Genomic DNA, 72,089 nt, shown 5'->3' with positions numbered 1-72,089 from the left:
TGATTGGTACCACTCAAGCTTTGAAGAGAAATTTTGCCCCCCGATGCCCCCTAGGTCTAGGGTTTGCATTCATATAGTACATCCAAATGTGATAAATTCTTTGGTTAAAACAAGAAAATCTTTGACTAAATCACGCAACTAGCCTTGGCTAGGTCGAAGGGGTGCTTTGGATTTTTATCCTTTCTTTCCCTTTCGTCAAATGTGACTCCCGAACCTTTTTCGTTGGTTTACGTAGACTAGGAGTCGTTTAAAAAGGGTTTTTTTTACTTTTTTCTTTCAAAACTCATTTTTTTAGGTGATTTGGTACACCTTAACTCTATACCAAGTGGCGACTCCATTTTTCATTCAAAAAACCCTTTTTAAACTGTATTTTGGGTCAAATCGTCGCATTTTCAAGTCTCATTTAGACCCATATTTTTCTTCATTTTCTTTGTAAATCAAAATTCATTTTTCAAATCAAAAATTTACCTTTTAAACCATTTATTTATTTTATAAAAAATGGGGCGCGACAGTTTGACTAGCAGGTCACCATAGGTTCCAACATTATTGCAGGTCTCGATGAAATGGGCCACATGTTATTTTGGACTGCCTTTTCCGTCGAACTGTTGAAACTTAGGCGATTGATATCCAGCAGGCATTGCTAGGTTGTCAATTCTAGTAGTGTAAGGCTTGGAGTAGGTAAAGCTTGACTTTGAACCACCCTCATTTTTGTTTTTAATCACGTCTTTAACAAGTTCCTTCAGTTGTTCTACAGGGATAGTTCCTTCGGCTGTCACATATACTTCCTTTACCTTGTCCTTGCTTTTGGATGAGGAAATTTCACTCTCTTGGTGCTCCTTAGGGTTCGCATGGCTTCCTTCAGGAACATGATCTTTCTGAGTGAGCAGTTGAGCGATAAGAACATCTTGATCCTTGATGTGTTTCATCATGGTCTCCATCATTTTGGACATGTTCGAAACTTACTCCTCGAGACTTAAAGTGTTTGTCATCATAGCAGGCATTGCAGTAGAAGAGACAGCGGGATCTTCAATAAAAAATTTTGATTGAAGAGTTTCATGGGAAGAGACTGATCCGGTGCTTGATGAATCATCATCATACTTAGAAAATTTGGATTTGGATCCAAGTTCGAGCATGGCGAGAGCCTTCTCAATCGAGGCAGGAACGTCTTTGATCACCACTGCGGAAGAAGAGCTCATTGGTGATGTCGAACCAAAGATGGGAGTTGACGCCGATGGAGCTTCCATGCTACTTTGGGTGGAGGCTTTCGTCATACTCCTTGTCACAGGACCAATAGCGCGGGTATTGGTGGCAACATGTGCAGCTTCCTAAACAGACTTAGCATTAGTAGTCTTGGAACGTGCAATCATGGTTTTATTGCTTTTTGGTGCCATTGGTGATGTATGTAGTTGAATATTCGAAGAGAAGAGATGGAAGTCAGAGATGGTCCCACCGGGCGTGCCAAAAATTTGTACGCGATTAAAATTCCAAGTCTGCAAAAAACAAGAAATATACACGACAAATATGTACTATATAAATTTGGTATAATTGTGAGTATAATCTCTGGGATTTTTTCGAACTTCTGGAGAGTTTCCCTCGATTCTTCTCCTCAAACGCCGATCCAAGGGCTTCATAGCTTGCTTTGGACCAACCATCGACTCCTTCAAATCTTGATATGGAAGATTTGAAGGACTTGAAAGATATTTGAAAGCTCAAGTCTTGATATATGGGAGACTTGGAGAGCTTGAAGACCTCGACCTTCGTAGCTTGGAGTTTCAATACTTGAGCGTATGAGATGCCTCTGAATGTGTCTCTATGTCCTTGATTTGGTTGAGAGACCCTTATTTATAGTTGTAACAAGAGGTAGAGGTTGAAGACCTGTGTATCACTTTACTTGTCTTGCAAGACATGCAGTCATATTAGGACTGTGCTAGTCAAATATTATCTCTTCATTTTATATTTATTAATAAAGAGATAAGTAATTCCTCGATTGGCCAAACTCGTGAGGACACGTGACGTGGCGCCGTTTGACTGGCCAAGCTATCGCAGTATATAAGAAATATATGTGGATTAAACAACTCTAAATATTATCTCTTTAACACGAAATAAATATTTAGATATTTATCCAAAAATTTCGAGTCACGTAGATATGATTTGGTTGGCAGAGACATTCTCGCAATTTTAATTGATTGGAACGTCCCAAGTTGACACGTGGCAAAATATAATTGGTCATTTAATAACCAATTTTTCCCAAGTGTACGTGACATATGGCAATATCCGATTGGATAGAAATAGGCCATAAAAATAATTTATAGACCAATGGTAATTTTTAGAATTTAATTAAAATTCCATTGTCTGCAATATAATCTTTTGAAATTTTAGTTCACATTATTTTGTACAAGAATGCAGGAAATTAAATGATATTTTTCAAATGATTTCCTTTTTTGGTTGATCTTTTCCTCCCCTAATGTCTAAAATATGATTTATTAAAATGGCAATCTGCAAATCTCACAATAAATAAATGTGAGGCCCCAGTCCGTTCTTAAGTTTGATATTAGGTTATATTCATTATTTGTGCGGTAACATTTGGTTTTGGGACTACTTTGAAAACCCTAAGTTGGGGTTAGGATTGAAACCCTAGTTTTTGTATTAATTATAAGTTCGAGTGGTGATTAAAGTTAATTATGTTAATGTGTGTCTTAGTATAGGTAAGTATAGGATTTGATCCATTTTATATAGGTTAAGTGAGTTTAAAAGTTAGAAAACCCTAAGCTAGCAAAACCTTTAGTGTTATGATGTATTAGAAGTTTAAGTTGGGTTTAAAACCCTAATTTCACCCTTGACAAAAAGGTTGTTCTTTAATTGCTTTTATGTGGGATAAAGTATGTTTAAGTATAGGTGATTAAGATAGGAAGGTGATTAGTGAAGCAATTAAGTGTGATTACATGTTTTGGACTAGATTAAGTTATGACCTATGGAGTTAATTGAAAGAGTTCCAAATGTTTGAGGGCAAGAGTTGATCAAATGCAAAGTTGAAGGTGTAAGGGCTTGAGAGCAAAATGTGAGCTTTTATGTGATTGGTGGAGAGAGAAAATATCTTCTTACACTTTGACCATCTTATATATATCATAGGATTGCAAGATTATCATAAGAAAAAAACAAAATAAAACTAAAAAGAGAGAGAGAAAGGAGCCGAACCAAGGAGGAAAGAAAAGAGAAAAATTTCCTTCAAGTTCTTCATCTTCTAGCCTTCCATCTTGTTGTTGGAGCTTAAGGGATTAACTTGGGTACTTGATTGTTGAAGGTTGATCAACTACAAAGCTTGTTTGAAGGTAAATCACCTCTTTTGAAAGTTAAGTTTTGGGGTTTTAATCTTGAAGCTATGAAAGTGACACTTTTGTGGTGATTATGCATTTTTATGGGTTGTGTGATGATTATTAAGTAGTTTAATGGTTAATTCTAGTGATTTATTGCTGCTGGAATTTCGGTCAAGATAAGAAAGAATTAGGGGTTTCATGATAAACATTCTAGTTAGTTCTAATCTTGTGTTATTGAACTTGTAGTGGTTGTGTTTGATGATTGGCTTCATTGGTTTGGTGAGTGACTGGTAAAAAACTGATTTGGGTTAAGAAACCCTAGGCTTCCTTAGGTTGGTTTAGCTTGGCTAATGTTTAGTGAGTTAGGGTTTGGTTAGTAGGTTGTTAGATTAAGTTTAGTGATGCAAATAAAGTTAGGTTAGGGATTATGGTTAGTTTTGGGCAAGTTGTAGTGTCTTAGAGGGAAAGTTTCGGACCTTTGGAAGGTCATTTAGAAGCTGGTATATATGTGTTTCTTTGGTATGAAATTGGTTAGAAAATTTGCATGAGAATCATGGAACGGACCATGCGTTTGCGGCGCGCAAAACCGGCAAATCCGGGTAAACAGGGCAGCCAGCACCTGAACTTGAGCTCCATTTTTCTTGATGCTTCGTATTGATTCAGAGTTTTCTCAAAACATGAAAGTTGTAGATTTTGAAGTCCTTGTCGTGCCTGCAAAATTTCAAGTCAAACGGATCTATGTAGCCTGAGTTACGGCCAAAATAGTCGCATCTATTCTAAACTCAGAATTCTACCGCGTTTCTTGTTTTAGCCTCTGACCATGTTCTGTCCGTTTTGATAACGTACGAACTGGGTGTTTACCTCTTCATAATAAATGTAGATCTTGGTCTTAGCTCCGAAACGGTATAAATTTCATCCAAATCCGAGTCCCGTAGCTTCAGTTATGACCAAAACAAGATCGGTTGTCAGAACTGCCTTCGAATTTGGACAGTTCTGACAGGAATGTTTAGACCCATTTTCCTCCATGCTCTGTATTGATTGAACTTTTAGTCCAAACATAAAAGTTATAGCCTTATGGATGAGCTTTCTAACACCTCTAGAATTTCTTGATTCTGATTTCTGAACCGTGAGTTACGGTCTTTCAAACAGGGCCTGTTTGGTAAACCGAAATGAAATGGCTGGAACTATTTTGTGCATTTTTGACCAATACTTATTGAGATCTGGGTTGAGATGTTTAAATAAAAGTTCTAGCCCTTCCTCGTAGCTTCGAAATGGTGTCACCCACCTTGATTTGATATTCCTAGCCTAACTTTTGATCAAAACGGTTTGAGGTGGCAGATTTGGCCGTTTTCGTTTGCAGTTCCGCGCGCGCGCGCGTCTCTATTTTGCCGTTTTCGCACTTGCATGTGCCGATTTTTTCGTTTTGCTTGTTTTGGGCATGTTAGTGGCCATTTGTGATATAATGTGATGCAATCTTCTATTTCAGACCGTGGTGAGCTAGGCGGAACTGGTGGGGCCTACTACTAGCTAACACGCACGAAGTGATTTCTGCTCTTGTACTACTTTTGTGTTTTGAGTAAGTATTCAGGTAGTTTATGTGTATCAACTGCTTATGTGTTTTGATGTGAATAAAAGGGGGACTTAGGTGAGGGTGTACTTTATCACACTCGACCTAAACCCTAGTTTGTACCTATGTTTCTTTATGAGATGTGTATACATGAATTGTTTTGGGTTTGAACCCCTTGAGCTTGTAACTCGGGGTGACTTTTGGGTGATTTTGTGAAGTTCGTGAGTTTGGGGCCCGATCTCAAGACCTAGATGGACTATTCGAGCCGGTCAGGGCTTGGTCGAAGTCAGTCCAACCTAGTTTGAGGTCACCAAGTTTGTGAATCCGGTTCACCGAGTATGTGAACCAAGTTTGTGAACCAAGCTCAATTTCGTTCACTCGAGCAAGTTTGTGAGGTGAGTGGCCAGTGAGGGTGGTAAGGTGTACGGTGGGAGTACAAGTGCAGTTCTACGGACTATTATTTGTGGTCGACGGAGTGTCGACAGGAGATCACACGTGGCATACGATTTGGCTTTGGAGCCAACCTGTATCCTTCATTTGTGTTGTTATTTTGTACTTTTGTTTTGACATTTTGTGGCATAATTGTTCGTATTCATGTGCAATTTACGTTTTTACCCCTGTTTACTTACTAAGCATATAGCTTACCCCTTTTCCTTTGTTTTCCTTAGTAGGGGCCGACGCGGGGAACTCTTTGGCACATACACTAGTATAGTTAAGTGTGCATGTCTTAGTTGGACATTAAGTTGTTTCTTCTTGTTTTGGTGGCCTGTATACAACCCTTTTATCAGGTCTACTTTATATACTTGGTGATTAGCATATGGTGATGTAGTAATCTGAATATCTATTTTGGAGGATGTAATTAGAACTCTTTTGGAATTGTATATATTGTATATAGAACTCTTTTGGTTTACCTAACTTTTATTGCTTTAAGTTTTGAGTCCTGGCGCGAGCCACGCAGGCGGCCCGCCGATACCCTTGGGTTCGCCCTTGGGAGAAGTGGGATCGTCACAATAAACATCCAATAGTGGTTAAACATATTTAATTATAAAAGGTGATTCATATTCGACATATATCTCCAACCTTCTTTGAGGGCCTATTTTAGTTCATTGAAGCGATGCAATAGGAGTATAAATCACACAATTAAAATTCTTAAATAAGAAATAATGGATTCATAAATAAATTCTAATTGCAAAGAAAAATAAGTATGATAACTTGTCAGTCTAATTGTCACAAATGTTGATGCATGTAATATGGTAGGTCCCAAATAGATAAGGAAAGTTTGGATCTCATCATTAATATTCTAACAATTAATTATAACCATTTCATTAACAATTCCGTTAGACCATTTTATGTATGAATATAACTTATAGGATGTTCAATATTTCATTGGACATGCAATAATCATCGATGGCATTTGATAAATATTCACCAGCATTACGTAGATGAATTTTCTTAATTGGATAATTCAGAAATTATGCTTATAACTTAATTATCTGAGCAACGAATCTCATGAATTCCAAGTTACTAGTAGATAGCAAGTATACACGTGACTATCTTGTTGATGTATCAATTAATATTATTAAATATCTAAATAGTCACATGGTGGATTTATAGACCCACATATATCACCATGAGTTCATTCTAAAAATGCAGGGGATTTAGTTCTCACCTTAGCTAGTGATGGTCTAATAATTAATTTCTTTTAGACGCAAGCAACACATAACATTTTATTAGAGTTTAACTCCTTTTGATTTTTTTAATAAATGGCCATATGAGTTTTCAATTATTCATCTTATCATTATAGAACCAAGATGTCAAAAATGGTTATGTCAAATCATAAAATCATTGAAATTAGTTGACTTTTGATCTACTAGGTGATGACTTTCAGTTGGATTTATTTTTGTATAATATAAACTAAATGAAAGAGGAGACAACTTTTTTTAATACATATTTCTTCCTATAAATGGTATTTATAATTAATAAGTATTCACCATTTGTTTCATTCATTGTCTCAGCATGATATCCATTTTGGCGAATATGTTTAAAACTCAACAAATTTTTTTCGAGATATTTATCATAAATTTAGTTTCTTCAGGAAGAAATATAGTGGCTCCTCCAGAATCTTCACTCAATTCAGTACTCTTACTTATTATATTAACATTTGTTTCTCCCATTTTCAATATAGGTAAAGCATTCTTTATTTTTAAATATAGTCTGTATAGCAGTAGTAGCAATGAGACAAATATCACCATCACCATTATTTAGCCCAAGTATTTGACATCCATTTCTTCTTTAAGAAGAAGTAACAAAGAAAATTATGAATAAAATAAACATTCATAAGGTCCATAAATTACACAACTTATACATAAAATTATATAAAATATGTAAAAATAACTAAAGCATCTTTTGGATTGCTATTATTTATGTTTATTTGGAATAGGAGACAAAAAAAGGTGTTTGGATAGTTGTGATACAAAACTTATTATTCGACAGATTCCTTTACTTTTGGAATTTGTTGTGGCATGGTCAGACCCGCACATGTCCTAGCATGGTCATTCATATAAAATGTAAGGCGGCACGTGGAAGAGTTGATGGATGATCGAGATTAAATAACCGTTACATAACTCAGAATAGGAGACTCATGAATGTTTAATAAAAAACACACACCCAACCGCCACAAGCCCACATTTACTCATCTTTCTTCCACATTCGACAGCAAGCCCTCTTTTTCTTTAAATTTATTGTTTGTTTGAAATAGATCGTGCTTGCTATAGCACGGAGATTACTGAGTTCTAAGTAGGGTATAGATTGATGGTCTTTTTTTACATATTAGAGCACAAATCTCACCTAGAATCATCACAACTGTTTGGATTGAAAACTTTTGGTCATCGATATAGGTACGACCAGTACACTGATAGTTTTGCATCAATCAAACTACTTGTGATTGCATGACCCATCTAGATTGAGCTCTCATTCTCATTGAAGAAGAAATTTGGGGCAGTTTTGTTTACTAGGCATACAAAATCAATGGCCTTTGTTTGCTATCCAAAATTAAAGATGGGTCTGGACTTCGTGATTCCCAGGCCAATTAATTTTTCAACGACATTCATATCATCCGAAGCATAAGAAGTGATATGTTCAAAATTGGAATAATTGCACACTCCTCTATTTAAGAGTGTCAAAACACCATGCATAATCCAAAACAGATTTGCATCCATTAGGAAGAATTTAAGCCTGTAGGATGTGGTACACAATCATGCATGAATCCCCATTCTCTCGTATATTTTGTATTTTCATACTCTATAGTTATATTTTGCACATTTTGTTTGTTACTATAAGTTTGGTCTAATTTTTCCCGTTTCAATCATACCAAATGTGATTTGGTTGTAATTCATGCATGGTGGACCTATCAGTTAGCGGTGTCTACCTACTACTTGCATGCTTTAGTGGACCAATAAAGGATGTTCTTGCACTTGGTTAAGGCAGCTTCCTAGTGCTTTCTAGAATGTGAATACTATGGTGAAATATGCTTTTACTAGCATGCTACCTCTAGTTACTGTAGAGATAGGAAACTTAAAGAATACGAATATTTGAAGATGGAGCTTGTCACTTATGGTAGTACAATGATTTTGATTAATTTTCCCCTTTTAGTTGACATTTACATTCAATCACAATCAAAAAATCTGACTGGCAGTGTTCTCTTTTGGAGCCAGAGATAAGTGCGTATTTTGTATGTTTTAAGTGTGTTTTATTAATTAGTTTCAGTGTGTTTTAATTAGTTGTATAGCTAATGAACTAAGTTTTAGTGAAAATATGCATTTTGTAGTTTAAATGTCATAAATTGCATTTCTATGGATTTTAATGGTGAAAATTTTATGTTTTTGTAGGTTCAATGATTCAATCATCAAATGGCATGAATTGAGAAGATAATTGGATGATTTGAAGTGATTTAAAAAAGACATGAAGTGCAAAATACTCAAAGGATGAAATGCAAGTTTTCCAGCTTTGACACCTCGTGGTATTTCCACTATATTTTGAGCTACAAGTATTGGATTGAGGTGATTCTTATACCATTTTGAAACTAAGAGATATATCTACATTTGGTATGGAGGCATAAAAGTCCAATTTAGTCGCTTTCATTGTCAAAATGTCAAAAAATAGAAGTGCAATTTTGTTGTCGAAAGGTGAAATAGAGTTTTGACTAGTAGAGGGTATTTTGGTCTTTTCTTGGTCCATAGAACTCCAAATTGGATGATTCTTGAGGCATTGGAAAGCTAATTCAAAGAAATAGACTTTTGATGTTTTGCACAAGAGCTATTTCAGCCTCTATAATCAAGAAAATATCAGTGGAAATTAGTCCAAAAATAGAGTAAAGATGAAATCTGCACAGAATGAGCAAACCTGCAAAAAGAACAAAACGGGGGTACAAAACGCAACTTAGGGCTTGTTTTCTTGCCCACATTTTAGTGGATTTCAACTGCAACTTGTGCTTTGTTCACACAACCTTTTTGACCAACTTTTCTGCAAAGATTCCTGCTGGAAGTGAGCAGATCAGCATGGAAACTTTGAGAAGCAACCTTTGAGAGTTTCAAGAGTCAAAAATGCCAACTAGAAACAACTCATCTTGAACTTGAATCTCTCTATAAATAGCAGCCTTGGAGGACATTTTCACAATTTTGGAAGGCTTGAGAAACTCCACAAAAATGTAGTCTTTACTAGAATTTCCTTAGTTCATTAGTTAGGGTAGATTAGTATAGTTGTAGAGTTTATCCTTCTTGTATTTGTAGTTAGATTTGGATGAAGATTTGAAGAGCAAAGATGGAGAGGTTGAAGCTCGTGTGACAAGGGTGACCTCTCTCCTATCACTTTCTTTTTGGTATTTAAGTTCATATTTAACTATAATACAAGTTTGGATTTTGTTCTTCATGTTTAGTTAAAGTTTATGCCTAGAGTTATGGATAAACTTTCTATATCTTGTTGTGATATTTACTTAGTTATTTAATGATATTATTCTGAGTAAGTTATTTATCACTTTTGTTTTTCTAATCATGATTAACCGACCATTAATTGTGATAATCTTAAGGTGTTAAGTTTGTAACGAAAATTGAAATTTAACACTAGTTCAAAGAAGTGATAAACCTAGGGAGTACACTCATAAGAGTAGAGGTGCACCTTTGCGGTTTTAGTGATTTGTTTCATATAATTTCATAGAAGAAAGAAACTTGTAGCTAATTTCATAACCGTGAGAGTAGGTATGGTTTAGTTACAAGTATAGTTGATATACTACGAGAGTAGATTTCACACACATTAAGAAATTATGCCATAACTAGCCAAGATAATAACATACAAGTAACCAGTAATTTCATTTGGAAGAGTAGTAAGGAATTTCATACCTCTAGGAGCTTTATATTGTTATTTTTATTACTTTTATCTCATGTCTGTTGTGTAGATTTAATCTCTTGCATTTGTGGTAGTCTAAATAATAAAGGAGTTTGAAATCATTGGTAATTGACAATCTTTTCTGTGCGTTCGACCCTAAATACCTTATACTCAATCACGACTCGTATACTTGCAAAAAATCACGTGTGGGGTATTTAGGATGTTATAAATGTAAAACTTGACTGTGAAATGAGCTTAATTGTTATATGTATACCCCGCACTCGTCAGCCAGCTTCCAAAACTTGTGTGAAAGTGTCCTTTAAAGGCATATCGATGTTCATCTAGTGATGCCACCAATGAAAAGAAGGCATTCCGATTGTCAATATAAGGCCTACTTCCATTTTCATATCCTATAACTTACTTCCTTGCATGAGCACGTCACAATCTTCTTTTTGTTGGTCTTTAGCTTTCCCAACAGTTGCACATTGGACTGCATCATTGAGTTATCTATTGAGTCAAACTACCTAGAAGAGTGCATCAGTAACTTCCAAGCAAAGGTAGAGATTATTGATTCACATATTCTAATGAATATGTTTTCGTTTAGCTGCCTTGGTGTAATTAGCCTGACATGGTTGTGATGTAGGAAATGGCTAATAAGTTTGAATGGACTCCTGAGATGGACAAGCACTTCATTGATGCGTATATCATCTTCAAGGTGTCTAAAAAATAGGACAAACTTAGAACACTAAAATGAAATTATGGTTAGATAGTTGACCATTTACATGACAACCATAGACATCAAGTGACTGCAACTCAATGCCAATCAAGGCTCTACCAACTAAAAAAAAATGGCAATTATTTTGCTAGTTTCGTGGGTTGTCTAACAAGGCTAGGACTGGTATTGGAAGAGGACACCCAACATTTCACTACTAGTGCTGAGCAATAGCTGGCCTTGGAAGTGGTGAGTGTTGACCTTTTTCCTACTAGACTAGAAGACAAAAACTTGCATCCCCTTTCTCTAGTGCTTATCAATTCTTCTCTGCAGCACAATATTAGGTCCAAAGGTAGTTTATTGTGATTGGAGTTCAGGTCCATTAATGGAACCTTCTTTTGTTTTATGAAGTGTATTTTGCATGTCAAAAAACTCCATGCTGCATTATCAAATGATGGATTTACAAACTGCAGTTGAAGTCTACTAAATAGCCCAGGTACAATGATATATTAGCAATTTCACCCATAGTAAACCTTGTTATTGTTGTTAATTATGCACTATTGTTGCAGTTTTCTTGTTTGTTTTCTTTTTAAGTAGCAAAATCTGCACCCCAAGTTATTTTCTTTTTTGTAGCCTATATATAGATTTGTCTTTCTTGATAAAAACATGTTGATATTTTCCTTTCACTAATTTAGCAATTATGTAAGTTGAAACGCCATAAAAAGGGTCTTGATTTCGAGATGATCAGTCATAAAGGCTTTAGTTTTGTAATGTATAATGTAACTGTATCTTTTGTGATGCTTTGGTGGAGGATCATGCAAAATAGGAATTGATTAAAAACTTGCTTCTTATTATGATGGGTTCCAAGGTCAGGTCTTGCAACCTTAATAACCAGATAGAAACATTAGGAAATGTGACCCTTCCTAAACTATGAAATGGGGAAAATTTTAGGCAATTGCTAGCCAAGTACTTGTTTGTGGTGGGAACTGGAGGAAATGATTACACAGTTAATCATAGTACATTGTGATTAAAGCAAATGCTGTGAGGACCCGAAAATTTTCTTATTTTTATCTTATTTAAATATTTATTCACCCGTTTTCTCCGAATAATTTATTTCAACCATTTTAAATCCATTTACATGGAACAATGTCTCAATTATATTTTTAAAACGTCCCGTTAGCAAATTTAATTTTTCGGAGGCTCGTTTAGTAAAGAATAACAAATACACATTTTTCGAGGTAACATTCGATCCAAGAGTGCAATAATCTTGGAGAATTAAGAATGATCATTAGTAGACTAAGAAAAGTTAATTGAGGGATTAGAGGTGAGTGAGTTCCAATTAAACTTTTACCGCGCGCGTGTTGATAGTTTCTCGAAAGTCACACCGTGCGACTAAGTGGAGATTTGAGAAATTTATATTAAACTAGTAAGAGTGAATAATTACAGTGTTGAAGGAATTACATTGGAGAATTAGTGTATGAGTGTATCAAACCCGAGAGAAAACGGCGGTACGAAACCCGCGCGCGATAACTATTCAAAGTTGACTTTTGCTAAACTTAACCCTTAGTTTTCCCTCCAATCTTCCCTCACAAGCTAAACACTCAAACCCTCATCTTTCTCCTCTCCATTCAGCTGACCAGCCAAGAAAGAAAAGAAAGAAAACCTCCATTTCCTTTAGCTTCCATTTCACTTGAAAATCTTCACCCAACTCACAAAACCTTTGGAGATTAGTTCTAGCTTGGAGAAAGATATCATCTTGTGGAACTTCTTGGAGGATTTGTGGTGAAAAAATCTGATTTTTCATCTAGGGTTTAAAGAGGTAACCTTCAACTCCTTTAATCTTTCCAATTTCTTCAAGAATGAAGGTTAGTTTGCATGGGTTTACAACCCTAACCAAGAAACTAGGTTAGAGGACTTGAGGAAACCATTTATTTTTTTTTAATCTCTAGGCTAGCGGTCTTGAGGTGGATTATAGGTAGCTGACTTGAGGATTTGTTGCTTGGTTAATGTTGTTTGTGTGATGAATGAGAGGATTACGGTTAGAAAATGGAGAGAAAGTTGGAAAATTTTGGAGAGAGAGCTGGCCGAAAATTCTGTCCATGTTGCTCTATTTTAATTCAAAATTTTGATGCTTCTTTGGCTGTGAAAATGATGGTTATATGTTGTATATTGTGTGGAAAATGTGCCTTGCAAAAATTGTTTCATTTGGTTGCATAAAACTTGAGCTTTGGCAAGGTTCAAATCTGGAAATCGTATAGCAGGGGTACTCAGACAGTGCTCCTTTATCCGAACATAACTTTTTGTACAAAAGTTGAAATTGAGTGCCATTAGTGGCATTCAAAACTAGACATTCATAGCTTTCAAACAGTATAAAAATCTCTTGCTGGTTCGTGTTGAGTGAACCTCAGTGAGTCAGCAAAATCAGCTGTTCTGTTTTGGCTGTTCATACGAATGAAACTAGAAGCTGCATTTTGTGGCTTGATTTTGTCCCACGTGTGAAAAGATTTTCAGAATGATGTCTTCTGATGAATTGTGGAAATTGGAACCTAGTTTCTAACGCCACTAACCATTCTCAATTTGATTTTGTATAGAGTTAGATATGGCTTGATTTCGAAGACGTGACAAAGCTGGAAACTGGAAACTTTTTCCTTTCTTGCTGGCCGAATGGTCAAACCTTCTTTGGGAGATTATATTTCAAACATTTTAGTGTCATTTAACCATCAATTGCTTATTAAATGTTTCTGCAACCTTGGTTTCAAAAATGGAGCGAATTGGGGCTGATTTCATTGGACAAAACCTTTGGAAAGAAAGAAGGAGTGGGTTGGCAGATCTGCTTTGAAAATTTCACAAACTTTGGTCGTCTTGTTAACCACCTTCCCACGTGATTTTTTGCCTATAATTTGATAGTGAGGTAGTCCTCATATGTAAGTTTAAGTGTACCAAATTTGGTGTAATTTCAATACCATTTCGATATCCAAATGATACCCCAAAGATTGCTTTTCAAATCTGGAAATTCACTGTTCAAGTAGTGAAAATCAATTGACTTTAGGCTGTTATATCTTGTTGCTCAAAACTCTGAATTTAGTTCTATTTGTTGTGTTTGAAACCTTGTTTGGAACTCTTATTGTCTTATGAATTTCAAGGACTGATTCGTTTTCTATGAATTTTTCCGAATTTCCAAACATCGCCGAAAAACCAAGACTGGTTCTGTCTTGCTTTCTTGAATCAGCAACTTTGAACTGAAAATTGAATGCTTTCTGTTTGGAATATTGGAAAAGTGTCTTCTGGGAAATTTTAGTACTTTGGATCTAGTTTCTAATGGTATAAATATTTCCATTTTTGGACATACCGAACTCAAGATCTGATTTTACCAAGTTTATCGCGCAAAGCTGAAAATTCATGATTTCTTGGAAAATGAGTTTTTGAGAACTTTTCATTGTCTTTCGATATTGATAGATCGTTTTAAACTCGATTTCATGGAGGATACTAGTTTTTCCTTGTGACTTTGAATCCTCACTTTTGAATCTCGATTTTCGAGAGAATAAAGATCTTTTAAGACATTGTCTTAAGTTTTAAACGAATGAACTTTCGTCCTTAATTGATAGTGGTTTGCAAGTAATTGTGAGTGATAGTTAATTGTTATTTCTTCAGGCGCTCAAGAGGATCTTGAAGAGAATCTCGGAGCCGACCACTAAAGATCTTATTTGCATTTACTCATTTATTTTGCATTGGTGAGTGTCAACTGCATGAATAGTTGCCAATTATGTGAATTGCTTCTTATTGATTAAGTGATTTACAATTGTCAAGTCGAGTGTGTACTTTATTGCACTCGTTCTCTTTTAATTAATTATATAATTGAATTGCTCATACTTGAATTTATAATTGTGATTGAATATACCGATTGGAGTGAATCTCATCGGCTTATAATTTGCTAAGTGAAATAAGTGAAGTGCTACAATAGTGAATTATGCTATGATTGTATATGTCGATTTGAGTGAATCTCATCGATTCATAATAGTAATTTGGGGGATGCCCAAACTCATCGGCCGACCTTGCGACTCGAGTCGGCATGGGCTTGGTCGTGAAGCTTCGTGGGTCATGAGAATATCATAAGCTTGATCTATTGAGATATCTTGCTTGGCATACTCGAGTAGTATCGCCTTTTATAGCTGAAGAGCGGGTTCGGGACAGGGGGTGTAACGGTGAATGGGGTTGAAGAGTAAGTGAAGTTCTACGGACTAAATACTTACCCGGTTGACGGAGTGTCATCACGTGAAGGTATTGGATCGAGTCTCGGTAAAGCAAGTGGAATCTAGCTCCTGAGAGTTCCTGTATCCTTATTGAATGTGTGTTATTATTATTTATGAATGACTTGAACTTTCTTGTTTTAATTCTTGTACAAATGCCATGGTTATGTGAATTATGTGTTGCATGTTTTCTTGGCCTCACTGAGCATCAGGTCACCTGTGACAGCCCCATCTCCCCCTAAGGCGTACCAAAGGGTTCGGCGGACCGCCTGCCTAACTCTCGCCGGGACTCAGTCGTCCACGTCAATCCTCAATCGAAACCAGAATAACCCCACAAGACTAAACATAACAACGATCCAAAACTTAAAGCAAAACTTATATACATTGCTATCTCAAAAGGGAGTACAAACATCGAATATACAAAGGTTCTCAATTCACCATACATCCAGCCCGTGCCGAGCACTAGGGCGAGAACCATTACAAAACCAAAAAAACCAGTCTAGGCTAGACTCTACCGAGCTCTCGTCCTTGTTCGCCATCCCCTGTTAAGGAAAACAAAACTAAAGGAATGAGCTAAAAGCTCAGTGAGGTTCCGAACACATAGGCAACAAGAAGTTCAATGCATTCATTACATATAACCAATAATTCAAGATACAAATACAAAATAAAGCGATAAACACATTCATTAAAAGGATACGGGCTCACAGGGAGCCATATATTCGTCCGTTCGTTCGTTCTCCTGTCTTTCCCCTTATTCCTCCGGTCAATTAAATAAAATACATTTTTGATAAATAAAACCCTCGTTCGTTCTTTCGTTTCGTTCACCCTCTCCTGGAAATTGGTCAGGCTCCACCAGACTACAAGGTAATACTCGAGTATACCAAATTCACCCAGGGTCACCATATCACCCGACCTAGTCCGCTTCTGGCTCGAGTCGATCGGTAACGAAGGGCAGGGCCCAATTCAGCCAAAAGGCTTACATCATGCGCAACTAATGTAGCAATCATTAAATCATTGAAAATCTCACGTTTCATTTAGGTCGAGCGCGGTAAAGTACACGCTCGCCTAGAAAACTCGTTTTGGAAATCTTTGAAAGCACTTAACACATTATCAAACAAGAACACAAGTCATGAAGTCAAGAAAAATATAGCAAACAAGGAACACTCACCTATTTACGTAAAACAACGTGCAAATATCCTTCCGGATATTACCTCAGTCATCGAGAATACCTAAGAGTAAATGAGAAAGAATATTACAGTCTATCTAACACAAACAATTAGGTGAAATCGAAGAAACCCAACAAATGATGAATAAAACGTATAGAAATGACTTTAAAGTGAAACGAGGGCATTTGGACCGTTGGACGGAAATAGCTAGGGTTTCATAAACTAAACGCAAAACCAAACAAAAAGGGGTATAAAATTTCCAACGGAAAACACTTGAACCAAAGACATGTCGGAATCCAACTATATAGACTAAGAAATATTGTTTTCGGGATCGTTTATATGGTTCAAAATCATCTCATATTCAAGTAGATATTATAGACTAAATGTCTTAATGAAATTCATGTAAAAGGGAGGACAAAATACCTAAGAAAACCCTAAACCACTCCTTTTTATTTGGTAAGCGTAAGTAAACATTTGGAGTTTCCAATTGAAGAACGATCATGTTTTAAGATGGAAAATGGTCATAGTATTTGCCAAACGAAAATATACAAATTCAAATAGAAACTTAGCCCTCGAGCGAAAATTTGGGCAGCACGCCCTTTGTATTTACCTATTTTCCAGCTATTTATGGCTTCATTGTTTTCCTCAATCAATCCCAAAGTCCCAAACAATATCATCTCATTTCAATAGCCATTCCATAGGCTCAAAGTCATATAAGTACAAAAATCAAGCTAACAACATGTGCGGAAATGAAGTTTAACAAAAGACAGATTTGATGGGTTTTGCGTAATGTACACATCCGAAGCTACGCTTATCGGATTGGGATGTAATTTATACCGTTTCGAAGCTAAGACAGAGGGCTACAATTTGGATGAAGATCACTTAGTCCAAATTCCAATGTAACCTAGTCAAATTCCCAATTCCCAGAACCAAGTTCCAACTAATCGGCTAATTAACCGTACTACCTTTAAATGGCCATATCGCAGGTTACCAAAGTCCGTTTAAGGCATTCTTGGAGGCGTTGAAAAGATAAGACAAAGACCTACAACTATCATGAAGACCACTCAGTCCAGTTCTCACCCTAACTAGGTCAAATTTACCAAAACAACTCCAGATTTTCCAGTTCGAAATTCACTGCAGAAATCAACTAGCAGTCCTGCTTTATTCACTCATATCTCAGCAAACACAACTCCAATTCAGGTAATTCCAAAACCATTTGAAAGCTAAGATACAAGGCTATAATTCTTAAGAAGATATCATCAACCAATTCGGTAATATTCCTGGTCAAACTAACCACTTACAGAGGTTGATTTTCATTTTCGGACAGAAAGAGAGCAGCAGGGGTATTTTGGTCTTTTCATGGGCTACGTTGCTCCGATTGAGCTGAAATTTTGTATGAATTTATAAAATATCATTCTATACAACTTTTATGTTTTGTGCCAAGCCTAATTTGGCCTCTAGCATAGGGTACTGAATCCGGACAGAACTGAAGCATACAATTCCAGAAATCTGGAATTTTGGAATTTCAAGGGCAATCTCTTCATTTTCTTCATTCAATCACTACCACAACCTCTTATGCAAGCCTATATACATCATATACCACTCCTACAACAAGTATAAGAAGGAAATCAGTCAAACCCTAACTTACATACATCACCCCAAAATCATCACAACAACTTGTATAGCTACTAATCTAACCAAAACATGAGTTATATAACAACTTAAACAAAAATAAAAGAACCAAAGCCATGGGTCAGACCTTATACCTCAAAAAAAGGGCTTGCAAGAGTAATACTTCACCTCCTCTTGAAATTTTTGGTTCCCTTAGCTTCCCAAGTTCACAACTCACAAGTTAATCGGTTTAGAATCTTGTTTCTTTCACTCAAATGGTGCAAATCAAGATGAAAGAAGGTTGTTTCTCTCTTGCTCTCTCTCTCTCCCTTGCTTGGCCAAAAGACAGAAAGAATGAAGGAAAATAAGCTGAAATGAAGGATAAAAGAACAAGAAAAAAAAATTAAACAAAGAGCCATAGGGTGGTGACACTTGTCACCACCAAAGCCATGCAAATTTCTCTTTCTTTCCCTTGCATTTTTTACCACAAATTTTTGGCCATATGGATGAGTATGAGGGGGGGATATTTTGCAAAAATATCGGGGTTATGTGGTGGTAAGGAAGTGGTGGTCAAGTGGTGGGTTCAATCGGTAGTGATCGATACCCGTTGGTTTGACGCGATTTCTCTTAAATCGCGTATACTAGGATTTTTAGCTTATAATCACTAACTTATTATTATCACTTCTAATCATATAGTATTCCCTCATCCAAAAGTCACTTTTACCTATCAAATTTGATCCTCACTCCGTACCGAATAATCATACTACGCGAAAACGTGAAACCCTAATTCGCTCTTAACTTGGAAACGAAAAGTGAAACCCTACTTCCTAGATTCATTTGCACCTATTGAGGAATGATTGGATATTAGGGCCATAATAAATGAATAATTTCCAAATAAAAGGCATTTTTAAGAAACACATGAGGAATTTTACAATTCCAGTGATTAAAATTAGGGTTTCAATTAAAATATGAGGGATTTAAGAAAACCGGTTAGTCACAAGTAAATTAGGGATTTTGATTAAAATTTTAGGGTTTCTAGTCTTTTAAAACAAAATAAGGTTTTAAATCAAACCCAAAGAAATACACTTTAGTATTTTCTTTACAAACAACCTCCTAATTTTTGGGGTATCACATCACCCCATTAACTTTGTTTTCCTTAACAGGGCTTGGAATGGAAAGAATTTTTGGAGAAGCCGGTTTGATTACTTTTGATTAGTATTTTGGGTGGTATTTGATTAGCTGACTTCTAGTGATTGTACTTTTGGGGAAAGTGATGTACTTTTGAGAACTTGTGTTGTAAGATTTGAATATTTATTTAAGGAAACGACTTTTCTTCGTTTCGACTTTTATTATTTGGTTGTTATCCTTAAGTTTGAATTGAATTGTATCGAGTCCTGGTGAGAGTTGGGCATGCGTTTCGCGGATACCCTTGGGTTCGCCCTTGGGAGAAGTGGGGACGCCACAAATGCTGGATAAATAAAAACTTAAGCAAGACACGTAAGGGTCCCAGTAATAGGGCAAAACCTCATTTGAGTAAAAGATGAAGACGTAAGATTACAACTATGATGATTTCATGATTACTTGCCAACAAAATGCAATCCCTTCTTCTTTGTCTTCAAATTTATGTATGGCTAACGAAAAAAAATACTTTATGTTCATTTAAACAACCCATATAAATATGTGTGTACATCGAAAAGGAATTTATATCCATCTTTTTTTTATTTAGTTGTCACTTTAAAATTCTTCTTGATTAGTTTCTTGATTTTGAGCAAAGGGGATGAGGGCACCGCTGAAATATACATATATATTTGTTATGTTAATGCGACAGGTAACAAGTTTTTGGCCTTACAAGATATGTTATCAATCCTGGGTTATCTTAAGAAATGTCATTGAAATTCTTCATTACACACTTGAAATTCTGCCTATGTATTGGCCTGGGGGGATGCAATACTACTGTCTTAAAACCTGCCTAAGACTTAATTTAATTTGCTCTTTAGTTTCAAGCATTGTTTGATTGCCTTTTAATATAAACAACTTCTCATGATGCTTGATTCGTTCTTGCTTTTATCCTTTTTACTTGACTTGTGGGTAGACCAACAAGAACTTTGCTAAATTCAATATGCCCCTTTACTGTGGCCTGTACGAGTGGTTTACCACTATCATGCTAACTGAGAGAACCACAGGAATTCGAGCACAGTCAACTAGCCAGCCAGTTGCTCTCAAATAGTACCCTATTGACCAGGCTACCTCTAGGAGGAGTCAAAAAAGCAATGGCAAAGCCTTATCTTCATCCCAGTGTCTCTCTAGCAACTATCCTTGGGAAGGAGAGGATGTGTACTGTGCCCCACAAATCCCAGGAGCGGTAATTAATAGCCAACTAGCAAGCGGTTTGATGAACTTCGACGAGTGAGAGAGTTCCAAAGGTACCAAATCGACTAGATCCTCTATGGATAGGATCGATGATGCATTAAGCAAGATTAGCAACCTCTCTGAGATGGTTCTCATCAACTAATAATGCCAGATGGACAAAGAAGAAATGTACAAAGTTGAGCATTGTCAAAATATTGTCCAGGCCATGGAAATCCCAACGATTGGAAGCTAGAAATAAATTTCTATCATGCAAAAGATTTTAACATAGGCCAATGCATTCTCTTCCTTTGGTACGATGAAGCTAAATGGTATGCATATGTCTCAAGGCATATGAGGAAAAATTGCGAGACCTAAATACTAGTGAGCATCAAGCATCATGTGGCCCTTAGACTATTGGGGGTTCAGTTGTCAGGATTTGATGTTACTATTGGCTGGTGTTCTTCTTTTTTTCCTACTGACTATACTTATACTTTATGGGAAATGGGAGGAGCATTTTCCTACTTCTGCTCCTGCCTCACCCAACTATTAATTATTAGCTATTCATTTAAGTATAATGACTTGTTGATGTAATTGTTTAACCACCCCAATTTTAGGGTGGAGGAAGACTGACATGTGAGTTTGCTACTTAGCCCAAGGTGAACGCTATAAGATTGAAATTTGTTTAGTTGGTATGATTGTTGCATAATATATGTCGCAGTTGGCACTAGATTTTTTGTTCCTTTTTCCCATTTGGTTGAAGACTTTTGGTTTTCTTTTTTTTAAAAAAATTTTTGTGTCAGGTGTCCCCTTGATTAGAATAGGTCCTCATACACCTCAATTCTTAGTTTTTTTTTTCCAACAAACGACAACAGATTTCATTAATATTAACACTTGATAATACAAGTATTAGTTACAAAAAGGGGATACTACCCTCATTTCTTTCATCCCTAACTCAATCAGCCATATTGGGAAGTCATTTTCCCATTCAAATGCTATGCACCAGTTTAACTACAAAATGAGCTAGTACATGACTGATTTCATTTGCTGCTCTAGAAATAAACACAAAAGAGCACCTGTCAAAGCCTGTTCTAAGATCCTGTACATCCTCTAGAATAGTTGCAATGCTATACTCATAGTCACTGCATCTGTTAATTTGCTCAACCACTGATTTGCAGTCTGAATGTACAATAATTTTCTTCCATCCAGCTTGCTTGGCCATCAGTAGAGCATTTCGTACTGCGAGTGCCGCTTCAGTGCTCGCTGTTCCTTTCCTCTGGTGTACAATTCCTTTGGCTCTCATTATCTTTCCTTTCCAATTTCTTGCAATGATCCCTTGTCCAGTCCTGATCCTTTTTGCAGAGATGGTTGCATCCGTATACAAACATACCACATCTTCCCTTAATTGCTCGTTTTTTTCTTGTTGTCCACTCATATTCTGGGTTGTGCTGCTCTCCTGGTCTGATTCCCTTGCTTGCTCAAATTCCAACCACACCTCTTGTGCTTTTTATACAGTTCTGTGGGGTTCTTGATTAGCACTATCAAAAATTCTCTTGTTTCTGGCTTTCCAGATGTGCCAGAATATGTTAATGGTGAGATTAACTCTATCTTGACCTTGTTCCATCGAGAGTGATTGCATAGCTTTCTCCCATCATAGCCATAAGTTATGTTGTTCCTCCTTTAGTCCATCCCACCTTACTAGAGCCATACGCCATACCTCTGCTGCATTTTCACAAAAAAAGAGCAAGTGTTCGATTGTTTCCACCTCTTCCCCATAGCAACTACACCTTCCCTCTCCTTTCCCCAGCCTTTTGTACATAATATCGTTTGTAGGTAGGCAGTTTTGTAAGCATTTCTACATAAAATGTTTCAACTTTGCCTTTACATTCAGGTGCCACAATTTCTTCCACATACTATGCTTTCTTATTTCCCAGCTAGACTCTGCATCTTGTCCTTTCTTCCTACATTGTTTTCCTTCTACCTGTCTAGCTATTGCATACCCCGTCTTTGCTGTGTATGTTCCAGACTTGGAGAAACACCATATCAACTTGTCCTGTCTCCTCCCAATACTCGTGGGGATGGCTTTTTTCAGCTCAGCATCCTTGTCACAAAACCACTTCTGGAGGAGATTCGTGTTCCATTTCCCCTCTTCTATCAGCTCACTCACATATTCTAGCTGGCAGTCCTCAGGTTTTGATATGCTTACCTGGCCTTGGTCTGAACCAGAAATCCACTTATCTCTCCATATACTTACTGATTTTCCATCACCAATTCTTTTGCATAGTCCCGTCAGTAGCAATGTTTTTGCACTGTAAATACTCTTCCAACTCCATGAAGCTGTGTTTGAGGGACTTTGTTCCATCCAGTTTGGGTCCTTCATGTATTTTGCCTTCATTACCTTGCTTACTAGCAAATTTGGAGATGTTAGGAATCTCCGAATTTGTTTAGCCAGCAAGGCAGTGTTGAATGCCTCTAAGCCTCTAAAACCTATTCCCCCTTTCGCCTTGACTTCTGATAATTTCTTCCAACTTGTCCAGTGTACACATGTCCCTTCCTCTCCTTTTCCCCACCAAAACCTTGCTATTCTTGCTGAGATTTCTCTGCACAAACCTCTGGGGAGTCTAAAGCATGCCATAACATACGTTGGCATGGCCATAATAACAGATTTGATGAGAACTTCTTTTCCTCCTTGACTTAACAACTTTTGTTTCCAACCTTGCAATTTGTTATTGATCTTACTCTTCACAAAACCAAACACCTGTGTTTTCGATCTTCCAATTGCATTGGTAGCCCCAGGTAAGTACAATTCCTTGCCTCTTTCATATTGTCAAGGCCCTCACTGACCTCTTCTTTCATTTGTTCAATGGTGTTCTTACTATATAAAATAGCTGATTTGTCAAAATTCACCACTTGGCCTGAGGCTTTTCCATAGCTTTCTAGTATGCTTTTCACTTTCCTTACCTCCTGTTTGCTCGCCTTACAACACAGCAATGAGTCATCTGCAAAAAATAAATTTGAAATGGAAGGACTGTCCCTACAAATTTTGATTCCTGTTAGCTCCCTCTCAATTGCAGCTTTGTGGAGCAGACAAGACAGTCCTTCTGCACAGATAATGAACAAGTAAGGTGATAATGGATCCCCTTGCCTAATCCCACTACTTGGTTGTATATGTCCTACTTTTTGTCCATTTAAGTTGAAGGAGTAAGAAACTGTGGACAAACAGATCATGATCCATTTAACAAAAATTGGACAGAACCCCATTTTTATCATAAGTCTACCCACAAATTTTCATTCAACTCTATCGTAAGCTTTGGACATATCCAACTTAACAGCCATGAAACCTACACTTCCCTTTCTCCTATTTTTCAAAAAATGAAGTATTTCATGAGCAACTATGACATTATCAAGAATCTGTCTGCCAGGTATGAATGCAGATTGAGAGTTGCTAATAAGTGATGTAGCACCTTTTTCAATATATTTGCAATGATTTTGGAAATAATCTTATACAGGACAGTGCACAAACTTATAGGTCTGTAGTTCACCACTGATATAGGAGACTGAGTTTTTGGGATTAACGAAATGATAGTTTCATTGACCACTTTAAGGAGGTAACCAGTATGGAAAAAGCTGTTAATGGCAGACACTAAATCCTCCTTAATAATAAACCAGTAGTACTGAAAATATAGGGGAGACATACCATCCGTCCCTAGTGCTTTATTAGGATGCATGGAGAACAAAGCTTGTCTGATCTCCTTCTCATCCACTGGTCTAATCAGCTGCTCATTCATCTGGCTAGAAATAGTGCTTAGTATCTCTGTTAGTATGTCCTCAAAGTTGTCCGGATGCGTAGTAGAGAAAAGGTCCTTGTAATAATCACTAAGTTCCTCTTCCATCTCTTTTTCATCCTTGCACCAGGTTCCATCATTTCTCTGTAAAGTACTTATTGTGTTCCTTCTCCTTTTTGCCATCACAGATGCATGGAAGTAAGCTGTATTGCTGTCACCTTCTTTTAATCATTTACTCCTTGTCTTTTGACTCCAATACAGTTCTTCCTCCTTGTATGCCTTGCTCAGTTGGGATTTTAGCTCTACAATTCAACCACTCTTCCCTACCTCATTCCTAGCTTTCTCTAATTTCAGCTTCTCTTTTAGCTCATGTACTCTTACCTTGGAATTTCCTTCCACTGTTTTCCTCCATTCCAAGATAGCAATTCTACACTCTTTTAATTTCCTGGTTATTTTGAACATTTTGGAACCAGAGATATCTTTACTCCAGGCCCCTTTGATCACATTCTTTGTTTCTGGATCCTTTGTCCATCTTTGGTCAAAGTAGAACCTCCTTCTTCTCTTGGTGTTGTCAGGGTTCGTGTCTATCAACAGCATGAGATGATCCGAAGCTTCGGTTTCTACGTGTGTACACCTTGCCTTTTCATACTTATTCATCCACTCAGTACTACATAGACACCTATCCAATCTCTCCTTAACTTCACCATCCCCCTTCCAACTATTCCTCCATGTCCATGGTACCCCTTGATATCCTAAATCCATCAGATCATTTTCTCTTATAAACCTGTTAAATTCCCTAAAGCTTCCTTCAGCTCTCTCTTGGCCTCCCCACTTTTCCTCATTTGTCCGCAGGTCATTGAAGTCACCCACTATTACCCAAGCCTCTCCCCAGTCCTTTTTCCTTTCCTCTATATATTTCCATTGTTCCTTTCTAGTGTTACCATCAGTGCTTGCGTATACACACACTAGCCACCAGTGCCTTGTAGTTTCTTTGTCTACAATACATGCGCTGATGTACCAGTCAGTGCTACACACTTGCTCTATCAATACCTCATTGTTCCAGAAAAACGCAAGTCCCTCTACTCTTCCTATGGCATTAACGAAATGGCCGTTGTCAAACCTGATCCTCCTTTGTACCTTTCTCATAAACTTTTCCTGATTCTTTGTTTCGTATAAAAAAACCACATTAGGAGAGTGGAAGTTTAATACTTCCTTCAGCTGGGGAATTGTCAAGAGGCCTCCTGCACCTCGACAATTCCACACCACTGCCTTCATTTACCCCTTGGAGGCATATGGGGGTTAGCCTCTAGTTCCCCAGTTGTTTTGGCACTTAGAAGATCCAGTTTCATGAATTTTACTTTTGGCAACACTTCATCATCCTCCTCCATAGGTTGTACTCCTTGTAGCAGCTCCTCACCTTTCCGTTTTCCCCCCAGTTCCCTTCTCCCCTCCGTGTTAGTGGTTGTTGTGAGAGATGTCCTACTTGGCCTTCCCCTTCTCTTGAAATGACTTTTTGCTTCTTTTTTCTTTATTGCATCGACCATATTTTCATGCTGTCTCATGTCGATTGCCTCTAAACCTTCACCTGCTTCAGACACTATCCTCTTTTGCTCATTTCCTTCCCCATTGCTTTCCACCACCATAATTTCATTTCCCATATGCTGTTCAAGCCTACTTCCATTATGCCTTTCCTCGTGCATCCTTTCCTCCTCTCTTGCTTTTTCTGTTGCCCTCAAGGGAAAAAATTATCCCCTCATCCTTCTGGTCCTTTAATATTTCAGCCCACCTATCCTCATTTTCCTTCCTCATCTTGCGTTCATGATCTCTCTTTTCCTTTCCCTCCAGTATCACCTCATTGCTTCTAATAGCTATTATGCTATCTTTTTCTTAGTTACCTCGACTGGTTCCTGGATATTTCTGTCCTTATTTCCTATTGTCCTTCCTTCTATCCCCTTCCCTGGTTCCTCTTGTCCTTTTAGAGGTGAGACCATTATATTTCCAGCTCTCATCCGTCTAGGCTTGTCAACGGTCCGGGTCTAGATCCGGATTCGACCCGTATCCGTCAATTTTTTATAGGTCCGGGTAGGGATATAATTTCGTTACCCAGACCCGAATCCGAATCCGTTTTGTAAAACAAAAAATGGGTCGAATATGGAATGCATCATTCCAGTCTGTATTTGACTCGTATCCGGATATAAAATAGATATATATACCAATAATATATCCCAAATTTATATCCCAAATTTACTTCTATACCCCAAAGGCCCGAACAACTAAATATTATCCACGGACATGCAGAGCCTTTGGCATATACAACACCTGTTGCAAAAGCATGAATTTGAATCTTACAAAAAGTATTTATCAATGCTAAACATTATATCTAGAAGATGTTAATTAACACATGCAATATAGCCCAGCTAAGACTTTAACCAAGTGACAACATTGAAATAATACTTGTTGGACAAAATTAAATTGACCTTTCTTAATAAAAAAGTAGTACTTTTTCTAATTTTGTTGTAAAACAGGTTTCAGCTATTTTTTCGGGTAGACCCGGACTCGGATCCAGATTTGGGTAGATCCGTCGGATCCGGGTCCGAAACATAGAGTAGAAGACCCGTCGGGTAAACGGGCCGGATACGGAACCGGTATAGTAGTAACGGGTCCGAGTCCGGAATAATTAATTCTTGCCCGGATTCGACCCGTTGACAGGTCTATCCATGTCCCATACTGATCAACTTGCTGCATTGTTCCCTTCCTCCCCTCCACATTGCATGTTTTGTCACTATACCCAATTATTCCACAACTATAGCAAAAGTCAGGACAACGTTCATACCTGAATTCTACCCACACTGCTTGCCCATTGCCTTTTATTTTTGTTTCTCTGATCAGTGGTTGTGTGACATCAACCTCTGCCATTATCTTCACGTGTCTTCCTTCCTTCCCTCCATTGGTAGGGATGATCACCTCCTTAACCGATTTGAAGATCGAACCTAGTTTAAAGCCCACCACTCTGCTCATCCAATGAACCGGTAGATTCCAAAGTTGCACCCATAGGAATGCATGTTGGAAGAAAGTTTTGCTCCTCTCACATCCCAATTCCCATTCCCTAACCACTAGCACCTGGTTATCCTGTGAGAACCCGTGGATTTTTTTATTTTCTAGACTTTATTTTATTTAATTGCATGCCTTTTCTATATTTTCTTTATTAGAAAAATTTTCTAGATAATTTTTATGAGTAAATATAGTTCTAAAATTATTTTTCTAGTATTCGTTAGTTTTTGAGAAATTAAGAGCGTATACCGGTTGTGGGACCCACTAATGCGGTAAGTTTGATAAAATGCGGCCAATTAGGTTAAGTTATATAGACAGAGACTATATTACATGGTATTATGAGCCAATTAGAGGATGCATAGAGGGATTAACCTTGGAAGACAAAAGGATAAGTTCAAACACAAAGGGGTGACAAGTGTCACCTTGTGACTTGAGGATGGTTTGACCAACTTTCTTACTTTACCATTTAACCGAAAAATTGACTAAAAACATCTTCATTTTTTCCTCCCCTTGGCCGAACTTCTTGAGCAAAGAAAGAGAAAAAATCTTCAACTTCCTTCTTCTTAATCTTGCCCAATCTCACAACTTAACCGTTTATACTCCAAAACTCTCCACAAAATCCCTTTGCTAAGTGGTATTGAAGTAGTTGGTGGAGTGATTTGGCAAGAGGAAGTGCTAAGTTGCTATCTTTCTTAAGTTGTAAGTTGAGTTGTGAAGAAATCCTCTCTTTGTTCTTAATAGTGGTAAATTAGTGGCATTGGTGGCTAAATAAGATGATTTATGGTGTGTTTATGGTTGGAAGTGAAGCTTTGATGAATTTTATATTTATTCTTGATTTTTCTATTTTTATATGTTTTATATTGTGTGGCCATGGATGATGGCTTGGGATAGTCTAGAATGAAGCTATAATGCATAAATTGTAGCTAAATGCGGAAAATTTCCGTGTTGTGCGGAAAATTCCAGATTAGGGTTTCAATTTCCCCTATTCTGTCTGGTACTATTACCCCTATTTAGAGGCCGAATTGGCCTTAGTATAAAACATGAAAGTTGTAGAGAATGATGTTTTATAGTTTCTTACAAAATTTCAGCCCAATCGGAGTAACATAACCTATGAAAAGACCAAAATACCCCTGCTGCCCTGTTTCTGTCCGAAACTGATAATCAGCTTCGGTAATTGGTTAGTTTGACTGGGAATACTACTGATTTGGTTGTCAATGTCTTCTTAAGAATTATAACCTTGTATCTTAGCTTTCAAATGGCTTTGGAATTACCTGAATCGGAGTTGTGTGTGCTGAGATATGATTGAATGAATCAGGACTGCTAGTTGAATTTCACAGTGAGCTTCGAACTGGAAAATCTGGGGTTGTTTTGGTAACTTTGACCTAGTTAAGATGAGAAATGGACTAAGTAGTCTTCATCAAAGTTATAGCCCTCTGTCTTAGTTTCGAAACGGTATAACTTGTACTTCAATCCAATAAGCGTAGTTTCGGTTATGTCCGATACGCTAAGTAGCGGTGAATCTGCCTTTTTGGTTCCTTAGCTTAAAGCTTATTTCCGGTCATTTTCCTAGCTAAATCTTGTACTTGGATGACTTTGAGCCTATTGAACGGATGTTGTGATGAATTTATATTGTGTATAACTTTGAGATTGATTGAGGAAAATAATGAAGCCATAAGTGGCTGAAAAATAGGTAAATACAAAGGGCGTGCTGCCCAAATTTACACTCGAGGATTAGGTAACGATTTGAGAGCAAATACCATATGAACCATTTAGGATATTTGCGTCCTCTTTTATCGAGGTATATAAGGTCGAATCTGGCCAAAACTTGTACACTTGGAAAAAATGAAATTTACAACTAATAGAAATACGTTTTCTTCATTTCTTCGACTCAAATGGATATTTCAAAGTTTTACGAGCGAGCATGAGTTTTCCAAATATTTTACTCATGTCCTTTGGTTTAAATGTACTCTTTTCACTTCCAAAATCATATGTCCAAAATACTAGTAGTATTTGAATTGTCTTCGATTCACCTAACTTTTGCTGGAGGAACTGTAATATTTTCTCTTGATTAACCTTAGGGTTCATCGGCGATTGAAAGTGTTACCCGGAAAGATATTCTGGACGTTATTTCGCCTTAATAGGTGAGTGTACCACTCCCCTGAATTGTTGTTTGATTGGTTCATCTATACTTGAAATGTGTGACATGGATAACTATGAACTCTATTATTCTGAGTGAGACGAGGGTGTACTTTATCACATTCGTTCTCTTGCCTGAACTGAATGAACTGGAATCTATTACCTGTACTTGTTATGAACTTAAACTTGTTACTTGTGCTTGTTATGAGATCGTTTGGAAGTGTGTCCAACGATTTTCCTGTTAACTTGAGCTCAACCTCATGGGGAGTTAATTAAATCGAGCCAGCAAGGGCTTGGTCAAGGTAATTGACAATCCATGGGTGCCTGTTCCTGGGGAATCTTTGGGTATTAAGACTCTTGATTCCAGTATACTCGAGTATTACCATTCCTGTTCCTGTTTGGCGTTCGGACCCGATAAGGGGTATGTTTGGTGAACGGGATTTTGGCGTTAAAGTGGTGTTCTATGGGACTGGTTCCTTCATTTGAACGTTGACGGAGGGTCAACGAGGCTGGATCAAGTATTGCAACGGGGATTTGGCTCCTGAGAGCCACCTGTATCCTTTACATTGTGGTGTTCTTTCATCTCTTGTATTTGATGTGAATATGTGCCTTAAAAGTGATTTTTCATGAGTTCTACTGTTCCTACCGTTTATACTTTTGGTACCTCATTGAGCTTTTAGCTCACCCCGTACCGTTATCCTTGTTTTCCTTACAAGGAACCATCTTTTGGACCAATGATCATTTTGAAGAATGAATTGAGCTTGTATAAACACCTTTTTGTATAGCTCCGTGGAAGTTGGAAACCCTAAATGTATCTTAATACAATATTTCCTTTTGGTTTGCAAACTTACTACTATGTATATTTTGAAGTGTTTCCTCATGTTTATGTGACATATATTTGGGCATGTACATTCTCTCATGTTAAACAAAGTGTACTGGTACTAGGATGGATTGTGTCGGCGCAGCGGCTCTTCCATTTCGTTTTGATTTTCGTGGGAATGCTGTACCAAAGATTGATTGTATCTTTTACTTTGGCTCATTTGGTTCTAAATGTTACCTTTTTGAAGTTCTTTTGAGTGTTTGGAAGGGTTTATGTCTATTCCGGATCCGTAGTCCCGACGAGAGCTGGGCAGGCGGTCCGCCAAACCCTTTGGTTCGCCTTAGGGTGAGGTGGGGCTGTCACATATCCATTATCCATGGCCCTCCTATCACTATCTTTTTCTTATCCTCTGCTTGTTCCAGATGAAATTGAAACAGATTAGGGCCTAAATCAGTTACCTTCATCCCTCTGTGGTAGCCCTAAGCGTGGTGAGTGAAGTTCTTGACCCCTGTGAAGTTGGCTATTTTGTCTCCTATTAGCTTTCCAATCAAACTACCGTGACATCCCAATACTTCTTCTGCAATATCCTCACCACTTAGGTCCACACCCTCTGACTCTAGTTCCGACAGCTCAAACCTTTGGAAAGCTCTTGCTAAATCCTCTGCCATCTCTATGGGTTTAAACCAGTGATACCAACCACTATTTCTTACACCTAGAAAAATGCAACTGAGAAAAACCAGTGTTAATCACAAAAAGTGAGAAAAACAAACAATATTCTCTATGACTCCTACTAAGAGACCATGGAAGTAAGTACGTGAGGCACTAAAAGACTAAGAAAAGAAAAAAATAAGGAAACGACGATCCAGCTTCCGACACAGATTAATGCTCCATTAATTTGTCTAAATGGATCATGCTTTGTCCGACACAATTACTCCCCCACCCTAGCGGACCACTCAGATTTGTCCCCTCACAGGATTGTTGAATCTGCCCTGATTTCTGGATTGGTGCTAAAAGCTACAGTATTTGGGAATTGTGTTTGAAAGTTCAAGCTTTTGAAAAAAGTTGAAACTTGGATGCTTTTTTTTCCTCCCACTCTCCTACACTGAGGAGGCAATCTCTAAAAGTTAGACATTGGGAGAGGAGACTATAAATTGGGCCAATTTTACCCTTTGTTACACAAATTGGCATCTTTTGATCTGGCAGCCTCAGATACGAGGGATTTAATGTATTAATTTAGTGATCAACTATAGGATATGATTCCATAGTCTAATAGCCAACAAAATTTGGTCCATGGACATACTTCTCTAGTAGCTTGGCATCCTAAAATCCAGGAACACCTAGATAAACGTAAATATATTAGTTTGAAACCTCAATCTTTGTCAACTAGTCTAATGAGACTGGAATGGAGGATTTTGAGTTGGATAAATTTTTCCAATTGCTCCTGAATTTGAATTTTTCTTCGACTTTGTCCCTTGGCTATCCAGTACTGGAATTTTCATTCACTTTGCTTCTCTTAGTCACTTCCGCTCTCTTTGTAGGCGCATATCTTTTCTTGAAACCTTCATTTTAAATTCAAGGAAATATATGTGGGGCCTTCATTTTAACTATGGTATCTGGAGCTTTCTATAGTCAGCGACTTTCAAATTCATAGTCCTCAGACCCATTATCTTTTAAAATTATATTTTAACCCTAAAAATTTTCTAATTTTAGCAATTAGAACCTGATAGCTTGTTAACTTCTCAATTATGATTATTTTTTATTTAATTTCTAGTTATGCTTCTCAAGAATGCAATTAACTTGTTATTTTCAATGCCTTTAAATTCTTTTGCATGTTTAGTTTGGATTTAATTCTTTTTTTATTTTTTAAAAATATTTCAAAGATAATGGTACCTTTTTTGAGTGTTAATTTTTTTTTTCAAATATGCTCTTTATTCATAGTGGCAGAATCTTACAACCCATAGCAAGGAGCACTGCTCTCATACATCAATTCATCGACCCTTGCCAATCCTAGTTCGAACAGATGGCACACCTAGTCTATCCAACCGGACTGCCCCTCGAGCCACCGAAGGCAGATTGTCTAACGTGTCATAAAGGCGCATGGGCTCCTGAGGATGAGACACCCCCACATTAGCCAAGATGTCCGCCACCTTATTCGATTCCCGATATTAACTCGCCATTTCAAATGGGATGTACTTCATAATCTCTTTAATTCTTAGAATATATGTTCTTATATGCTTCTATATGTTTATATGCTTTACATGTTTCTTGTGCTATTTATTTTATTTAATTTGGTTTATTTATTATTTTTATATTTATTTATTTATTTCAAAATTTCTTATTATTTGGAGGGTGCTTGAATACACAAAATGTATTAAATAGGTTATATTATATGCTCTTTTATTAGAAACAATCATAATTAGGTTTCATTTTCTCTTTAAGTATAATAGATATGTCAGATAGATCTATTTTCTTATCTTTCCCCCTTTAGATTATTGTTAGGGGCCCAAATAAATAGGTTTTGCATGTCTTGTGTGACTTATGTGCATATGTATTTTACTCACTTTCTTGAAACTTTTGTATCTAGATACCATGCCTATGTGTTATGTATTCTACGTGCCTTTATGTGTTATTTGCTTTAATTCATGGTTTATTGTTGTTATTATTATTATTGTTGTTGTTGTTATTTTTGTTATTATTATTATTATTATTATTATTATTATTATTATTATTATTATTATTATACAAATGATGGATGTATGGCAGCACTACACTAATTCAATGTTAGTTGTGGTATTTTCGCTACTTTTTTACTAGTTCAATACTAGTGAGAACTTGTAAAATTGGGTTAGACCAATGCTAGAGCCTTAGATCCTTTGAATGTTATATTCATACATCATGTGCTATTTACTCCATTTTCATGCATATTTTTCATATTTTTAGCGTCTTTTCTCATTTGTTTGTTGTTCTCCCTTATATTATTTCCTTATCTCATATGTGTTTAAACCATTTCATTTAAATTTGTATTTCATGTAGGAATTAAAAAATTAGATAGTTCATTTTCTTATTTATATTAGAGAAGTCATCCTTAAGTATGAAAATGGGCAATTATAGTTCTTTAGCCTTAACACCCAATTAATTCTCTACAAAAAGGAAACTTTTGTCACGAGTCCTAGTCCCCCTGATACGACCCGCATTCTATTCCACATGCAATCCGTAGCACACAAGCTTCGGACCTAGAATTCATTAGTATCAAGGTTTGTAAACGGACAGTGGAAACTAAATTCGTGCAGGGACAACTGAAGAACGAATCTAGTTGGGTAGACAATGCCACAACCTAGTGCGATTCTAGGTTGATAAGTTGGTGATCACCTTAGTGAATCCTCTCTAAGATGTTCAAGTTAGCTTTCATGAGCAAGGGAATTGTTCACTCAAGAAACGATGGAAATTTCTCAAAAGTCGTTCTACCTAGAAACAAATGATGGAACAAGTATACAAAAACTTCCATGAGTTGGGCCAACAACCAACTAATTGCCTAAACTAGCTCGGTCCATAACCAACATGGTAAATTGATTGTAATTAGACTAATATACTCCTAAACATAACTACTTAAGGCCCAAATTATCAAAACAGAACACTCTAAACAAATAATTAAACATCATGGACTTGGACTTGGATCAACATCACGGACCCTTGCACAGCTTCATGGTTGAACCCCTCAATGGGCGAATAGTCTTGCTCTTGATCTTGTATTGCTCGCATCAAGACTTGAAGAGACTCTTTGAACCGTTTAGCCCTAACTCTTGTCACCGGACCCTTAGGCACCTTCACTGGGTCAACGCTTGTAGGCTCTAAGTTTGGATCTGCATCACTCCCATACCTATTATATTGCATTCCCTATTTTTGGTCACTTATAAATACATACAAGTTATATTTTTTATTTCTTTGAATCTTATTTTACATATTTGTGACTCCTTTAAGGGATTATTTTTTATTTTCATAATTAATGTGTTGATACCAATTAAATCTTGAAGAACATTGTCTCTTTTGATACCCTCTAGGTTTAGGTTTGCATTCATATAGTCATCCAAATGGGATTAGTTTAAAGATTAAATTAAAAAAAATTTGACTAAACCTTGCAGTTAGCTTAGACTTGGTTAAAAGGGCACCTTAAGTTCGATTCCATCGAATCTTTGTATTCCTTTTCTTCAACTATGGCTTATGAGCTCATTTTCTTTTATTTTCAAAAACCTTGAGTTGTCTAAAAAATTGTTTTTGTATTTTCTTACTAAAAAGATTTTCTAACGACTTGATAGACCTATACTCAATACCAAGTGGCAACTCTCTTTTTCTCGAAACCCCTATTTAGACTATCTTTTTATTGCCAAATTGTTGCATTTTTTGAGTCCCATTTAGACTCTTTTTCTCTATTTTTTAAATCCACATTTCTTTTTTCAAAATAATTAATCTCTTCTTTTTTATCTCAAAAATAGGGCATGACATCTTGGTGACTCCATTGGGGATCACAAGTGAGTTTGAGAATTAGGGTTATTCGTTTTTTCCTTTATAACCCTTCTACATATTGCATTTTGGATGTTTAGGTTGCATTTTTTTAGGACTTTTTGAATTTTACATGCATATTTGTCCCTTGTTTATGCAAGATTGATTGTTTATGTATTTACTTATTTATTTATTTTATTTGTATCTAGCCTTGTATCTGGGGTTAGGAGAACCTTCCCCTCAAGAAAGTACTTCATATGTGTATGCATTACTTTTAACACTTTTTTTATTTTATGCGGCTATTATCCCATCTTTCTATAGGGTTAGGATTGATTTATCTAGGTATGTAGATAGTGTACCATACGTCCATAGCAATACCTAGGGGATCACTTGAGCCACCGACCTAAGGAATAAGAATTGATCTTTTGCTCCTTAGTCTGCCGACTTGAGGACCTTAAACCTCATCGACTTTAGATGTATTAGTGAATCCAACCTCATGCTTTCATTTAAAATAAACCATAGGATAGAACATTGTGATCCTTTTAGGTACACCACACACTAAGGAAGGGATCTTACCATCATTCATATACTTTACATGTCTATATCTTTTGTTGCTCCATGGAGTTTATTTACTATTTATCTGCACTTTATGCTACTAACGCCTCTTTTTTTTTGCATTTACAACCTTTAGAATAACAATCTTGATATGGTACTTTCTTAGAAAACCACCTTCCTAGATAGGCTATTCCATGATGATGGCATTTAATATTATGGATTGGCTTTGGCACACTAGAATAAGAGCCTCCAGTAATTGCTTTTTAGCCATTTTATCAAAGTTGGTAAAATTCCTTACATAAAAATACTAAGTCAATATATTTTCAAGTTATTTCTTATTGTTGAGATAATAATATATTGAAGTCAAATTTTGATTTTAGAAAGACTTATAGGCTAGTGCATTTCACGAATTTCAAGGTTTTTAAAAGGTAAGTAACCTAGTCAATCCTCGATTAAATCGATAACAACATCTAGTCTATTTGAGCCAATTTTCCTAAACCATGCCTTCTATTAGGGTTTTGATCCGTATTTTACTAAAGAGACCAATCAAGACATCAAATCATTTTAAGTATAGCCCTCTTTTATGAAATTGACCCTTAATATCTTTTCACGCACCAACCAAAGCAATCAGTCCCATTGGACTTTGCCTTTCTCACATTGTACCAAGCATCTTTTATCCTTCCAATTGGTCAACTTATCAAATTGTTCTTCAGTCAAATACCAGTAAATTAATCAGATTCATCAGGTATTATATGGAAACTACGCTAGAGGATTCCATTCTTCATGTTAGGCTAGCTCTTAATATAATAGGGCTCTTCCATAATGTCGCGCCCCATTTTTTAAAATAAAAATAAAGTAGTTTACGAAAATGAATTTTTGATTGATTTTTGATTGGAAAATGAATTCTTGATTTAAAAAGAAAATGGGCCTAAATGGGGTTTGTAATGCGACGATTTGGGCCCAAATTATAGTTTAAAAAGGGTTTTTGAAATAAAATCGGAGTCGCCACTTGGTATTGAGTTAAGGTGTACCAAGTCACCTAAAAAAATGAATTTTTCAAAAAAGAAAGTAGGAAAACCCTTTTTAAACGACTCCAAGTCCACAAAAATCAGAGAAAAAGATTCGAGAGTCACATTTGAAGAAAGGGAAGGCAAGGATAAGAATCCAAGGCACCCTTTCAACCTAGCCAAGGTTAGGTGCGCGATTTAGTCAAAGATTTTCTTATCTTAACCTAAAGATTTATCACATTTGGATGTACTATATGAATGCAAACCCTAGACCTAAGAGGGTATCGGGGGGTCAAAATATCTCTTCAAAGCTCAATTGGTGCCAATCACATTAATTGTGATGCCCAATGAAGACTCTTCGAAGAAGTCACAGATAATGCAAACATATGAGACTCTAAGAAAAGAAAAGGAATAAAATAATTATGCAAATACACATGTCTTAAAGGAGTGTATCATGTCGGGTACGGGGGACTAATGTTCGTGACTCAATTTTCCCTTTAATAGAGGGAATACGAGCGTGCTAAGGCTAGAAAGCCAAACTCGTCCATATCCCATATTCAAGGGGTTTTTCCCTAATCTAATCAAGCAAATGCACTACCCTAATCCTAATTCTAAAATGAAATGCAATTCTAATGTTATGTATCATACATAGGGGTATATATAGGGAAATTAGGGATAAGGGATATACGTATAAGGGGAATATCATACAAAATGATAAAAGACCCTAGAAAGTGAAAAATATGCATAAGATGAAGTGATTTTATCATACAATCATGATCTAACGCGCGAATGGGCTCCTAAGGGTCTAGCATTGGACTAGCCCATGTCTATGAATTCTCACTAGCATTGGACTAGTGAGAAAAATGGAACCAAGAGCCACGACTAGAATTGGACTAGTGTGGATTCGGGAAAGGGGGCCACAACTAGCGTTGGACTAGTGTGGTGACGACATGCATTTGTTACAATCAAATAAATCATGTAAGACCTAATAAAAGCATGTAAACACATAATATCACATAGACACATAACAAATAAGCATGATATCTAGATGCGAGGCCCTAAGAAAACGGTAACACATAGCACATGAGCATGCAAAAGCATACCAAGCAAATAAAGCAAACAAGCCCTAGCTATTACATTATGGGGGGCCCTACTACAATCTAAGGGGAGGAAAGTGAGAATAAATAATTAAAATAAATACCTAACTATTACAAATTTGGCATTCAAGTGCCTTTCAAATGATCACAAATTAAATTAAAATAAATAAACTAAATTAAAACAAATAAGATGACTACACAAATTAAGTAAAATAAAAAATATTTAAAAGCATGCAATTAATCACATAAAGTCACATAGGGCACATAGGGTCAAATAAAGGCAAGAATAAGGGATAGAATGTACCTCCCTGGAGATGGAGCCCTAATGGAGTGAAATCACTCTCTTATTTACCCTCCAAAACAATAAAATGGTCAGGGTACCAATTTAATTAAGAAAATTAAAGAAAATATACAAATACAAGCTCACTTGGTCATAAAGCCCTTAAAATTATAAATTGAGTGCAATTTAAACAAAGCATGGTGGTTAATTGAAGCAAACAAGCAATGAAATTGCGAAATCAAAGCTGCCAAGGATCAAATTGCAAATATCAAAAAGTTTTTATGGCCTAATCATAATTTCCAGAACTTTGGGGCAAAAATTGAAGGAAAGATGAAGTTCAAGGACCAATTTGAAACTGTAGCAAGAACCCAATTGAAAGCATTTATAAAAGTCTTGGGGTCAATTGCGAAATTTTCAGAAATTTATTCATTCATGCTTCGCAAAAGCTTTCTTCTTCTTATGCTACCTTCTGCAATTTTACATCCGCAAGCTTTCCTCTGGGTTTGTTCTCAATCAATTTTCAAGTTAGCAAACATGCCCCACTTACCCCTTTTACCATTGAAAATTAACATCAAGATTATACAAGCAGCAAAAAGAAGGGATCAACCCCCCTCCTCAATGAAGCATCACATCACAGATTCATCCGTAGCTTCATCCGTAACACAATTATTAGCTTATTCAGTGCATAAATCATGCACAAACCCAAATTCAAGCCTGAGATTCGGATTAATTTGATCCCCTTTGACTATCACAACCCCTTTTGATTAACACAACCAAATCAAGAACATTAAACCATTGAAAATCAAAACACATCAGCTGCCATTTCAGCTTTCTTAGCAAACAGAGACGTACCAAATTTCGATTTCAATTTTAACCATTCCCGATGAAAATCACACGAGCTCCTTCGTAATGTCGAGACATGACCCAGATTCATACAAGAGAAAAGGATAAGAAAAAGAAAAACAGGAAAGGTGCAAAAGGGATGAGCATTAAACTGGCCGAATCAGAATTAGAATTTTCAGTTGGGCCTTTTCTCAAACAGGTTGGGGGCATTAGAAACTTCGCTACTTCCTTACTCAATTGAAGCTATAATTGGCCCCAAAATTTTCAGCAAAACCCAAAATTTCAGTCCAATCAACATACAGAAAAAACCATGAGCAATTGACATGAAATTTGAAACAACAAGCTAACAGCGGACATGGCATGTTCATCGGCAGACATGCTCTGAAAGCTTTCAGAGATTGTATTCGAACGAAAAACTGAAATGTAAAGGAGAATATTAACTTACAGTGATCTCTCACGGTGGAGGTTCGTGGATAACAGTGGCGGATTCCGACGGAATGGTGATGGCTCTGGTTGCTGGTGATCTGCAAGCAGTGGTGCTGGACTCAGACGAGGTGGTGGCGATGGATTCCGCCGGCGGCAGCTCCTCTTGCTTTCCGTTTGGCTATTGATTTTCCTCAACTTGCCCTTTCTTTGTTCTCTTTCCTTGCCCGTAGGTTCTTTTTCAGATTTCCCCGTTACTCCTTGCCCTCTGTTTTTCCCTTTTCTATCTGCTACTCCCTCGGTCTTTCTCGGCCTCCTCTTCTTCTAGTTTTCTTTGTTCTTCACAGCCCGTCCGTCCACCGCCCCCAAAATCCCCCCCCCCAATTTTCTTTTTCTTCTGCCTTTTCTTGCAGCTTGGCTGCGTTCTTTTCAGCTTCCTTCCTCAGCTCACGGCCTTCATTTACCCTCCTACTGCCCAGCCTTTTTCTTAGCTGTCACCTTCCTCCGCTGCCACCCTTACCTCTTGCTTCCCCCTTTCTCTTGCTCCCTTTCCTTCCCTTTTTCCAGCCCAGCCGCCAACTTTCTCGCTTCCTCAGCCTTAGACGACACCCTTCTCTTTTCTTCCCTCTATTTTTTCGGCTCTTTCCCCCCGTTTCCTCCCCAGACCAAACCCCCTTCCTTTTGCTTTTGTTCGCTTCCTTTTTTCCTTCCTTGTTTCTTTTCTTCCAGTTCAGCCCGTGTGGCGACCCCACTTCCCCCTAAGGCGAACCAGAGGGTTGGCGGGCCGTCTGTCCAGCTCTCGCCAGGACTCACGCAAGCACACTAACCCAAATCCTTCCGAAGATTAACCTAAGCTATTATAATAGCAATTCTTCCAAAATAAATCGATTTCTAATACCACATTAACTTCAAAGATAACCGCATCCGAAGTTAGCCAATCAGCGGCTCCTAAACACCTCACGCGTTACATTCAAGAGGAAAAGTCTTACAGTTTCCAAAACATATAATTTCATACAGACCGAATATATTCACATACAAGCCAAATATCATAATCAGGGTTTACACTTTTCCAGCTTCAAGTGGCAATCCAAAATGAAAGATAAAATGCTTAACTTGGAATTCATTACAAGCCGAAATTTAAATTCAAGTTGTTCAATTACATTCATAGGAAATATAAGCAGCTCAAATTCTTTCAAACTTCACAGCCTGTAAGGAAAACAAATAAACGTGGGATGAGCTAAAGCTCAGTGGTGCCCCAAAACATGCAATTAAATAAGCAAATAGCAAGTATCGATTTCGACTAAAGTAAACAAATAAGAAAACGTATAACGGCACAAGGTAGGATACAGGGGCTCTCAGGAGCCATTTTCCTCGTTTGATCACCATTCATCGTAGTTGACCCTCCATCAACTCTCACTACTTATAGTCCATGTTGATCCTCTCATTTTACTCCTAACCCGTCACCGTTCTTACCCCTGTCCCGGGCCCGAACGCCAACTAAGGAAGCAGTATACTCGAGATATACCCTTAGAAAATTGGGAACAGTATACTTGCGTATACCCTCAGAAAATTGGTCGAGGAATTCATCCAGCGATGTTACGGTAGTTGGATTCACGAGTCGAGGGATTCACCCAACGACGCAACTACGTTTAGATTCACGAGAAAATGTTTCACGCAAGTCACCACTCGAAAGGCTAGTGCGATCAAGTACACACTGCTCACTTCGATGGATCAGAAACCACTTTTTGGCAATTATCACATATCAAGTCAAGAAAGCACTTTAATCAAGTAGGCACAGAACAAGCAGGGATACTCACCAAGAGTGAAGTTTAGATGTCAAGTTGAGAATCAAATTCCGCGTCCTCGCAATATCCTAAAATACCAAGTTTTAAGAACTATAAGTTTTACTAAACAAACTCTTGTTTTGTATATAAAAGGTTATCTTGTATAAAACTAATTTAATTTCTCGAAACAAATCAATCATTCCCTTGGAATTAAGGCTAGTAAAGAAATAAAATATCTCGTATGGTTTCTTTAAAGGTATTTCCCCTCTGGAGGGCAAACTAGAACCAAATTAATTCAATCAAGTCTTCTTGCCGAACAAGTTTTCTATATCCATTAGTTAAAATCGCTAAAATCTTGTGTTTTGGAAATTTCCTCTAGAAAACTAGCAAGGGACTGGTCTTAAAGAAAGAAAAGGAAATGAAACAAGACTTAGGGTTTTAAAAGCTAGAAAAGTTATTTTCTATAACTATCAAGGCTAGTTTAAGTTAAAGGAAAGTTGTCGGTTGGCAAAAATTTAGGGCAAACTACTAATTACTGAAGTTTATCGATTAATACTAGCGTAAAGATATTTTTGATTAGCTTGATCAAAATTGTTCGAGTTCACAGGGTCGAATCGACTTTCACAGGTTCGATTCTATTTCGAAGTCACATTATAACCTAGATTTGCCAACAAATAAAAATCACTTTTCAATAGCAAATCACTAGGGCTTCGTCAATCATTAGCCCTAGGTTTCAATAAATTCATTTCTGATCAATAATAAAATGAATGACCAAGGCTTCGTCAATCATTAGCACTTGGTTTTGGCAAGCCCATATCACATTTCAACTTAATCAAAATAAGTATAAGGCCTCCACGCAATTCTAGCAGTTAATTTTATCACACTTTAACGCTTATATAAAATCATTCAAATGGCCAAGAGTTTCATCAATCATTAGCTCTTGACATCAAATACTCAATTTAAATCACAACTCCATTCAAGACAAGAAGAGAACTATATCCAGCTTGAGTCTCTAATGACTCTAAGAGTTCAAATTTTCCTTTTCTTGTTTCGATAGTCAAGAAAAATCCCAGTAAATAATTTTATCAAAATCGTATTGCACGTAAAGTTTACTCAAATAGCCAAGGGTTCCATCAAGCATTATCCCTTAGCATCCAACAATCATTTCTTATAGTAATATAGCCAACATTTCAACTAAACTTTTATTGTTCACAACCAAGGATAACTTAAACATTTTCCAGCAATTGTTATTCCAAACTATCAAGAATTCCATCACAACATTTTAACCACGGTATAATCAAATTGTTATCCCAAGGTGTACATGCATAACCCTCATAATATTTCTTAAAGTGAGATCGATGTGCATAAAATATTTTACAGCTTGAAACAGTAGTTTTAGAACTGAAATTCGCCAAAAGATATCTGGAAAATTCCTTTACTACCTCTATCGACTCGCTTGCAAATTTTCCAGGTCCACACTTCAACATTTTTTATTAAAACCTCCAAAATATCAATTGTTTCATAGCCAAACAACTTACACAGCTTAAGATACACATTTTTCATGCATTTCAAAGCCATTATACCCCAAAGAAAGTTCCAGAAACTAATGGAAGAATTTCTGCTCAACCTCTCGGTCATGAAAAATTCCAGCACTTCAGTGTTCATAAATTCAATATTTCCTTGGCTAAGACATGCTATGTGTAACGACCCCACCTCCCCCTAAGGCGAACCAAAGGGTTTAGCGGACCGCCTACCCAGCTCTCGCCGGGACTCACTCACTTACTACATTCCTCAAGTAAATTACAAGGTACAACTCAAATAATACATCCAATTCTCCAAAATTACATATCTTAAGCGAAGCGGAAACCAATTCTAAGCGTAAAATGTGGATTTACATCCGATTCAATTCCAAATATTTATACAGGCCCAAAAGTACATAAACCAAAACCAAAACTGAACTATACAAGATGTACGCCATCCAGCCACACAAAGATCTAAATACAAGTTCTTCCTTTACCTCGATCCCTGTGGGGAGAAGAAGATAATAGGGGGTGAGCTAGAAGCTCAGTGATTGACTAGTAAAAGCAACAGCCAAGTATATTTCACAATAAAGCATTGATATGATGTCATGATGCAGTAATCAAATGTTCATTTATTGCTCATGTGAGCCAGTTAAGTTCTTGTACTTAAATATCCAACGCTCGTTTAGATCAGGTAACCATGAAACAGAAGCAAGGAGCCATCGGGCTCCAAAGAATATGTAAACAATAGTGGAGACATTGGTTCTAAGCACAAGACTTTCCAGGAACTCATTGGAGCCAAATTATGTCATGGCACACACCCGAACCCAAATGATATGCAATGGAGTAATAAATGCAAGAATTAGTTCAAAAGTAACTTTGGGAACAGTCGAGGGATCACTCACTCAAACTATAGTGTTTCAAGTAGTCACGTTCAATTATACTCCAGGTTTGGAGTCCAGATCTGCGATAGAAATCCAATTTGAGAACTTTGAAACACGAGTAAGATTTGAAACTTAAACGTTCCGTTCATAAGAATCAACCAATTGAAATTCATTTGAAAGGCATTCGTGAAACACTTGCTCGCTTTTCAAATCATAAGGTTTTTGTAGCATATATACTTGGAAAACAACACTTGAGTTGAAAGTACAAGGAAATACAAGTTTACATTGGCCATTATATCTTTTCCTCAAGGGTACAAGTTCGTTTAGGTTTTTAACGTATAACCCTCGATAACAAAGTAGCAAAGGTGCTCGCTAGTTTAAGTGATAATCACTTAACCTTCACTCAAGTTGCAAATATAGTTTTCTAGTTCTCGAGTAAAAAATCGGGCAGCATGCCCTTTGTTTTTACCTAATTTTCCAGCCATTTAGGCTTCATTATTTTTCCTCAACCAAAACCCAACATCACATATATCAGCAATTCATGTCAAGAGCCGTTCCATAGGCTCACAATATCATAAGAACAAGATTCACAATAATAGCAAGTGCAGAAATTCAATTTAGCAAAAGACAGATTTGACGTATGGATGCGGAAATAACGTATCCGAGGCTACGCTTATCGGATTGAGGCGCAACCTATGCCATTTCGAAACTAAGACACAGGGCTACAATGTTCATGAAGGTCACTTAGTCCAGTTTCTAATGTAACTTAGTCAAATCCTCAAATTACAGAACCAAAATCCACTTTGTCGGCTGTTTAACCGCATTACACTGTAATGGACATATCTCAGGCTACAAAAGTCCAATTCTGGTTTTCTTAGAGGCATTTGAAAGCTAAGTCAGAATAATACAACTTTTATGTTTTGGAAAAAAGCTAAATCAGTACGGATCCTAGTCGAAAAATGTGATAAACCGGACAAACGGATCACCGGACTGCTGGGGAAAAACTTAAAACAGTAAGGATATTTTGGACTTTTCACGACCTACGTTCCTCCGATTGAGCTAAAATTTTGTATGCACCTATAAAATACCATTATCTAAAACTTTCATTCTTTAACCTAAGGCCAATTCGGCCTCTATAATAGGGTTACAAATTCGGACAGAATGTTGGGGAAAATTTTCCAGATTCTGGAATTTTTTGCAATCAATGGAACTTTCTCAATTTTCTTGTTCTAATCACTACCAAAACACCTTATACAACCTTAATTGCAACATACAAGCATCATACAACAAATTGGATAGAAATTCCTCAAGCCCTAGTTCATCATATAAAAGGGGAAAACTTCCAAATTCATCACACCCACTTGCATAATCATGAAATCAAGCCAAAACTTAAGCTAAAACACATCTTAAAGCAAGATTCAAAGTAACAAAGATCATGATCAAATGTTGGTACCTCAAAAGCAAGGGTTGATAAAGTGATCCTTCACCCCCTTTGATATTTCTTGGTTCCTCAAGCTTCCCAACTCACACTTAGTACTTTAATCGGTTTAGAATTGGATTTGTTACTTGGGTTGAAGCAAATCAAGAAGAAAATGGTGAACTCTTGCTCTCCCTTTTTCTCTCTTCTTACTCGGCCAAGATGCAGAAAATAATGAAGGAGATTAAGCTAAGTTTGTCTTATAAGAAGGTAGAAAGGTAAGAATTAATTCTAACCACAAGTTTGGCCAACACTTGGCTTAACCTTAACCACAAAAATTTTCTCTTTCCTTCCTTGCATTTGAGCCACAAATTTCGGTCAAAGCTGCTGCAATTTAAGAAGATATTTTTCTCACAAGTCAATAAACTTGTTTGGTAAGAAAAATGGTGGTCAAGTGGTTCGTTCAATCGGTAGTGCGCGGGACCCGCCGGTTCGCGACGTTTTTCTTAAAAACACACGTACTAGGGTTTTTACTTCCCATTCACTAACCTTATATCATTGCTACTAGTCACATATTATTTCTCACTTAAAAGTCACTTTTAATCCCCAAACCTAATCCTTGCTCCGTACCGAAAATTCATCCGGCGGAAAAATCGCGAAAACCCTAATTTGCTCAAATCTTGAAACCGAAGTGTGAAACCCTATTTTCTAGGTTTATTGGCACTTATTGTGGGGTGATTGAGTAGTAGGGCCATTATAAAGTGGTATTTGTCAAAGAAAAGGGAATTTTAAGAAAAATATAAGGAATTTGCACGGCTTCTAGCCGGATTCTCCACAAAACACTATTCACCAGAAATTTTTCCCTTTTCTTCTGCCTCGGGGCGTTACAACTCCCCTCCTTAAAAGAATGTCGTCCTCGACCTTTCAACTTGTACTAATCAGATCAAAATAGTTCTCGAAAGTCGATCACGTATTAAGAATCATTTCAATCTCGCTTATCATAATCAAATACTAATCAGATCAAATATCTCAAAGGTCAATCACATACTAAGAATCACTCATTACAATAAAGTAATACAAGTACTCCAATCCAACTTATCAAATATTCTTGATCCAATAGATAGTCAAACCAGTAACGGGATCCTTATACAAAAAGGGCTCGAAATCGGACTTAAAGTCCCTGGTATTTGGAAAAATAATTCAGGACATAACGATATCTCAGGTCAGAAATTACCCCTGGTGGTGCTTTATAACACAACAAGCTAGCACTCAGCTATACTTCACCAGAGCCTCAGATGCAAGATTTTGTCCATGGCGGTGCTGGACAACACAACAGGTTAGCACAACGGCTATACCTCGCCAAAGAACCTCAGTTCAAAATTTCATCCTTGGTGGTGCTTTATAACACAACAAGTTAGCACAACGGCTAAACTTCACCAGAGGATCTTAGCTCAAGAAATTGGCCCTGGTGGTGCTTTATAACACAACAAGTTAGCACAACGGCTAAACTTCACCAGAGAGCCTCAAGTCAAAGTTTCATCTCTGATGGTGCTTTATAACACAACAAGTTAGCACAACGGCTAAACTTCACCAGAGAGCCTCAAGTCAAAGTTTCATCTCTGATGGTGCTTGGAAACACAACAGGTATGCCTCGCCAAAATAATGGCGGTGCTTGGTAACACAACAGGCTATACCTCATCAGAGAGGTTTAGTTCAACCGCTACAGAGGAGTAGTAGCCGGTCTACAACCAAACAAGTACGAAAATGTTCAGAAACAGAGTCAAAAGCAGGGTTCAAGTATATCGGTTCAAAAGCAGGGTCAATTATTTCAGGTTCAAGGAACACGGGTACGAGTAGAAACTCACTCGCCTAGCTTATGCCCAGTAATTCACACTCTCAAGCAGTCATCAAACTCATATCCACATACAGATCATATATAAATCAAGATACTTGCTCAAGAGTAAATACTCTATTTTCAGTTAGGTCAGGTCTATCCAGTGTATGTAAGGTACACTAGCCGATTCAAATTCAAGTCTACTTACAGGTCGTATACAAACCAAACTACTTGCTCATTCGTAAATGAAATACCATATATTCAGTCAAATCACGACCACTAAGTGTACGTAAAAGCACATTTGCCTAAACAATGTTCAAGTCTCAAGTGTACTCAGCCTAGTCAATTTCCGACAGTTCAAAGTCAGTCTCAGGCAGTTCAAGTAGTTCAAATCCCAACACTTACAAATCGGGTGGTGCCATCCTTAATCAAACAAGAAGACTAGATGAAGGTTGCAAAATCAAAAATTTTCTCAACAATCCAGCCACCACCATAATGTATCAAAACCCAAGCCAACACTTATTGGACAAGTCCAAGTCATTATTTCCATTTCCTCATTCAGTTAAGTCTTGAGTACAAGACAAAATCTTCTGCGCTCTATCCTGTGCCATTACAACTTATCTCAAACTCAATCATAATTTCTATTCCCATCATCGTACATTAAACCATATTCCGTCTAAAATTCACGAGAATTTCCTCAGGAAAAATATCGGGTACACAAGTACAAGAATTCAAACTAAGAAACTTCACGACTCAGACCATATGGTCTTAAACGAAGCTCATCAAGTCATATCTTACGTGTACCATTTTCAAGATTCACAACTGACGCTCCAAAAGAACACTGAACGTACAAACCAATCCCACAGTCCGGCATCCTAAACTTTAAGCCTAGGATACACTACAAAGATCTGAAGCCTAAGCTCTGATACCATTTGTAACGACCCCACCTCCCCCTAAGGCGAACCAAAGGGTTTAGCGGACCGCTTGCCCAGCTCTCACCGAGACTCACTCACTCACTACATTCCTAAAGTAAATTACAAGGTACAACTCAAATAATACATCCAATTCTCCACAATTACATATCTTAAGCGAAGCGGAAACCAATTCTAAGCGTAAAATGTAGATTTACATCTGATTCAATTCCAAATATTTATGCAGGCCCAAAAGTACATAAACCAAAACCAAAACTAAACTATACAAGATGTACGCCATCCAGCCACACAAAGATCCAAATACAAGTTCTTCCTTTACCTCGATCCCTGTGGGGAGAAGAAGATAATAGGGGGTGAGCTAGAAGCTCAGTGATTGACTAGTAAAAGCAACAGCCAAGTATATTTCACAATAAAGCATTGATATGATGTCATGATGCAGTAATCAAATGTTCATTTATTGCTCATGTGAGCCAGTTAAGTTCTTGTACTTAAATATCCAACGCTCGTTTAGATCAGGTAACCATGAAACAGAAGCAAGGAGCCATCGGGCTCCAAAGAATATGTAAACAATAGTGGAGACATTGGTTCTAAGCACAAGACTTTCCAGGAACTCATTGGAGCCAAATTATGTCATGGCACACACCCGAACCCAAATGATATGCAATGGAGTAATAAATGCAAGAATTAGTTCAAAAGTAACTTTAGGAACAGTCGAGGGATTACTCACTCAAACTATAGTGTTTCAAGTAGTCACGTTCAATTATACTCCAGGTTTGGAGTCCAGATCTGCGATAGAAATCCAATTTGAGAACTTTGAAACACGAGTAAGATTTGAAACTTAAACGTTCCGTTCATAAGAATCAACCAATTGAAATTCATTTGAAAGGCATTCGTGAAACACTTGCTCGCTTTTCAAATCATAAGGTTTTTGTAGCATATATACTTGGAAAACAACACTTGAGTTGAAAGTACAAGGAAATACAAGTTTACATTGGCCATTATATCTTTTCCTCAAGGGTACAAGTTCGTTTAGGTTTTTAACGTATAACCCTCGATAAAAAAGTAGTAAAGGTGCTCGCTAGTTTAAGTGATAATCACTTAACCTTCACTCAAGTTGCAAATATAGTTTTCTAGTTCTCGAGTAAAAATTCGGGCAGCATGCCCTTTGTTTTTACCTAATTTTCCAGCCATTTAGGCTTCATTATTTTTCCTCAACCAAAACCCAACATCACATATATCAGCAATTCATGTCAAGAGCCGTTCCATAGGCTCACAATATCATAAGAACAAGATTCACAATAATAGCAAGTGCAGAAATTCAATTTAGCAAAAGACAGATTTGACGTATGGATGCGGAAATAATGTATCCGAGGCTACGCTTATCGGATTGAGGCGAAACCTATGCCGTTTCGAAGCTAAGACATAGGGCTACAATGTTCATTAAGGTCACTTAGTCCAGTTTCTAATGTAACTTAGTCAAATCCTCAAATTACAGAACCAAAATCCACTTTGTCGGCTGTTTAACTGCATTACACTGTAATGGACATATCTCAGGCTACAAAAGTCCAATTCTGGTGTTCTTAGAGGCATTTGAAAGCTAAGTCAGAATACTACAACTTTCATGTTTTGGAAAAAAGCTAAATCAGTACGGATCCTAGTCGAAAAACGTGATAAACTGGACAAACTGATCACACGGACTGCTGGGGAAAAACTTAAAACAGTAAGGGTATTTTGGACTTTTCACGACCTACGTTGCTCCGATTGAGCTGAAATTTTGTAGGACCCTATAAAATACCATTATATACAACTTTCATTCTTTAACCTAAGGCCAATTCGGCCTCTATAATAGGGTTACAAATTCGGACAGAATGTTGGGGAAAATTTTCCAGATTCTGGAATTTTTTGCAATCAATGGAACTTTCTCAATTTTCTTGTTCTAATCACTACCAAAACACCTTATACAACCTTAATTGCAACATACAAGCATCATACAAAAAATTGGGCAGAAATTCCTCAAGCCCTAGTTCATCATATAAGAGGGGAAAACTTCCAAATTCATCACACCCACTTGCATAATCATGAAATCAAGCCAAAACTTAAGCTAAAACACATCTTAAAGCAAGATTCAAAGCAACAAAGATCATGATCAAATGTTGGTACCTCAAAAGCAAGGCTTGATAAAGTGATCCTTCACCCCCTTTGATATTTCTTGGTTCCTCAAGCTTCCCAACTCACACTTAGTACTTTAATCGGTTTAGAATTGGATTTGTTACTTGGGTTGAAGCAAATCAAGAAGAAAATGGTGAACTCTTGCTCTCCCTTTTTCTCTCTTGTTACTCGGCCAAGATGCAGAAAATAATGAAGGATATTAAGCTAAGTTTGTCTTATAAGAAGGTAGAAAGGTAAGAATTAATTCTAACCACAAGTTTGGCCAACACTTGGCTTAACCTTAACCACAAAAATTGCTACTAGGGTTTTTACTAGGGTTTTTACTTCCCATTCACTAACCTTATATCATTGCTACTAGTCACATATTATTTCTCACTTAAAAGTCACTTTTAATCCCCAAACCTAATCCTTGCTCCGTACCGAAAATTCATCCGGCGGAAAAATCGCGAAAACCCTAATTTGCTCAAATCTTGAAACCGAAGTGTGAAACCCTATTTTCTAGGTTCATTGGCACTTATTGTGGGGTGATTGAGTAGTAGGGCCATTATAAAGTGGTATTTGTCAAAGAAAAGGGAATTTTAAGAAAAATATAAGGAATTTGCACGGCTTCTAGCCGGATTCTCCACAAAACACTATTCACCAGAAATTTTTCCCTTTTCTTCTGCCTCGGGGCGTTACACTATGAAACTCTCAACTTCATCATGCAATTACATGGCTAGACAGTTAACATTTCCAGCTCGAAATTAAATTTAAACAACTGTTATAATCTTCAAAATTTCCAGGTTCAAACTCACAGCAGTTCACAAAAACTTTCCAGCAATTGTATGTTCTTAACTCCAACTTTTCCTTGGCCAAAACAGGGTATTAGTTACTCAAATTCGACATGTAAGTTTTTAACTATCCAATTAACATTTCCAGTTCAAGATTATATGCAAACAACAACTAAAATCATCTCAAATCTCTAACTCAGGTCTCTCGGATTACCAAAGAAATTTCCAGCAGCTAATTGGTCAGAAAAATCCAAGTTTTTCCCTCGGCTGAATCATTGTTTAAGTACCCAAACTAACATGCAAGGTTGCTTACTGAAATTACTTATCATTCCCAGTTCAAATCAAGTTCGACTAGCAGCTATAAACATCCACAGTTCCAGAAATTCATCCAACTAGCCTCGGATGAGCATATATGCAGCAGCTTTCGGTTTTAAATTTTTTTTTTCTTTAGTCGAAGTAATTAGCTACATGCAAAGCTCAAACACGTAGTTATTAACCAACTAATCACAGCTCTAAGCTCAGAATACTTCAATTAATCAAGATTAAAGCTGCATTATCAAATTAATTCTCGAAAATTCTGATTTCTCATGCGCATCAGAATTTCTTCTTCTAAATCACTTATCCGAATGCTTAAAATCCACATGCAAGGCCCTAACCATATTAATCATCCAAGCTTTAGTTAGCTAAACATAATTACAGTTCCGGATTATCACAAGAAAGCAGGTTTAATCCAACATTTCTTAATCAACTCTCGGCCGAGTCATTTTCTTCCCAAGACAGGTTTTCCTCATGCTTCAAATTCATCATCCGGATGCATAAATCGACATGCATGGTCTTAATCATCATGTTTTCACGTAGCTAATTCCATTTTTGTGCTTAGATGGTTATAAATAAACAAATTAGAATCTGCATCTTTCGATTTAACTCTACATGCATGCTCCTAATTAACTCAATCAACCTCTAACTAGTTTAATCCAGCTCAGAGATTACCTCAGCCCGCGGACAGATCAGAAAAATTTCTGTAGCTCGCGGTTTTCTCCTCCCTTGCTCTCGGATGCAGCTCACTCTCTCTTCTCAAACGATACACACGAGGTGAAGGTGGAGTACGGTGGTGGTTTGTGATGCAGAAATGAGGAGGGTGGAGAGAGAGGGAATGGCTCGCGGTTTTTGAGAGGGAGGTTGAGTGCATGAGGTGATGGAGTGTGGGGGTGGTGAAGGTGAGCATTGGCCAAATGGTGAAGTTGATCATAATGCTGTCCGGAAATGTTTTGGGATTGCATGGTGATTTTGTGATATTGTGAAGGGTAGTTTAGACATTTCACATGGCCCTACTAATCCTTACTTGAGTCCTTGATTTTAACTTAACACCAAAAATTTATTCCGAATGCAAATTAAACTCCTAATGATGCACTAATCCCACAAGGTTCAATTATCGAAATTTTTACGTCCTACACGTATTTAGTATACTTGTATTGTTTTTACCTAAAATTTATCGGCTTCATCCTATCGTGAGAATTTTTGGTAGTATTTAATGTTATTCGCTAATTAGAATTAATTATTGGACTTCAAGTAATTTATTTTAAGGTAGTAAAATTAATCCACTCAGGTGATATTAATTTAGCATAATAAAACTAAGTACTTTAATATTTTATTTTGAGGTGCTAAAATTTATTCTAACTCTAAAAGTATTAATTTAGTCTAGCAGAACCAAGAAATTTCATGTCTTAGGAAAATTATATTATTCTTTTCATGAAAAGTATTTTTACGCACTTATTTTGAAACAAGTGAAAGTACTACTAGAATTTACTAATGAATTAAAAATGCAAATAAAATATGAAATGATATTTGTATATATATTTTCAGGGTTCTCACATCCTCCCCTCCTTACAAAGAATTTTGTCCTCAAAATTCACACTTCCTAAAGAAATAAATCGGGGTACTTTTTCTGCATTTCTTCTTCTAACTCCCAAGTTGCTTCCTCAAGTCTGTGATTTCTCCAAAGAATCTTCACCAGAGGAATTTTCTTATTTCTCAACTCCTTCACTTCTCTTTCCAAAATCTTGACTGGTCCTTCTTCATACGTTAATGTCTCATCTACCTCAATTCCTTCCAATTGCAGCACATGGCTTGGGTCGGGGTGATATTTCCTAAGCATGGAGACATGAAATACATCGTGAACCTTGGCCATGCTCGCAGGCAGCTTCAGCTGATATGCTACATTCCCAATTCGCTTCAAGATCTCAAAAGGTCCGATATACCTTGGTTTTAGCTTCTTACCCTTCTTGGATACTACTCCGCTCTTCAAGGGTCTAACTCTTAGGAAAACTTTGTCTCCTACTTCAAATTCCAAATCTTTCCTCCTTGTGTCGGCGTAGCTCTTTTGTCTACTTTGGGCAACTTGAAGCCTTTCTCTAATTAGTTTTACTTTCTCCTGGGCTTCTACTATCCAAGGTATTGCTGTTGGATTCACCACTTTCTTTTCTCCAACTTCATCCCAATGAATCGGAGATCGACACCTTCTTCCGTACAACGCTTCATAAGGTGCCATTTGGATCGAAGCCTGATAGCTGTTATTATATGCAAATTCAACTAAGGTCATGTATTGGCTCCATTTACCTCCAAAATTTAGTATACACGATCTCAGCAGATCCTCCAAAGTTTGAATTGTCCTTTCCGACTGCCCGTCGGTTTGGGGATGGTACGCAGTACTAAATTTCAACTTGGTCCCCAAAGACTCCTGAAATTTCTGCCAAAAACGTGAGACAAACCTTGGGTCTCGATCAGACACGATACTTACAGGGATACCATGTAATCTTAGGATCTCTTCTGTGTACAACTTGACCAGTTTTTCCAAAGAGAAGCTCATGCTCACTGGTAGGAAATGTGCAGACTTAGTGAGTCGGTCATGTGACAGCCCCACCTTCCCCTAAGGCGAACCAAAGGGGTTAGCGGACTGCCTGCCCAGCTCTCGCCAGGACTAACGAGCAGTTACACGCGATCTAAAACGTTTCGGGAAAGTAAAAGCGCGCTCGGACAAGCCACAAGTAGCAAAATAACAAAATGAAAAAAAACGAAAACGATGAATAGTGCCTGGAACAGGGGAATCCGGCCGGAATCTGGCCGGATTAGCGGCCGGATTCTTGGCCGGATACTGTCCAGTGGCTAACTTTCAGATTCAAAATTTTCCCCAAGCAATCCGGCCGACAATCCGGCCAGTTTCTGGCCGGATTCCTGGCCGGATTCAGTCCAGTGCTCTTCGGTCAAAAATTTTTCTTTTGCCGTTTGAAAGCCGAATCGTTCCGAAGTCCAACCCAACATCAACCAAACATGAATACATGGAAATTTAACATTTACAACCACATTGGCATGTCAAAAGCTATTCATCATGGATACACATGTTCGGTTTGCCAATCAAAAGATGAACCCAATACACATTAGGGTTTCATGCAAAGAGCTATTCAAAATAGACATATACATGGCTCAATTTGGCAACCAACAAGTATGATCTTCCAAAAATGATCATTTTCCTGTAAGGAAAACAAATGGAACGGAGTGAGCTAAAGCTCAGTGAGCAACTATCACATAATCAACAAAGATCACTTAAACATAACCGTTCATTTCAAGTATACAAATAAGAAGCAAAACAAATCGGTAAAAGGATACCGACGGCTCTCAAGAGCCCATTTCCACGCTTACATTCTTGATCCAACTTCATTGACCCTCCGTCAATGTTAAAAGTACCAAACCGTAGACCTCACTTCACTTCCATTCCTTCCACCCAACATACCCCAATCGGGCCCGCACTCCAAGCAGTAGCTTTAGGTGATACTCGAGTACACCGGAACCAAGGGTCTCATTACCACAAGATTCCCATTTCAGTCCCCGTGGCTAGTCAATTTTCACGACCAAGCCCTCGCTGGCTCGATTCAAGTGACTACCAACGGGGTCGAGCTCAGTAATACAGTAGGGCCGTTGGATACTCGTCCAACCGACACCCAAACAATATCCCATGAATGGAATCCAATAACTCATATATCTGTACAGTAATACAGTGAAACGGTAAACAGTCATTCACAAGAATAAAAAGAATTAGGGCGGTCAAGTACACCCTCACCCTAAACATTTCCAATAGCCAAACAAGCCTTCAAGGCATCACAATCACATATAGTAAAGCCACATTATAAACATCCAAGTGAGTAGTATACTCACTACTCACGTAGGTGAGGTTTCATGCACCGTCGTCCAAAGTACGTCGTGCACTAACGTCACGCCCTAGAACACGTAAACAAATACCATAAGACTCGATAACGAGTCATAAAGCCATGCCAATCGCAACCCCAATAGGGTTTCATATGCATATATAAGCATGATAGCAAACCAGAAAATCAGGAAATGCAACTATATTAGCCCTAACAACAAAAACAGTTTTGGCCTCCTAATGCGGTAATGGCACAAAATGCGCTACGCTTATCGGATGAGGGTGTAAGACCCACCATCTTGAAGCTAAAAGACAGGGCTACAACAATGTAGAAGGCCACTCAGTCCAAATCCTAGCACAACTAGGTCAAATATGCAAAATACCAAACCAGAACCGAGATTGCAGGTTTACAAATCACACTATGCTGTAATCAGTACAACTCAGTCTATGCAGGTCCAAATGCAGAAATTCCAAAGGCATATGATAGCTAGGCCATCAAGCTACATTTCATCAGAAGACACCAACATCCAAATCCAAAACAATTACAGTCAAAACATACGATTGCAAGCGCAGTTCGTACATTCTGATCAACCCAGAACAGCAACAGTAAAATCGACATATCTCATTCTACACTACTCCAAATGACCTCAAACACATCAATACCTACAACTTTCATGTTTTAAGAAATGGCCAATTCGGCCTCTAACCATATGATTCAAAACCGGACAGAAAAGGGGGTTATGAAACCCTAACTTCCTCAAATTCCTTCCAAACCCAAAATTGGTTGCAATTTCCTATCATTTACATCCACTAAAGTCATTACCCCTCATGACAAACCATCATAAATAACCACAACCTCATGATCACATTAAACCAGAAAATTCATCAATAAAATAAAAACTTCACCAATTCATCACAAACCAAGAAACAAACCACAAATTTCAGCACTTTAGCCACCACTAGGCACAAATTAAGCATCATTAAGTGTAGGAGGAAGTGTAATCACCACTTACCTAGTAAACAAGAGAAGAGGAGTTGTAGACCACCTTAGCTTACTTGGACACTTCACCAAAGCACTTACTAGCACCTAATGGAGGAATTTTATGGAGTAGAAACAATTGTAAGCAATTGGTTTGGATGATTTGAGCTAGTTGGAAGCTTAAAATTGGAGAGGTTTTCTTTCTTCTTGAGCTTAAGGTAGCCGGCCAACATAGAGAAAGAAATGGTGAATTTTGAGTCAATTTTGAGATATTTAATCCAAGGGTAAGAAAGGTCAAAACAATGAATAGTTGTCTTAAGCTTCCTCCAATGGCAATGTGACACTTGTCACTCCATTAAATGCATTTCTATCCTTTTGTTTCCTCTCACATCAATCACATCTCATTCTCTACTTATCTCTTAACACCCGATAAATTTTACACAGTATCCGAAACTTAACCTTATTGGCCGAATTTTTCCGAACTTTTCGCACTAGTGGGGCCCACGTCCATAATCTATCCGTAATTTTTCAAAAACTACCCAATACTAGAAAAATCATCTAAAAACTATAATTACTCATAAAATCCACCAAGAAAATTTTCCTAAGCCAGAAAATGCAGAAAACATGCAATTAAAGGGGAAAACCCTAGGAAAATTATTAGGGGAAATACGGGTTCTCACACTCTCTCCCCCTTAAAAGAATTTCGTTTTCGAAATTTCTCACCTTAACTCCCAAAAAGGTTTGGATACTTCTTTCACATCTCTTCCTCCACTTCCCAAGTAGCTTCCTCTATCCCATGGTTTCTCCATAGCACTTTTACTAATGGAATCTGTTTGGTTCTGAGCTCTTTGACTTTCCGGTCAAGCACTTGGACAGGTTTCTCTTCATAAGCAAGCGATTCATCTACTTCAATCTCCTCCGGTTGTAAGACATGGGATGGGTCGGGATGATACTTCTTTAACATCGAGACGTGAAACATATCGTGGATTCGAGAGAGAGACTGGATGGCAGTTCCAATCGATACGCGACCGCTCCTACTCTCTGCAGGATCTTGTAGGGTCCGACGTACCGCGGTTGAAGCTTCTTTCCTTTGCCCGCTATAATACTTCGTAAGGGTGTGATCTTGAGAAACACGTGGTCTCCAACTTCAAACTCCAAGTCCTTTCTTCGATTATCCGCGTAGCTCTTTTGTCAACTTTGAGCTGTTTGGAGTCGTTGCCGTATCAACTTGACCTTCTCTTGAGCCTCTTCCATCCATGGAATAGTTGCCGGGTCTAGTGCTTTCTTTTCACCAACTTCGTCCCAGTAAATCGGCGAGCGGCATTTGCGTCCGTAGAGAGCTTCATATGGAGCCATCTGAATCGACGAATGGAAGCTATTGTTGTACGCAAACTCTACTAAGGTCATGTGTTGACCCCAGTTGCCTCCAAAATCCAGAATGCAAGTTCGTAGCATGTCCTCGAGAGTTTGAATTGTCCGTTCTGACTGTCCATCCGTCTGAGGATGATAGGTCGTGCTCAAATTGAGTTTAGTCCCCAGGGTTTCTTGAAACTTCTGCCAAAATCGAGATACGAACCGTGGATCCCGATCAGAGACGATGCTCACAGGAACACCATGTCGCCTTACTATCTCGTCCATGTACAGTCGGGCCAACTTGTCCATGGAATACTTCATGTTCACCGGCAAGAAATGGGCGGACTTGGTTAAGCGATCAACGATCACCCAAACGGCATCGTGTCCTCTTTGCGTCCTCGGTAAACCGGAAACGAAGTCCATTGTGATGTTTTCCCACTTCCACTCGGGTATCTCCAAGGGTTGTAACAGACCCGATGGTTTTTGATGCTCTACTTTCACCTGCTGGCAAATGAGACACTTTTGCACGTACTGAGCGATTTCCCTCTTCATATTGTCCCACCAATAGATTCCTTTCAGGTCCTGATACATCTTGCTGCTGCCCGGATGGATTGTATACTTGGACCGATGAGCTTCCTCCAGAATTTCCGTTTTCAACGATTTCTCCTTGGGTACCACTATTCGGTTTCGATATTTCAAAATGCCCTCAGGACTAAAATTGAAGTCCGTTGTTTCTCCCTTCTCCACTTTCTCTCTTCACTTCCGTACCATCAAATCTTCGTTTTGCGCCTCTTTAATGCGTTCCAGTAGAGTGGAGGTCACCCTAACATTGCTAAATAGCACCTTATGGCTCCCAAGACAGGGTCTCCACTCACATACAGATTCTAATAATTCCCACTCTTTAATCATCAACCCTGCTACTTGCACCTTACGACTCAAGGCATCGGCTACCACATTTGCCTTTCCCGGATGATAGTTGATTGTGCAGTCGTAATCTTCCAAAAATTCCATCCACCGTCGTTGCCTCATGTTCAGTTCCTTCTGGGAGAAAAGGTACCTAAGACTCTTATGATCCGAGTACACTTCAAAGGTCACCCCATATAGGTAATGCCTCCACTTTTTCAGAGCAAACACAACCGCGGCTAGTTCCAGATCGTGGGTCGGGTAATTCTGCTCGTGAAGTTTCAACTTCCTAGAGGCAAAAGAAATTACATTACGGTTCTGCATCAAAACGCACCCAAGGCCTTCTCGCGACGCATCTGCATACACCGCGAACCCGTCCACTCCATTTGGTAAGACCAGTACCGGAGCCGTGGTCAATCTTCTCTTTAATTCCTGAAAACTTGTTTCGCATCGGGCGTTCCAAACGAACCGACCATGCTTCTTCGTCAAGTCAGTTAAAGGTCCTGCTAGTTTGGAGAAATCTTTAATGAAACGGCGGTAGTACCCAGCTAGCCCTAGAAAGCTACGAATTTCCGTGGGAGTTTCTGGTCTCTTCCAATTTGTCACGGCCTCTACCTTTGTCGGGTCCACCGAAATACCTTCGTGAGAGATTACGTGCCCTAGGAATGCTACCTTCTCCAACCAAAACTCGCATTTACTAAACTTGGCGTACAACTGATGTTCCCTTAACGTCTGCAACACCACTCTCAAATGCTCCTCATGCTCCTCGCGTGTCTTAGAGTAGACCAAAATGTCATCAATGAACACAACGACAAATCGGTCTAGATAGGGTTTGAAAACCCTATGCATTAGGTCCATAAAGGCGGCGGGAGCATTGGTCAGTCCAAAGGGCATAACGGCGAACTCGTAATGCCCATATCTCGAGTTGAAAGCAGTTTTCGGTATATCCTCCTTTCTAATCAACAACTGATAATAGCCTTGTCGGAGGTCCAACTTTGAGAAGACCACTGCTCCTTGCAGCTGGTCGAACAACTCATCGATGTGGGGCAGTGGATATTTATTCTTGATCGTAACATTGTTCAGGCCCCGGTAGTCAATACACATCCTCAAGGTTCCGTCCTTTTTCTTCACAAATAAGACAGGAGCTCCCCAAGGAGACCCACTCTCATGAATGAATCCCCGCTCCAAAAGGTCTTGTAATTGCAACTTAAGCTCCTTAAGTTCCGCAGGCGCTATTCGGTAAGGGGTTTTTGAGATAGGTGAGGTTCCAGGTAACAGATCTATTTGGAATTCTATCTCCCGTTCTGGAGGTAAAGCTACTAACTCATCAGGGAAAACATCTGGAAATTCCCTCACTACGGCCACGTCTTCCACTTTTAACTTATCTGTAGGGGTGTTAATCAAAAAGGCCAAAAATCCTTGCGCCCCTCTACTTATCAGTTTCCTAGCTCGAATGCCCGAAATCAAAGCAGATGAGGCTAACCTACCCCTTATATCCAACCTTAAGGTTGCCTCGCCAGGAATGCGAAATTCTACGACCTTCGTTTTACAATCCAGTTGGGCGTTATATTTGGCTAGCCAGTCCATACCCAGAATCACGTCATACCCCTTAATGGACAAGCTTATCAGGTCTCCTAAAAACCTCTTTTCACCTACCCATACATCACAATCCCTATAAACCATACTAGTCACCAAACATTGATTTACCGTGGGTGTACTAACTTCTAGGTCATATGGTAAACTAGCAGGTTTTATATCGATGCCACACATGAAATCAGGGTTAACAAACGAATGAGTGGCACCAGGATCAATTAAAACTTTGGCAAAGCGGTGGAAAATAGGGATCGTACCTTCTACGACCTCCGAAGACTCTGGGACCTGATGGGGCTCTAAGGAGTACACCCTAGCTGGCACTTTCGGTTTGGACCCATCTCCCTTTGCTGGTCCAGCATTGGTTCTCGGCGGGGGTTGGCTTCCCTTTCCATCTTGTTTCAGGACCGGGCAAGTAGCCAATTGGTGGTCCGCGCTTCCACATCGCAGACATTTACCCTGTTTCCTCCAGCAGTTATCTTCGGTGTGGTTTGGCTTCCCGCAATGCCCGCAGGGTCCGCGAGGTGCTGAAGCCGAGCCACTCTGAGCATTTCCCCTTGGTCCTCGCTTAGCTTGGCCACCCCTGAATGGAGTCCCTCTACCTGAACCAGATTGTCGACCACCTCCCGTTCCTCGTCCAAATTTAGAGGGAGTGCTCTTCTCTCCCTGTCCAGAACTACTCCCAGGAAAGCCACGCTTCTTCGCCTGGAAGTTCCGGACCTGCAACCGTGCACTTTCAACTCGTTGGGCCTTTTCTACAACCTCGCTAAACGCAGTGATTTGAGCCACCACGAGGTCTTTCTGAATCTCAACATTCAAACCCTGAATAAAGCGCCGAATCCGTCGTTGTTCAGTCTTGATTAACTCAGGCGCAAACTTGGACAGGCGGGTGAATTGACTCTCATATTCCGCCACAGTTTGAGTCCCTTGGCGGAACCTAATAAACTCGTCCTCCTTTCTCTCTTGGACTAGAGGAGGGAAGAACTTCGCATTAAACTCTCGAATAAAGTTCACCCAAGTCCTGGGCATCTGCTCCCGTTCCCATTTCTGTCGGATCACGTTCCACCAGGAACGGGTCGCCCCCTCAAGCTGGAACACGGCAAAGGTCACCTGCCGTTCGTCAGGGTAGTGTAGGGCTGCAAATATATCAACCATCTTTTCAAGCCATCTCTCGGCAACGTCCGGGTCGGGTCCCCCAACAAACTTCGGCGGGGCAAACTTTTGAAAGCGCTCGAGAGCTCTATCCTTGCTCTCGACATGATGGCCAGGGTTTCCGGGGTTTCCAGGGTTAGGGTTTGGGTTCTGGGCTTGTTGCTGCACTACTTGTGCAAGCAGGTTTGTCATTTGCTGCATAGCAACAGCTATCTGCACATTAGGGTCGGCTTGGGGTTCAGGATCGGGTCCAGTCGAGATTTCCCCCGTACCCCTAACCGGTGTGGGTTGTCTAGTTCCGCGCCCACGTCCCCGACCACTCCGAGTACCTTCCATAAGGTTTACTTGGTCTAGGAAAGAGTACTAAACCAAAGTCGTAATAAGGCATGTTAGTAATACGCAAAACTTTCACATTAACACATATTGATACATTGCAAACATGATCACAAACATATATATACAACCAAGCAAGATCAAGCCACACACATATATACAATCAGTCGAGTCATGTACAGGCAAGTCAGAAAAACATAGACGATTCCCCGAGGAATGGCCTTATCAAAAGAAATTTACACGTAGCTAATCCAACAACCAAACGATTAGCTAAGGCTCTATCCCTATCCCTATGTACATACAAAAACCACCAAACTATCCCAAAAGAAGCCTAGAAGTCAAGGCCTAGTCAGTTGCCGGGGTCTGGGACCCAGGCGATGGGGTAGACTCCTCTCCAGCCTCGGCCCCCGCACACGAGGCCTCATCGCTACACTCCTCAAGGCCGTCGTCACAAAGATTAAGGATCGACTCAGCGCGACCCCTGACCTTACGAGCTCGCTTAATCTCGCGCTCTCGTGCCTCCCTCAGTTGAGCGCAGAGATCGTCAACCCTATCCTCGACCTCAAGCACATCGTATTCTAACTCTTTAATATGTGCAGCTTGCTTCTCGTTGGTCGCCCTATCCTGGATCGCCTCAACCTCAAGTCGAGCATTCTCTCTAGCCAACACCTTACGCTCCTTGTCCAGAGCAAACACGAGAGCGTTCGGATAGGCATACTTCTCTTTACACGCGCACCGTCGAAGAAGGTTAGACGGGCTCCAACGAATAACAGCCCCTCTCGGCCGTATCTGATATGGGATCACGGGGAGTGCTCTGCGAGGTCTCACTCCCGAAGGACTAGCACTAGAGTCACCCTGTCCGGCCATCCTACACCACAAGAACAATTAACCATAAATATAAGCTTACAGGCCATAAACAACAAATCCTCAAATCAAACAGTCCTATAACACCCAGGCTAATTCAAACCTAGGCTCTGATACCACCTGTGAAAGCCCCACCTTCCCCTAAGGCGAACCAAAGGGGTTAGCGGACTGCCTGCCCAGCTCTCGCCAGGACTAACGAGCAGTTACACGCAATCTAAAACGTTTCGGGAAAGTAAAAGCGCTCTCGGACAAGCCATAAGTAGCAAAATAACAAAATAAAAAAAAAACGAAAACGATGAATAGTGCCTGGAACAGGGGAATCCGGCCGGAATCTGGCCGGATTAGCGGCCGGATTCTTGGCCGGATACTGTCCAGTGGCTAACTTCCGGATTCAAAATTTTCCCCAAGCAATCCGGCCGACAATCCGGCCAGTTTCTGGCCGGATTCCTGGCCGGATTCAGTCCAGTGCTCTTCGGTCAAAAATTTTTCTTTTGCCGTTTGAAAGCCGAATCGTTCCGAAGTCCAACCAAACATCAACCAAACATGAATACATGGAAATTTAACATTTACAACCACATTGGCATGTCAAAAGCTATTCATCATGGATACACATGTTCGGTTTGCCAATCAAAAGATGAACCCAATACACATTAGGGTTTCATGCAAAGAGCTATTCAAAATAGACATATACATGGCTCAATTTGGCAACCAACAAGTATGATCTTCCAAAAATGATCATTTTCCTGTAAGGAAAACAAATGGAACGGAGTGAGCTAAAGCTCAGTGAGCAACTATCACATAATCAACAAAGATCACTTAAACATAACCGTTCATTTCAAGTATACAAATAAGAAGCAAAACAAATCGGTAAAAGGATACGGACGGCTCTAAAGAGCCCATTTCCACGCTTACATTCTTGATCCAACTTCATTGACCCTCCGTCAATGTTAAAAGTACCAAACCGTAGACCTCACTTCACTTCCATTCCTTCCACCCAACATACCCCAACCGGGCCCGCACTCCAAGCAGTAGCTTTAGGTGATACTCGAGTACACCGGAACCAAGGGTCTCATTACCACAAGATTCCCATTTCAGTCCTCGTGGCTAGTCAATTTTCACGACCAAGCGCTCGCTGGCTCGATTCAAGTGACTACCAACGGGGTCGAGCTCAGTAATACAGTAGGGCCATTGGATACTCGTCCAACCGACACCCAAACAATATCCCATGAATGGAATCCAATAACTCATATATCAGTACAGTAATACAGTGAAACGGTAAACAGTCATTCACAAGAATAAAAGAAATGAGGGCGGTCAAGTACACCCTCACCCTAAACATTTCCAATAGCCAAACAAGCCTTCAAGGCATCACAATCACATATAGCAAAGCCACATTATAAACATCCAAGTGAGTAGTAGACTCACCACTCACGTAGGTGAGGTTTCATGCACCGTCGTCCAAAGTACGTCGTGCACTAACGTCACGCCCTAGAACACGTAAACAAATACCATAAGACTCGATAACGAGTCATAAAGCCATGCCAATCGCAACCCCAATAGGGTTTCATATGCATATATAAGCATGATAGCAAACCAGAAAATCAGGAAATGCAACTATATTAGCCCTAACAACAAAAACAGTTTTGGCCTCCTAATGCGGTAATGACACAAAATGCGCTACGCTTATCGGATGAGGGTGTAAGACCCACCATCTCGAAGCTAAAAGACAGGGCTACAACAATGTAGAAGGCCACTCAGTCCAAATCCTAGCACAACTAGGTCAAATATGCAAAATACCAAACCAGAACCGAGATTGCAGGTTTACAAATCACACTATGCTGTAATCAGTACAACTCAGTCTATACAGGTCCAAATGCAGAAATTCCAAAGGCATATGATAGCTAGGCCATCAAGCTACATTTCATCAGAAGACACCAACATCCAAATCCATAGCAATTCCAGTCAAAACATACGATTACAAGCGCAGTTCGCACATTCTGATCAACCCAGAACAGCAACAGTAAAATCGACATATCTCATTCTACACTACTCCAAATGACCTCAAACACATCAATACCTACAACTTTCATGTTTTAAGCAATGGCCAATTCGGCCTCTAACCATATGATTCAAAACCGGACAGAAAAGGGGGTTATGAAACCCTAACTTCCTCAAATTCCTTCCAAACCCAAAATTGGTTGCAATTTCCTATCATTTACATCCACTAAAGTCATTACCCCTCATGACAAACCATCATAAATAACCACAACCTCATGATCACATTAAACCAGAAAATTCATTAATAAAATAAAAACTTCACCAATTCATCACAAACCAAGAAACAAACCACAAATTTCAGCACTTTAGCCACCACTAGGCACAAATTAAGCATCATTAAGTGTAGGAGGAAGTGTAATCACCACTTACCTAGTAAACAAGAGAAGAGGAGTTGTAGACCACCTTAGCTTACTTGGACACTTCACCAAAGCACTTACTAGCACCTAATGGAGGAATTTTATGGAGTAGAAACAATTGTAAGCAATTGGTTTGGATGATTTGAGCTAGTTGGAAGCTTAAAATTGGAGAGGTTTTCTTTCTTCTTGAGCTTAAGGTAGCCGGCCAACATAGAGAAAGAAATGGTGAATTTTGAGTCAATTTTGAGATATTTAATCCAAGGGTAAGAAAGGTCAAAACAATGAATAGTTGTCTTAAGCTTCCTCCAATGGCAATGTGACACTTGTCACTCCATTAAATGCATTTCTATCCTTTTGTTTCCTCTCACATCAATCACATCTCATTCTCTACTTATCTCTTAACACCCGATAAATTTTACACAGTATCCGAAACTTAACCTTATTGGCCGAATTTTTCCGAACTTTTCGCACTAGTGGGGCCCACGTCCATAATCTATCCGTAATTTTTCAAAAACTACCCAATGCCAGAAAAATCATCTAAAAACTATAATTACTCATAAAATCCACCAAGAAAATTTTCCTAAGCCAGAAAATGCAAAAAACATGCAATTAAAGGGGAAAACCCTAGGAAAATTTTTAGGGGAAATACGGGTTCTCACAGGTCAACTATTACCCAAATTGCATCAAATCCTTTTTGGCTTCTAGACAATCCTGTTACAAAATCCATTGTTATATGTTCCCATTTCCATTCAGGGATTTCTAACGGTTGCATCAAACCAGAGGGCTTCTGATGCTCAGCTTTTACTTGTTGGCAGATCAAGCATCTCTGTACAAACTCTGCCACGTCCTTTTTCAAACCTTCCCACCAGTATTATCCCTTCACATCATGATACATCTTGGTCACCCTTGGGTGTATAGTATATTTCGATCGATGTGATTCTTCTAAAATTCCTTTTCTTATCTCTTCATCTGCCGGAATCACAATTCGATCTCGAAACCTCAATACACCTTCAGACCCTAATTTAAAGTCTAGTGTTTCCCCTTTTTGCACTTTCTCCAAATTCTTCTGAATCATAGGGTCTGTTTTCTGCGCCTCCTTAATACGCTCTAGTAATGGTGACTTTAAAGACAAGTTCCCAAATAAAACCTTCAATTTCTCCAAGCGAGGGTTCCAACCACTTATTTCTTCTAACATGTCCCACTCTTTAACCATTAACCCTGCTACTTGGGCCTTTCTACTTAGAGCGTCAGCTACCACATTGGCTTTTCCTGGGTGGTAATTAATCGAATAGTCATAATCTTCCAGAAATTCTACCCATCGCCTTTGTCTCAAATTTAGTTCCTTTTGGGAGAACAAATACTTGAGGCTCTTATGGTCCGTATACACCACAAAAGTCACACCGTACAAGTAGTGTCTCCATTTCTTTAAGGCGAAAATTACTGCAGCTAGTTCTAGGTCATGAGTTGGGTAGTTTTGTTCGTGGGGTTTCAATCTCCTAGAAGTATAGGCAACTATCTTACCCATTTGCATCAAGACACACCCTAGACCTTCTTTAGAGGCATCGGAATACACGGTATAACCTTCTCCTCCATCAGGTAATACCAAAACAGGAGCGGATGTTAAACGCTTCTTTAACTCCTGAAAACTTGACTCACACTTCGGAGTCCAAATAAACTTAGTCCCTTTCTTGGTTAGCTCGGTCATAGGTCCTGCAATTTTCGAAAAATCCTGGATAAACTGCCTATAATAACCTGCTAGTCCCAAGAAGCTTCTAACTTCAGTTGGAGTTTCTGGCTGTTTCCAATTCATAACGGCCTCAACTTTTGCCGGATCCACGGCAATCCCCTCTTTGGAAACTTTATGCCCTAGAAATGAAATCTCATCCAACCAAAACTCACACTTACTGAATTTGGCATATAGCTTATGTTCTCTTAGTATCTGCAAAACTACCTCCAAGTGCTTAACATGTTCCTCTCGAGTTTTGGAGTAAATCAGGATATCATCTATGAAAACCACTACGAACTGGTCCAGATACTTCTTAAAAATTCTCTGCATCAAATCCATAAAAGCAGCTGGTGCGTTGGTTAGTCCGAAAGGCATGACTGCGAACTCAAAATGTCCATACCTTGTACTAAAAGCAGTCTTGGGTATATCCTCCTTCTTAATCTTCAACTGATAATACCCTTGCCTTAAATCCAGCTTAGAGAAGACCACTGATCCTTGCAGTTGGTCGAACAAGCTATCAATCAACGGTAGAGGGTATTTATTCTTAATTGTAACCTCATTTAACCCTCGGTAGTCGATACATAGTCTCAAACTTTCATCCTTTTTCTTGACAAAAAGAACGGGTGCTCCCCATGGTGAGTCACTCTCTTTCACGAAACCTTTCTCCAACAAGTCTTGCAGTTGAATTTTCAACTCCTTTAGCTCGGCAGGAGCCATTCGGTACGGAGTCTTAGAAATTGGGGCCGTTCCAGGCATCAAGTCAATCTTAAATTCCACTTCTCTTTCCGGCGGTAGAGTCTTTAGCTCTTCGGGAAAAACATCCGGAAATTCCCGTACCACTGGTACATCCTCCAACTTCACTTGATCACTGGGAGCATTAATCAAGAAGGCTAAGAAACCTTGCGCTCCTTTAGACAACATTTTCCTTGCCCGAATTCCTGAGATCATAGCAGACGATGCTAACCTACCCTTAACATCTAACCTCAGGGTTGTTTCTCCAGGTATACAAAATTCCACCACTTTTGCTCGGCAGTCAAGCTTAGCATGATAATGGCCTAGAAAATCCATTCCTATTATAACATCGTAACCTTTTATGTCCAGACTGATTAGATCCACTAGCATTTTATGCTCTCCAATCCAGAATTCACAATTCTTATAAGCCAAGCTAGTGATTACATTCTTATTACCCATTGGTGTTCTAACTTCAAGATCGAAGGGTAGTCTAACAGGTTTCACATCTATTCCAGACATAAAAGATGGATTTACGAATGAATGGGTTGCACCAGGGTCAATTAACACTCTAGCTAAACGATGAAAAATCAGAAGTGTACCTTCCACAACTTCCGAGGAATCAGGTACAGGTTGGTCATCTATAGCATACACTCTAGCAGGAACTGTCGGCCGGCTCCCTCCAGATGTGTTTGGCCTAGCGTTTGGAGTAGTCCCTTCCTGCACTTTTGGACAACCAGAAATTTGGTGCTCACTACTTCCACACCTCAAGCACTTTCCTTGCTTCTTCCAGCAACCGTCTATAGTATGACCAGGTTTCTTACAATAGGCACAAGTCACTTGGGGAATTATTGCTCGGCCTCCCGACGAGGTGTTCCTAGGTTGTCCCCTTCCATTTGGTCCCACTCTAGTTCCATTATTTCGTCCCCCTGCATTCCTTGCCCCGGTTCCTCTTGCTTGTGCGCCTCATGGTGCTCCAGGACTAGTCACTCCACTGGTTCCTCGGCCTATTTTGGCCGGTGGAGCATTTCCATATGCCGGCTCCCGACTACTGCTAGGAGCAAATCTTTTCTTGGCCTGAAAAGATTTCACTTGAGCTCTAGCTACTTCAACTCTCTGGGCTCTCTCGACGGCATCTGCAAAAGTGTCTATCCTCACGACAGCTAAACCTTCCTGTATTTCCACATTCAACCCCTGCACAAACCTCCTGACACGCCTTTGCTCCGTGGCTATCAATTCAGGAGCAAAGCGGGACAGCTTCGTAAATTGGACCTCATATTCGGCGACACTCATCGCCCCTTGCTTACATTTTATGAAGTCGTCCTCTCTCTTCTCTTGAATGAGAGGTGGAAGAAATTTGTCATTGAACTCCCTTGTGAAGTTCGCCCAAGTCCTTGGAGTATGGTTCGTGTCCCAGGTAACCCTTACCAGGTTCCACCAGGAGCGGGCAGCTCCCTCAAATTGGAATGTGGCAAAAGTCACCTGTCGCTCTTCCGAATAGTTTAAAGCTGCAAAGATATCGGAGATTCTCTCCCACCATCCTTCAGCTATCTCCAGTTCGGGTCCTCCATAAAATTTGGGAGGTCCGAACTTCAAAAACCTCTCCAGTGCCCGATCATCGGAATCGGCTGGACCTCCTGGGTGATGCACTGGTCCAGAGGCTTGGTGTTCAGTCAAACGCTCTAAGACATCAGTGATACGATTGATTGCGGTGGCCACTTGGTCTCCGGCCACACCTTCTTGCCCTTGGTCTTGATTGACCTCGGGTTCCCTATCACCACCCGATTCCGAGTGTTGTCTAGTGGGTCTCCCACGGCTCCTTCCTATCACTTGGCGATCCATAATTTAGTTATGCCTATTATGAAAAGTAAGGCAATTAGGGGAGTTGATTGTTTATTTATAACTGTTATTATTCTCTATGTAACTAATAATCAACTTGGAAGTGGAGGGAAAAAAGAAAATAAAGCACTTAGCATATATTCATGCGTGAAAGTCATACAGATAACAGGTTGGGACATTTTCCAAAAATAAGGCACATGAGCTAACAAAATACATACAAATAATCCCTTAAACAAAAATTAGGGATATGGCGCCTTGGAAGCAAGTCATCCACCTAGACAAAACTTGATGACTTAACTAATGTCCCCCTTTCCTAACCCTACATATCTAATATAGTCAAGGTAATCCCAGCCTAACCCTCAGCAGGGCTGTCAGGGGTAGCGTCCTCCGCCGGATCCCCCTTCAGGTCCTCCTCCGGATCCTCCTGCTCGACACCCTGAAGGATACTCGTGGCCTCATCTATCATCATCGCGGCATCAGCCCTGATACCGGCACTCCTATCACGTATCCCCTCGGCCAATCGAGTCACTCTCGATCTCTGACGCGCTATCTCCACGCGAGCAGCCTCCAGCCTAGCATGCTCAGCTGCTATCCTCTGCTCTAACTCAGCTATACGGTCAAACTGAGTGTCCACCATGATACTCAGCTCCTCTACATCCTGAGTCAAAGTAAAGTTAGCGTCCCTCAACTGGTGACGCTCATCATCTAGGGACAGTACTAGCTCATTGGGATAGGCATGGGTGGCCCTACACTGACACCGAGGATGTCTATCAGCTGGGGAGTAGCGTACATGAGCTCCTCCACCTCGTGGCCTATAGGAGATGGACCTAAGAGGCTCTATATGTCCATTAGACGCTCCATTATCATTAGCATGTCCATTACCATTCTCCATACCTGCAAGAGAATTAAAACTTAAAGGTTAGAACTTAAATAACTAACTGAATCGAATATTACTTAAGATATATCTAATGGTCTCAGTTCTTACTTCTGAAAAGGATTAGGGTTTCTAACTCGTCTAATATATCTCTCAGATAACTTTTCTAACCTAGGCTCTGATACCACCTGTGGCGACCCCACTTCCCCATAAGGCGAACCAGAGGGTTGGCGGGTCGTTTGCCCAGCTCTCGCCAGAACTCACGCAAGCACACTAACCCAAATCCTTCCGAAGATTAACCTAAGCTATTATAATAGCAATTCTTCCAAAATAAATCGATTTCTAATACCACATTAACTTCAAAGATAACCGCATCCGAAGTTAGCCAATCAGCGGCTCCTAAACACCTCACGCGTTACATTCAAGAGGAAAAGTCTTACAGTTTCCAAAACATATAATTTCATACAGACCGAATATATTCACATACAAGCCAAATATCATAATCAGGGTTTACACTTTTCCAGCTTCAAGTGGCAATCCAAAATGAAAGATAAAATGCTTAACTTGGAATTCATTACAAGCAGAAATTTAAATTCAAGTTGTTCAATTACATTCATAGGAAATATAAGCAGCTCAAATTCTTTCAAACTTCACAGCCTGTAAGGAAAACAAATAAACGTGGGATGAGCTAAAGCTCAGTGGTGCCCCAAAACATGCAATTAAATAAGCAAATAGCAAGTATCGATTTCGACTAAAGTAAACAAATAAGAAAACGTATAACGGCACAAGGTAGGATACAGGGGCTCTCAGGAGCCATTTTCCTCGTTTGATCACCATTCATCGTAGTTGACCCTCCGTCAACTCTCACTACTTATAGTCCATGTTGATCCTCTCATTTTACTCCTAACCCGTCACCGTTCTTACCCCTGTCCCGGGCCCGAACGCCAACTAAGGAAGCAGTATACTCGAGATATACCCTTAGAAAATTGGGAACAGTATACTTGCGTATACCCTCAGAAAATTGGTCGAGGAATTCATCCAGCGATGTTACGGTAGTTGGATTCACGAGTCGAGGGATTCACCCAACGATGCAACTACGTTTAGATTCACGAGAAAATGTTTCACGCAAGTCACCACTCGAAAGGCTAGTGCGATCAAGTACACACTGCTCACTTCGATGGATCAGAAACCACTTTTTGGCAATTATCACATATCAAGTCAAGAAAGCACTTTAATCAAGTAGGCACAGAACAAGCAGGGATACTCTCCAAGAGTGAAGTTCAGATGTCAAGTTGAGAATCAAATTCCGCGTCCTCGCAATATCCTAAAATACCAAGTTTTAAGAACTATAAGTTTTACTAAACAAACTCTTGTTTTGTATATAAAAGGTTATCTTGTATAAAACTAATTTAATTTCTCGAAACAAATCAATAATTCCCTTGGAATTAAGGCTAGTAAAGAAATAAAATATCTCGTATGGTTTCTTTAAAGGTATTTCCCCTCTGGAGGGCAAACTAGAACCAAATTAATCAAGTCTTCTTTCCGAACAAGTTTTCTATATCCTTTAGTTAAAATCGCTAAAATCTTGTGTTTTGGAAATTTCCTCTAGAAAACTAGCAAGGGACTGGTCTTAAAGAAAGAAAAGGAAATGAAACAAGACTTAGGGTTTTAAAAGCTAGAAAAGTTATTTTCTATAACTATCAAGGCTAGTTTAAGTTAAAGGAAAGTTGTCGGTTGGCAAAAATTTAGGGCAAACTACTAATTACTGAAGTTTATCGATTAATACTAGCGTAAAGATATTTTTGATTAGCTTGATCAAAATTGCTCGAGTTCACAGGGTCGAATCGACTTTCACAGGTTCGATTCTATTTCGAAGTCACATTATAACCTAGATTTGCCAACAAATAAAAATCACTTTTCAATAGCAAATCACTAGGGCTTCGTCAATCATTAGCCCTAGGTTTCAATAAATTCATTTCTGATCAATAATAAAATGAATGACCAAGGCTTCGTCAATCATTAGCACTTGGTTTTGGCAAGCCCATATCACATTTCAACTTAATCAAAATAAGTATAAGGCCTCCACGCAATTCTAGCAGTTAATTTCATCACACTTTAACGTTTATATAAAATCATTCAAATGGCCAAGAGCTTCATCAATCATTAGCTCTTGACATCAAATACTCAATTTAAATCACAACTCCATTCAAGACAAGAAGAGAACTATATCCAGCTTGAGTCTCTAATGACTCTAAGAGTTCAAATTTTCCTTTTCTTGTTTCGATAGTCAAGAAAAATCCCAGTAAATAATTTTATCAAGACCGGATTGCACGTAAAGTTTACTCAAATAGCCAAGGGTTCCATCAAGCATTAACCCTTAGCATCCAACAATCATTTCTTATAGTAATATAGCCAACATTTCAACTAAACTTTTATTGTTCACAACCAAGGATAACTTAAACATTTTCCAGCAATTGTTATTCCAAACTATCAAGAATTCCATCACAACATTTTAACCACGGTATAATCAAATTGTTATCCCAAGGTGTACGTGCATAACCCTCATAATATTTCTTAAAGTGAGATCGATGTGCATAAAATATTTTACAGCTTGAAACAGTAGTTTTAGAACTGAAATTCGCCAAAAGAAATCTGGAAAATTCCTTTACTACCTCTATCGACTCGCTTGCAAATTTTCCAGGTCCACACTTCAACATTTTTTATTAAAACCTCCAAAATATCAATTGTTTCATAGCCAAACAACTTACACAGCTTAAGATACACATTTTTCATGCATTTCAAAGCCATTATACCCCAAAGAAAGTTCCAGAAACTAATGGAAGAATTTCTGCTCAACCACTCGATCATGAAAAATTCCAGCACTTCAGTGTTCATAAATTCAATATTTCCTTGGCTAAGACATGCTATGAAACTCTCAACTTCATCATGCAATTACATGGCTAGACAGTTAACATTTCCAGCTCGAAAT

The 72,089-nt window shown here is 38.7% G+C and overlaps 2 protein-coding genes across 2 annotated transcripts; both read right to left on the bottom strand.

The window, feature by feature from the left end:
• Nucleotides 1-24,436: 24,436 nt before the first annotated feature.
• Nucleotides 24,437-25,402, bottom strand: LOC140015220 (uncharacterized). Its single transcript, XM_072067133.1, has one exon. It carries the CDS (start codon nt 25,400-25,402, stop codon nt 24,437-24,439), a length of 966 nt encoding a protein of 321 aa, XP_071923234.1.
• A 5,211-nt stretch (nt 25,403-30,613) lies between these two features.
• On the bottom strand, nt 30,614-68,229 carry LOC140015219 (uncharacterized). The gene is made up of 7 exons (XM_072067132.1): nt 67,816-68,229; nt 67,378-67,560; nt 65,454-67,107; nt 64,941-65,201; nt 64,606-64,790; nt 61,025-61,443; nt 30,614-30,860 (listed from the first exon to the last, which is right to left on the bottom strand). Exons 1-7 carry the CDS (start codon nt 68,227-68,229, stop codon nt 30,614-30,616), a joined length of 3,363 nt encoding a protein of 1,120 aa, XP_071923233.1.
• Nucleotides 68,230-72,089: the final 3,860 nt, after the last annotated feature.

Source organism: Coffea arabica, chromosome 10e (assembly GCF_036785885.1).
Source record: "Coffea arabica cultivar ET-39 chromosome 10e, Coffea Arabica ET-39 HiFi, whole genome shotgun sequence".
Taxonomy (NCBI): Eukaryota; Viridiplantae; Streptophyta; class Magnoliopsida; order Gentianales; family Rubiaceae; genus Coffea; species Coffea arabica.
Note: the sequence above shows the minus strand (reverse complement) of the source record. Positions and strands in the feature narration are given on the sequence as shown.

Coding starts and splice junctions, on each gene's coding strand:
- LOC140015220 (XM_072067133.1), bottom strand. CDS start 25,402: ATGAAGGCAGTGGTGTGGAATTGTCGAGGTGCAGGAGGCCTCTTGACA.
- LOC140015219 (XM_072067132.1), bottom strand. CDS start 68,229: ATGGATCGCCAAGTGATAGGAAGGAGCCGTGGGAGACCCACTAGACAA. Junction 64,791..64,940: donor CTTTAAATTAGGGTCTGAAG/GTGTATTGAGGT, acceptor ACTGGTGGGAAG/GTTTGAAAAAGGACGTGGCA. Junction 61,444..64,605: donor AAGGATTTGATGCAATTTGG/GTAATAGTTGAC, acceptor ATCCCATATCAG/ATACGGCCGAGAGGGGCTGT.